The 62,897-nt window shown below is 45.0% G+C and overlaps 1 protein-coding gene across 23 annotated transcripts; it reads right to left on the reverse strand.

Annotated features, from left to right (window-relative positions):
* Positions 1-1,345: 1,345 nt before the first annotated feature.
* On the reverse strand, positions 1,346-52,723 carry LOC144136245 (cytoplasmic dynein 1 intermediate chain 2-like). 23 transcript variants are annotated; one of them, XM_077668427.1, is made up of 19 exons: positions 52,501-52,723; positions 52,138-52,222; positions 51,913-52,048; positions 50,723-50,829; positions 44,132-44,155; positions 41,863-41,883; positions 35,933-35,950; positions 34,667-34,687; positions 30,444-30,626; positions 26,621-26,777; positions 22,223-22,322; positions 19,493-19,618; positions 18,925-19,071; positions 17,984-18,097; positions 13,279-13,399; positions 7,109-7,269; positions 5,769-5,909; positions 5,552-5,677; positions 1,347-2,794 (listed from the first exon to the last, which is right to left on the reverse strand). In XM_077668427.1, the coding sequence occupies exons 1-19, from the start codon at positions 52,612-52,614 to the stop codon at positions 2,642-2,644; spliced, it is 2,055 nt and encodes a 684-aa protein (XP_077524553.1). In that variant the 5' UTR covers positions 52,615-52,723; the 3' UTR covers positions 1,347-2,641. The 23 variants fall into 23 exon arrangements, with proteins under 23 accessions (XP_077524565.1, XP_077524553.1, XP_077524546.1 ...); XM_077668420.1 differs by having other exon boundaries at positions 30,444-30,650; XM_077668419.1 differs by having other exon boundaries at positions 34,667-34,720.
* Positions 52,724-62,897: the final 10,174 nt, after the last annotated feature.

Raw genomic sequence — 62,897 nt, forward strand, 5'->3', positions numbered from 1 at the left:
GTCCGACTATGGCGTCTGTGAAGATAGTAGGGCACGATTCCACTGCTGTCTACGTTGACATTGCCTCTTATGCCCGCCCACAGACATTCGCCTGTGTTGCCATAGACAGCACCAGCACTCCACCTCTGGCAGCCTCTGTCCAAGCCCCAGACCCAACCGCCGCTGAAGCGATCGCCATTGCTCTTGCCATAAAAATGAGTGATACCATTCATTGACTCTCAAGCCGACTGTCGAGCGTATACAAGCGGCCGTGTTCCACGACAGGCACTACGCATACTGGGACACACTCTCAATCAAAACCACGTCATCACCTGGGTCCCCGGCCACAAGGGCCTTGATGGCAACGTCAGGGCAGACACCTTAGCTCGAGAATATACTCACCGAGCGGGGCCATCCTGTTTTGCCCTATACCACCTACCCTCCCACTTTGCCACCCGTCCCGAAACCCAATGCCTGAATAGACGCCTCCACCCTCTCTCTCCTCTGAAGACTCCTTCCTCCTACGACACCTTCAAACAAACACCTATCCCAACCTACACTATTTACAGCTGAATAGTCAATATCTGATTTTTATCCCCTCGTGTTGTTTCGGTTTCAAAAGCCGAATGGCAGCTGTGATGTACAAGACTCGTGCAAATCACGTGCAGTACTCGTTTACGCACTACAATAACTTTGTGATAAGCACCAGTGATACGATCGCCTGCCTGGAAACGCTTCGAGTAGGGCCAGTGCTTCCTCCATAATTGTGTCTGCTTCCTCCGGTGTCGCCAATACGTTTTCAAATTGCGTTATTTAGAAATAAGTTCACTGACCATATGCAATAATTGAAACAGCCAAATTTGCGGTCTACCCAGGTGAAAATATCTTACTGGCAATCTGCTGGTTCCAGCATTACTGGTTTATTAGCACATTCGCAGCAGCTTCTTGAACCATTAGCTTCCATGGTAGCACCGAAAAATTACATTTACTAATTCTGTGTCAGTAAACCATTTGTACAATGTCCTTTCATTTCCTAACCTACTTGGAATATTAAAAACAATGTTAAAGTAACTTCCTAAACGCTCAGTACAAAAAAAAAAAAACACTCACAACCTATGGTAAAATCGTAGAATCTTCCTGCAGATCCATGTGGATCTGCCCATATTGGAACACATGTAAAGCTTTAAACCCCACTTGAAAAGCAGTAACTAGAACAACAAAGCACTACAATACACACAACTTGCACGTGGAACTCATACACTCACATTCTAATAGTACCATATGGGTTCATGCATATCCCTCCATTGTGGGCGTTCCACAGGTATTAGTGGGGACTGGTTAACAAGCAAAGCTCTCTCGTTAAGTTTTGGCACAATTTATTCAATATTTAGCATTCACAGTTGAAGAGCTGCAAGGTTCTGTTGGCTGAATATTATTACCATACAAACAAAAAAGCTTTCCAAACAGAATAGCAAAAAATTTTGCTGGAACCAGTACAACCAACAGAAAACCAGCACTTAACTGGTTACTTGCTGTGACCAGCAGAAAACCAGTGACCTGCTGGACCAGTACAACCAGCAGAAAGCCAGCAGAAACCAATTAAAACCAGTATATCTCAATTAACAAATTTTCACCTGGCAGCCGATGCCGATGATTGCTGCCAGCTGCCTTTAGCACTGCTCTGCAGAGCAGGTCACATTAGCACTTCTCCCTTAATGTGTGCATGCCCTGCGATAATAGCAATCATTGCTTTGAGGTCATTATAGCCAGAACTACGCTTAACAGCCGTTTGCATGCTCCAAAACTTGTGAATTTACTCTCTGCGATCGCTGAAATCGCACACATGAATCCTGCAAACTATCAATAGCCTTGTCACGAAAATGACTGGCAGTCCACATACAGAGCAGTAATCTAATTTCGCTATTTGCACTAAATTTTCAGATTGCCTACATATGCCTAGATAGCAAAAACTCTTATGTCGCATCTGAGAAATGTAAAAAACATGAAAATGCAACAATACCAAAGTGTGAGGCTCATCCTACTGACACACAAGGCTCCACAATCCAACAGCTAACACTACTGAAGTGGCCTTCAGTGAATGACGGCACGCCTGTGAGGAGCCCCACAATGTAGCAGAAGTAAGCTGCTACAGGATCTGCACTCCAAGCAGTGCTTCATTGATTTGAATGACCTATGAATTGAATGCAACGAGCCCACTCACTTGGATACTCTGTACACAATTGCGGCTTTATTCAGGAATGTAAACCCCCCCCCCAATAAAACAGGCATCTGGAACATGCAACAGCACCATCCACGCACAAGCACGCAAAAGGGGTGTGCAATAAGGACAAACTAAAATAGCAACCAAAGTTGCAGGCGAGTTTTAATTTGCTCTTTCTCTCTCTATAGCAATGTTGCCTACTCTGTACATGTGTACACACTTCCTGTGTCTTTTTTTCCCACCTTTTTTCGACTGTATGTGCAACAAAGAAGAAGACCGATAATGAAAATCTGTGTCCCTTCTGCCCAACATCCACAGTCCAGAGTCTTCTTAAATTATAGCAATGCGTGCAATAGCATAAGTTAGCTGCACAGCAGAGTTGACGGTAGCTGCTGGAGAATGGCATCTTCGGGCAGCATTGCCTTATGCGAGAGGATGTCATCAGGCATACGAAGAAAGCGGCGATGACGACAGGGTCACGGTTGTTGGCGCCAGGTTAAAGCTGTCCAAATCCTGGTCAGCTTGGTTGTTCTTCAACTCCTGCAGGGACTGCACAAACCTGGACCACTCGTCACTCTTTGGCACTGCCAGTTGCTGGAACAGGAATGCACAGGGCACAACCATGACAACGTGCACTCAGTGCCCCCAGGATCACGTACAAGATGCACTTGCATATATACTGCGACATTCTAGATACCACCACCTTGGCAAGGCAGCTTGCCTAAAAAGGCAGCCTTCGGTAGACGAGTGGTTCAATCAGAGCCATGGTGAGGAAACTCTACTACTGCTGAAGGACATTAAAGGAAGACATGGCAAATAAAATGTACAATTTGGGCAAAATTTGTGTTCTCTATTATTTCTCATAACTCTCGCATCCACATTTGTCTTGTGATGAAAAAGTATAGCGGAATGTGCAGTACAAATTTAGAAACTGACACTTTTTTGATTGTGGCTGTTGAAAATTGTGACTGATTCGTGCTCCGATTACCCCACATACCACGATTTTCATGGGTTAACGATGCTGGAGCACCACAATCTTAGCATCACCATAAAGAGGATAGATCAGAAGATCAGAGCTTCTGTTGCTTGCAACACGGCATTTCTTTGACAAAAGGTAAAAGCATGCAGGCAATAAATGAGGCAAACGAAGAAATAAATTTTGAGGTTGATTTTTTCCGCTTTAACTTTTTCTGCGATTGCTTTCACTAGCCCCCTTTGAAATTTCGTTACAAATGACAGTAGAATGATTCTACTTTTTTCTGCATGAATCCGGAGATGCTGAGGAGTGCAATAAAGCCCTCAATATTTCTGTCTACCTGCACAATATTTTAAACAATATATTTTTGTGAAAAAGAGTTTCATGCAAATTTGCATGGTGGAGTGCAACTTTTATTTCCATGAGTCCTCGGTATCAAAAAAAATAACTTTATTGTACAGAACAAAGCTTTGTGAACATGCCAACACAAAAGACTAGTGCACTTTCTTCTTAATAATTTAGCATCGCAGGGATGACTTTATGAGGGTGTTCATTGCAATCATTCATTAACTATACCACCAAGCTCGCAATAAAATGGCCCTGATCTCCACCAAATTCGATTACATTTCATGCATACACAACAAAAAGTTTTTAATGCTGCATCCCTCAAAAGAAACTGCCAGAAAAGAAAATGTTTAAGGACAGACAAGAAGCTAGGCAGGAAACACAGCTCCAATACACGGTTCACACTTTGCTGCTTCATGCATGTCAGGGCAAATAAATTATCGAACATAAGAGGCCACTACTCATTATGTGCCCAGCTCTGCACATCTCTGGCGGCTCCAACTCGTGTCTAGAAATCTGATGCACCAAGGGTACCAACGTGCCCCAGCAATCAGTACTTCAATTCTGCTGGACAGAAATGTTACACATCAATATAGACCAGATTCTTATACCCTCGCACGCAGGCTGCAGGCGCGCTGCTGCTCTTGACGTCAGTCGCCATCTGTCGGCGCGCGAGACCTGGTGGACTGCGGGTTGTGCCGGCGCCGTGCGTAGAACGAGAGTTTACGTGTTCGCTTCTGTCATTGTTGCGCTCCATCACCTAACGTATGTGGGTGTGTGCTGTGCATCACTGCTCACATTTTTGCTTTACCAGACACTACTGCTGTTATCTGACGCGCAGTTGCTCGTTAACGTGAGCTCTGAGGGTACTCGACTAGGTACGGTACGGACTGGAAACCGGTATACTTTTAAGCAGATTTCTGTGCCGGCGTGTCATTTGTTGCCATCTTATACGTGTGCTACCATTTATGATAATTTTATGCATCAGAATGTAGATTTACTGATTTGACGAGACTGTGTAATAACCGGATAGGCCAGCTGCAGACTGAAGTTTGTCCTGGTGAAGCGCATGTTTCGATCACCAGTACGTCTTCGGTATCCTTGCGCTGAGCTTGCTATTGTTCCCTAAACACATTTCTTGTATAGGAATGTAAGCAGGACCACTGACAATTTTAGTCGCTATTTCCGCACGCATGTCAGAGGGATAGATCGGTGGGGTAAAGGGCTGACCATAGTATCTTTCTGCAGTTGGTACCTGCCTTAATCGTAGCGAAATATACGATTTTATTACATTCTATGACACTTGGCCAAACGGCTAGGCAACACTGTCACACGCTCAGATAGCTTCCGAATAAAATAAAAGCAACTTCGAACCTCAGAATTCGTGAAAGCTCGCTTCCCCGCTAATATTTATTCAAGCTTTGATAAATTAAGCGAAAATACGTTTTTACGCGGCAGATAGCAAAAACCATAACAAAAATTGTTTTCTGTTAGTTCTGAGACTCAGTTGAGCTCACAATGATCATGTTGATGTAACGGCACACCACACAGGTGACAAGAAAGCCCTATTTGTTGGGGGGTGCTTTATGGCCGGCAGGAGGAATTAAGAGCACATTGGAACTGCATGCTAGCCGTACACCTTATGCTTGATACTGACCAAGACAGTTCTGCGAAGAAGTGCCAAGATGGTAGCGATATAAGCACGAGCGTGTGCTAAGTGCCGGCACAATTAATGCGAATGTCAAAGAAAATGCCGTGATTAACGCATCAATTTTATCCCTTTAGTAACGCAAAGACTTCCTGCGACACAACTGCGCTGTGGAGCGAAGTATGCTCGGCAATGTCTTTTTTTAGCGGCGAAGGGCAGTAAATCGCGGCTCCATGAAAGGAGTGCCCGCGGAGCTGCCGCATCCCTGTAGTCCCCAAAGTAACACCCGCACTGTGGCGTGCCAGGCGGTGGAAAATGGCCATGCCGGAAAGTGGCTCTGGATGCTGGTCTTGGTAGGCAACAGGATGCCATGACTACTCACCTCTCCGACGTCGTAGACCCATACTTTGCCAGCATCATCACCCACCACCACCTGATGTCCTGAGGGCGTCCAGATGACCCGGTTAAGTGCAGGGCTGCCATCCACCACTTCACTCACTGTGGGAAGCTGGTGAATGAGAATGTTGGCATCAGTACAGTTGCACATGGTGCTACAGCTGACACAGCATGTGAGCTAGAAACAACTGAGACACACCCACCTCGGTGTCATTATTGAGGTTCCACAAGTCGAGTCGGCCAGTGCCATCGACACATGCAAACAGGGCTGGGTGCACGGGGGACCACCTGACGTCATACACATAGTCCCCATTGTCTTCAAATGAGTAGATGGGCTTAGACTCCTGCATCCAGCACAGAAAACAAGCAGCCATCTATTACAAGTGCTGATATATGTGCAGTACACCTGTGCACACTGCTACAGAACCTTAGACCAGTCTGGAAGACAGCAAAAACCCGTAAGACAAACGTGGCCAAACAGCTACTGCTCAGTCTTCAGCACTTTAATGCTGCACAGAAGTAGCTCCCAGTGTCCAAGGCATTGTAGCACACTACAATTTTGCTATGAGCACGTCAGCCTTAATAGGCAATTTTAGTTTCACGTATGCACAGAGTTCATGTACGCAAACGTGAGAAGTCTACGTAGCATACGCGCATGTCGTTTCAAATCCTTTTAGTTGAACGTACGCGACGCTGCCGCGCGTTCTTCCTAGCACCATCTACTGACAGATGCAGACACTGTTGCAGCCACTCTAAGACAAGACGAGTCAAAGCAAAGCCAGTCGAACTGCGTCTGTGCGCTGCTTTGTTAGGCTTAACAGCTGGGAAATTGCCTTTATATCTGAAAAACAAAAGCTATTTCTTGCTTGAAACTCTAAGTGAGGGTAAGAGTGGGCAAATTGAAGGCGAATACAACAGTTGAGAATACGATATCGCGTCGAGGAATTAGCGACGAAGCTGTTATCGCTGTGAAGCGGGAGGGCAGGGCGCCACCATGTTGTCAACGCTACATAGGCAAGCAACGCAAAGACCGTAACGTAAGAATCCGAATCTCACGTACGTCCGTGAGACTCACGTAGACCCTCTGCGTTTTGCACATGCGCACTGGTCACCCGTAACAGCTTTACGTGCGTGAAGCTACTACATACGTGAAACTAAAACTGTCTAATGCTGCCTGGGCACCTGCCAGCATTCCCCAAAATTCTAAAGCCACCAGGTCCGCTTCTGGGCTCAGGGCCCAAAAACAAACCTGGAAGACCATTTCTGGAAGACCTAGTGCCTTGAAGACTATTGCTGCACATGGTACCATCCTTTTAATGCAATAGTATTAGGAGTGCAATGAAGGTTAAAACCTGCAAACCGTGGCAGGAGGTGTTTAGGGGGAAGGGGGAAATCCCTATCTACCAACCACTCAGAAAAAAAAAAGTGATTATGAATAGGAATGGAATAACAACAGGCGCCAAGAAGTAATGTGCACATATCGTAACACCGTGGCTAACAGGGGTTAGGACACTGGCTGCGCTGTGCAGGTGTGGAGGCAGACCTTGAGGCTCCAGAGCTTGACAGTCCAGTCGAAGGAGGATGTGAGGAACAGATGTGACAGGTCCACCTGGCTCTGGCAGCCATGGGAGTGCACCGCTGTCACTGGCCCCTGGTGGCCCTCGAACGCCTCCAGGATGCCAGCCTTGGTGCCGTGCCGGCATGCTGCACACGGCATGCAAATGTGCTGCAACTACCAATCATGCTAGGACCCAAAATTTAAAAAATTTGCCCACCCCTAAATTGGAAGGACACCCACAATGGAACAGATTTCGAACATGGAATAATGAGTTATGTCTGCCACTGATTTCAAGGAAGATGTTTGCGGACACAGGAACCATTTATTCACACCCAACACTGGCATATATGGTTCACGACCGTTCGGCGGCATGTTTCAAAGTTGATTTCCCATTTAGACGTGGGTGGCAGTGAAGATAAGAAAGAGGGGGAGAAGGAAGATGCTCCCTGTGGGAGGAAAGCATGCTCCCATCGGGAGGCCCAGAGCGGCAGATAGCGTGTGCACCGAGTCCATTGTCCCCTCTCACACAGGCACAAACTTCACACTTCTACATACAAAACACGCCTACCTCTTTAGAAAGGTGCCTGGTAGCGGTCAGAAGGCCGGCACATTCGTGTGAATGTGCGCTGGCTTAATGGTTCCAGCAGTGTGTCCGTGGTTTCTGAAGAGGCGCTTGCAATTTCATATACTGGGGGTGTACTTTGCATGTCGGAGGGCAGTGTTATCTGCAATGATGTCCCAAACCGTGGTACAAGGGACCGACGTGATGAATGATTGTCTCAGGGCTGTCTGTGGCAGCATTTTCGAAAGGTGGAGCTGGTCTAGGTGTCGACGAACCCCTTCTATGTTTACCAGCCAGGACCTCCTCCCAATGCGCCTGTCTGGGGCCCACACTTGCTCTCCGTGGAATTGCCGAGCGAGGCCACGTTGTCCCTTTTGTATTCCCCTGCAGTGAGCAAGGTTGTCTTCCTGATAGATTGCTTCAAGTGATGACTCCGGAACATCTGCACTGAGATGGGTTTGCAGCTCGCGTGAGAACATGAGCTGCGCTGGGGTGCAGCCCATCGTGCTCTGCAAATTGCTATGCTGTTTGAAAAGAAAGTAGGCGATGCGTCGCTGTAATGACCTGGTTGGTTCTTTCAACAGAACAAATTTCAGCTCTGCCACGTATCTTTCAGCCTGGCCGTTAGTTGCTGGATGGTAGGGAGCCAAAGTGATGGATGCGATGCCATTTTGTTTGTTTGTAAAACCCTTTAATCTCCGCCGACACCAAGAAGCTGCTGTTAATCGAATAAAAAATACAATCTTCCGTGGAAGACCAAAGGTGGAAAATAATGCTCTCAGTGCATCAATGACACCAGCTGATGTTGTCTTTGGCATCTTTTTCACTTTGAGCCATTTAGTGTAGGAGTTGACAACAACAAGAAATGTGCATGCCTCGACTGGGCCTGCAAAATCGATGTGCAGGGTGTGCCAGGGCTGGCTCGCCTTCTCCCATTGTGGAGCTGGGGCCTTTGGCGGAGCCTTTTGGTTGCTCAGGCACGTTTTGCAATCACGGCCCGTCACTTCGATGTCACTGTCAATTCAAGGCCGCCACATAAAGCTCTGGCCATATTGCTTCATTGCAACAACAACGCCTCGGTGGCCTGCATGAAGCTTGCATGCGAAGAGCTGGATCACAATTCGTGACCCACAGGTTATGCAACCGTGGTGCGTAATTAACTCCATAACTCTCCTGCGATAGGCATTGAAGCTGTATGCTGTCATTGGCTGACGTTCCCTTCTTAACAGGGATGCAGATCTCTGCTAGAACTTGGTCGGCTTGCACCGATGCAGCAACTGTCTCTGCCATCAGCGGCAGTCTTGGCAGAACTTCGAGCATCAAAATGTCTCCCGCGTTAGGTGGTTCATCACAATCAGCAGAAGGCGGCTCAGCGCGTCAGCGTTTTGGTGCTTCTTCCCCGATCAATGCACAAGGTCACAGTCATATGCTGACATTTTGATGTGCCAGCGTGTCATGCAAGGTGGCTACATCTGCGATATTGGCTTGTGAGGACCCAAAGTGACTAGCAGTGGCCTGTGGTCCATTATGAACGTTACTTTTCGTCAGGCAGTGCACCAGCGAAAGTGTTCAGCTGCATAGACCACGGCAAGCCCCTCTCGATTGAGCTGAAAGCCGTTCCACTCTGCTGCTGACAGGCTTTGGCGCCTCTCTTCTTTGACAGCTTGTGAAGAACAGTACCTACACCGTAGGGCGATGCTTTGGATGCTATGATCAGGGGCTTGCACTCATCATAATGTTTGAGGGCTGTACAATGCAGAAGGAGCCATTTCAGGGACTTCTGATGGTGTGGCGACCAGGTCCACGAGACGTCTTTTTGCGATAGTTTGTACAGGTTGTTGGCCACAGTTGCTAGCTGTTCTAGGAATCAGTCATGGAAGTTAAGCAGTCTGAGAAAAGGATTGCAGTTCCTGCTCGTTGGTTGTTGGTCGTGCCTTGGATATGGTTCGTACTTTGCCATCAGTTGGATGAATGTCTTGAGTGTCGACTACATGACCAAGAAATTTCATCTTTGGTACGGCAAAATAGCATTTCTCTTTGCTAATCTGCAAGTCTGCAGTGACTAGTGTTTTGAACAATTGTTCCAAATGCGCAGCACACTTCTCACCTGATGGGACCAGTGATGATTACATCATCCAGATATACGGATATTTTGGGGATTGCATGAAGCAATGTCTCCATAAACTTTCGGAGCATTGCTGGGGCTGCCACTATGGCAAATGGCAGTCGCTTGACTTGACAGAGGCCCTTCAGCTGCTGGTACACTTGTGTTAGGCCCATGGCGATGAAAAGCTTTTCCCCGCGAAGCGCGCTCCTCTGGCGTTGGCAGCGGGTAGGAGAATGGCTTGGTAAACAAGTTCACGGTGGCCTGTAGTCACTGCACAGTCGTAGTGTGCCATTATTATTCCGTATTACAATGGGTATAGTTGCCCAGTTGGAGTGTTGCGTTGGCTCAATGATGCCTCGCTCTTCCAAGCTGTAAAGTTCTGCTTCCACTGCAGATCTCAAGACAAAGGGTACTGGCTTTGCTTTGAGGAACACTGGGCTGGCATCGTTGAGCAGATCCTGGCCGACGGGGGCCCCTTGTGTCCTGTGATGTCCCCAAAGGCTGCCTCATACTTTTCTTGAAGGTACTCCACCGTCATCTTGGTTCCAGCCTGGTGGATGCCACTCTTCCGAAGAGGCTGAATCCACTACTTTCAACAATTAAAAGCCGCAGTTTGCAGTTCTTGGCGTTGTACACAACACCGATGACGGTGCCACCTGCTAGCGACAGGCTCTGACCTCACCATGTTCTCAGGTGCTTGTCATTGTGTGCGTGCTGAGTGCATGCTCCAATAATGTTGTGCGAAAGGTGTCCGCGCTGATGAGGGTGCACAAACCTCCGGAATTGACCTCAAACTGGATCAACTCCTTGTTGCTGATTAAGTGTGCTGTTCTTTTCTGTTGCGTGCAGAGGGTGGCAACGGTGTGTAGATTGAACAGTGCTGAAGAAGCTGGTTAATAACGCTGTGTCCTTACTTGTGCAGCAACTTGTGAAGCGCCTATGCTATGCTGTGTTCATCTTGATTCGGCTGCTTCACCTTGCTTCTTTTATGTGATGCAGGCTCTCTCTACGTGTCCACGGTAGTGACAAAAGTTGCACGTCGCTGCTTGAAATTGCCATGTCTGCGGATTTTGCTGTTCGTCCCAGCACCAACAGTGTTGAACTTCTGGAAGCGTTTTCAAACTTGCCTTTGTGGCGTGGGCCTGGTCGTTGGAATGGCTTGTTTGGTGAACTGGCTCAATGGATCGCCACATTTGTCGCTACTGCTGTCCAGCACTCTCTCTTCGCAAGGCGATATCATAAGCTTTCACGAATGTGAGGTCCTACTCCACAAACAGGTGATGTTGCAAGGCTATGCGCTAAGTCCGCATATGAGTCGGTTACGAAGCTTAACATCCGACGAGAGCACTTAGGTTTAGCAAGCAATGACGTTGCTATGGCTGGCTGTTTAGTGGTTGCTGCATTCGTAGGCGGTGTCCCGAAGCTGTCGTTCGCAGCCAGCTTAAGTACCACCATGTAGGCACTTACAGCCTCTTCCTTCAACTGGGCCTGTCATTGGAAATGAGCTTGGCTGTACGTTTCAGATAGCTGCAAGTTAAAGTGCTTCAGCAGTGCCGCTGTGATTTTGTTGTAAGCCATGGCAGCTGGTGTGCCTGGTTGGATCAGGGTTAAGTCTCCTCCTTGCACAGTGTGAGCAGGTGGGCCCTTTTCTAGGCGCTCTCTGTGATGGTGTTCGCCTCAAAGTAGAATTGGAGGCACCCAAACCGCGATACCCAGGAGGAGCCGTTGAATTCTGGTATCCGTCCAGGAAGCACGAGCGTAGCCATGGTGTACGGGCATAGCTTAACACTGGGCTCGGATCTACTTCCTTGTCACCATTGTTAAGTCTGCCATTGAGTTCAAGGAAGACGTTTGCAGACAGAACAACTATTTATTCACCCCAGACAGCAAACGTGGTTTGTGACCGTTCGGTGGCATGATTCAAAGTCATTCGAATGTGGGTGGCGGCAAATGCAGGAAAAGGGAGGGAGAAGGAAGATATTTTGTGCGCGTGGAAGGGTGGAAAGTGTAATCCTGTCGGGAGGTCCGGTGCGGGAGACCGCGTGCGCTCTATGTCCGTTGTCCTTTTTTGCACATAAGCACATGCTTCCATACACAATAAACAGTCAAAATGCACCTGGGCAAAACCACAAGTGCACAAAGAAAAAAAATAAAGCTGTACAAATAACTAAAACCTTTGCAGTTGAGGAGTGGAAAAGAAAGAAGAGAAGGTGTGCATTAGCTGTACGTAATTATTACAGTCAAACCCTGCCACAACGAAAACCGCAACAGTGAAATTTCCACCACAACGAAGTATTTGATTCCCTGTCAGCAAACCATACAAGAAAATGCAATTATTTCCTCCCAAATAATCAATTTATGGTGCAAGGTTCCGTTTCAATAAAATTTTTCGAAGTAAGCGACCAATTTTTTTCCAAATCCACATATGCCTGTATATCCTATTAGGTTTCATCAAAAATGGCTGCTGAAGCCAGTTTGCACTTTCAATAGTGCAGCTGGCATTCCCTGAGGAACTGGAATTAACGTGCACACACGTGGCGCATGACTGGTTGCGATGGGTTTGCTGATGGCTCGAACTCCGCGCTTGTGAACCACTTACGAAGGCATAACGGAAGTGTTCATTTCAGTGTGAAGCTATCATGTCGACGGAAACGGGTGAAAACGTTAAACATTTTATAAAAAGCAGTGGTCAAGTTCCAAAGCTTCATTGTGGAGCACGCTAGGCCTAGCAACACCGAGCAAATTGCGTGCAACGATTCGCTGTCGTCCGGCATGCCGGCCGATGTTGTGATCCCCAGTGGTGCTGTACACATGGAGCAGCGAGCATGGGTGAGTGGCCTACGCATCACCAATGTGGCGATTGCCAGTCACGCTGTACACAATTACAGCAGAGAGTGTGGCCGCGCGGCCGTAAATTAATCCCTGTCAGCCGTAGACAGATCTGCATGAATGCATTTCCCATGCTTCAGCATACAGATTTTGTTCATTTTGGATAACATGAATTTTTTTCGCCACTCCGTGAAATTCGTATCACCAAGATTTCACTGTATTTACCTGATCAGTACAGTGCCTTTTTGAATGGTAGGCATTTTCCTGTTTGTGGCACCCCCTATGATGGTGCCTTGTGGATGACGTGGCTCTCCTAGGTTCTTGGGATGCAAATGTTGGAATACTGCCCGAGAGGTCCTTTAGATTCTCTGTAGAGATACAGTGCCTTATGCTAATCTTTCAACAGTTGCCTGGCTGTGGTGTAGCATAGGCAGGAGTTTCAAACCTTTGTGCAGCTTAGCTTGGGAAAAGTTATGCTGCAAAAGCTAAAAAAACAATACTCGTCTAGGCTGTTGAGTTCTTTAAAGGTTACAGCAGGTGATGCGCGGGCACCTTTCTGTGGATTCTCACGTTCCCAAAATTCAGTGTGCAGTTGTCTCAAGTCAGAAAGCAATGGCACTAGTCTGAAAGCAGTGGCACTAAAAACATATTCCTTACCCGTGTAGACAGCGCCTTCCTCGCTGCCTACAATGAAGTTGTTGCAGTCGCCCATGGGAAATGACAGGGAGGTGACCGCAATGGCCCGTGACTGCTTCTGCTGAGTCAGATCCAGCACGTCCTGTAACCAAGGCGGGTGACACATGCCATATCACTATAGTTCCCATAACAGTGCAAAAGGCTGCATTGATCATAAGCGCTGTAGCTAAGGAATGCTCCGAAATCCAAAAGCATGGCTGTAGCTGTGTATCACTGCCGTTTTAGCACAGTAGCTACAACCCAGCTGCGGCATGAAGTTCCTCCATACGTGCCCTACAGGAGCTGAGGTGCAAACAGGTTTACTATCATTTTCCTCCAAGCCCCCATGTTACTAGAGAAACATTCAATTACTGCCTGCTGAATCCACTGCTAGGCACAGTGATTGTAGTGGGTGCTCTTATGATCCACTCATTTTTGGCTGGTAAGCATGCTTTATTAAGAGGAGACGCTAGTCTTCAAATGAAAATTTTTCTTATTAGCAATATTGTAATGAACTTAAGAGTGTATATTCCCTTATTCAAAAATATAACAGATCTGAAGTGCATATGCCAGCCAGTCAATTCAGAGGTCGTTAGAGTGGCCTCAAAAAATGGCAGGATGCGGACATTCCAAGAGGATTTTGCAGCAGTGAACAACACCAGGATGTAGGGAAGAATGTCAGCTTTCGAACACGACCAAAATGGCAGCTATCCGAACGCAGTTGTAGCAAGCGATGAGCGTAAATTCTGTCGCATTTCGCTCCGAAATCACCATTACGGCACATAAGAGGTGTCATATATTTTTTATGGTTGGAGATCAAATTAGATCTTGAAACATTGTAGTTAGGTATCTTAGAGTACAGCAGAATCTCATTAATTAATAGTTCGAGGAACCAGAGATTTTTGCTTGGATTATAGTGTAGACAGCTTACAACGTACCGTATTTACACGATTGTAAGTCGACCTATTTTTCAAAATTTGAAAATCCGAGGTGAGGGGGGAGTCGACTTACAATTGAAACGAAAACATGAAACTGTTAGTAAAGGGGAGACAAATGAGATATTGGGCATGCTACAGTGGTTGCATTTTTGCTGCGAGGCTCTGTCGCATTGCTCTTGGTGCTGGCCTTGAGCAGCTGCTACGTCTACGCACAGAACTGGCATTCCCTCCACCTGTGGGCGGTGGCTGATGGCGACTATAGATAAGCAGCAAACTGGCAACCCAAACTCCCCACACATGGCAGCAGACTGCGGCTGTTGATAAGCACGACGGCCCGATAACGCAATCGTATTCTACGGGAAGCTCAAGCGTCCAACATGTTTTCTTTTTACTTTCAATTGCGTGCTCGGTGCTCAAAGGAGTGTTGATAGTTGATGGAAATGCCGCTGTTCCAATCGAGGTGACACTCCCACTCATCATCATCATCATTTATTTTCCCTTAAGGACCCCTAGGTGGGGCATTACATAAGGGGGGAGCAAAAATACGAAATCACAAACAATAGGAACATTTGAAATATAACAGTGAAGAAGGCAAAACAATTGTTAAAAGAGCATTGAAAAATGAAAAAGGGAACAATCACAGGTACACTGTGGCCATCACGCTATATATACAGGAAGAAAACGGGAAAACTGATTAGCAGACAAGGGTTCAAAAATGCAACATGTGCAGAGGTGGTACTGAAAATTGTCGGGCATTACACTGTAAGTGCGCTAACGAAAAGGATGAGTTAAAAGCAGGGTTTTGAATTTATTTGCATCGCGCTCAGTTACAACGGCATCAGGCAGCTCATTCCACAGTTCAATGGCGGATGGCAGGAAGGATTTTTGAAAGGCATTGGTGGAACCATGTAAGCGCTGTAGGCTCAGGCTGTTAAAAAGACGACGAGATGTTCTATTGGGAGGGAGTAGAAGTGTGCAGTGCAATTGAGGAAAACTGTAGTATAACTTGTGGAAAAGGCAGAGTTGGGAAATTTTACGGCGAAAAGACAGTGGCGGTATGTCAAGTGATGATTTTATGCCAGAAACACTGGTTCTGCGATCGTAGCATGAAGTAATAAATCGGGCTGAACGACTTTGTACTGATTCTAATGCTTCAATTAGGTATGACTGGTGCGGGTTCCAAATGGGTGAGGCATATTCTAGTTTAGTACGAATGAATGTTTCATAAGCGAGTTTGCGGATGAATGGAGGGGACACGGCTAGGTACCTTCTCAGTCTGTTGAGCGATTTTGAACTTTCAGCTACTATGTTTAAGATATGCTCGGACCATGAAAGTTTGCTAGTGATTGTTATTCCTAGGTACCGGTAGGACTCGACTTGTGTTAGGGGGATTGACCTTAAAGAATACTGGTAATTTAAGCTATTGCGTTTACGTGATACTGTCATGTACTTGCATTTTGAAACGTTTAACGTCATCAGCCACCGGGTGCACCAGTTGGTTATTTCGTTGAGGTCTTTTTGGAGGAGGACTTGATCGTTGTTAGATGATATGCGTCGATACAGATTGCAGTCGTCTGCGAATAGGCGAATTGACGATGATATGTTGCAAGGAAGGTCGTTAATAAATACCAAAAAAAGAAGAGGGCCGAGCACAGAGCCCTGAGGAACACCCGAAATGACATTTGTAGCTGAAGAATGGTGGTTGTCTATTACAGTGCGTTGCGAACGGTTAGAGAGGAAACAGTGGATCCACGATAAAACCAGCGGGTCAAGATGAAGGCTCGAAAGTTTGGCCATGAGGCGGCGATGGGGTACGCAGTCAAATGCTTTAGAAAAGTCCAGATAAATTACGTCAGTTTGAAAGCCGGAGTCGAGATTAAGGTGAAGGTCTGTTGTGAATTCGAATAGCTGTGTTTCGCATGAAAGGCCTCGACGGAAACCGTGCTGATTCGGAAAGAAAAAAGAATTGGCGTCAAGGTGTGATGCAATGGCTGAATACAGTACATGTTCTAGCAGTTTGCAAGAGATGCACGTCAAAGAAATGGGGCGGTAATTCGAAGTGTCAGAACGGCTGCCAGATTTGTGTACAGGGGTTACGGTGCTATTTTTCCAGTCATTTGGAATTGATGTTGTGGCGATAGACTGATTGAAAATTATCTGTAGAATCAAACTGGAAACCAGTTTGGTACCTTTTAGAATTTTAGGCGATATGTTGTCAGGGCCTGGACTGCTACAGATCTTAAGGTTATCTATTAGTTTCGCTATGCCTTCAGATGTGATTGTGACCGGCTGCATTTCGGAGTAGTTAAAACACGGTTGGAAGGGAACGTCGGAAGTGGGTTCATGAGTGAACACAGAAGCGAAATACGAATTCATGACTTCAGCGCACTGGTCAACTGGTACATGCGAGCCATCAGAATGGGTCAATGACATGTGTGGCGGGCAGCGTTTCGGGGTTAATATGCTCCAAAATTTTTGCGGTTTGTCGCGTAGAATAGTTAGAACGGCAGCGGCGCCGGGAAGTGTCGATACCGATGGAAGAGCCGATGCCATTCACGCGTAGTTTCTATCTGGCTCTGACGCATTTGACTACTGTAGGCCGCGTTTCACAAGTTTTAATGTAGTGCTTCGTCAGTCGTCATTTGTGCTCCGTGTCCTGTAAGCGACTGACACTCATTCACGCCTACGTTCAAGATGGCTGTCATTGTTTAAGCCGAAGAAATGAACTGCGCGCTGGGCCACAAGTTCGACGTTCGCAACGGGTGATACAGGTGTGGCAGCTGCAGGGAGGAAAATTTTCAGCTGTTCCACGTGATGTCGTGATGTGGCAGTTTGCGAAGTGTGAGATTTCACTGGACGACGACGTTACAACGACGTGCTGTGGGACTGCAGCAGCGATCACGACGCTAGTAACCCAGACCCAGTAGTGGTCTGGGTGTCCGCTTCGGCTGCGGGAGGTGGTTGGTTCGAAACCCATCGCCGGACACCCACAGGTAAAAATGGGTACAAGCCACCCCCAACCCAGCACCTGGCTTTTTCAGGGGTGTGTGCTTGGAGGAGGCTCCGCAAACCCCGCTACACCCTTTCAGGGGCAAACCCAGTTTCGAACACTCAGCCTGCAAAGATGGTTCGTGTTTCACTCCCAAGTGAAGAGTTAGACTCAAAGCTCGTACGCTCTAACCAGCGTCATGTTCAATACTAAGGTCCTTCGTCAGAAGCGATTCAGAGTATCACTGTGGTCCTGGGTAAGTCCGGTTTTTCCGGCTGTCCGACTTTGTGTCCGACTTTTTTAAAGACAATATTTTGTCATTAAAACTGTGTGTTCATTACAAGAATGATCTAGACCTTTGTAGCCAAAATCAAAGAAAGCCCACAAGCCATGAAAAGGGTAGTTGAATCAACAGCCTTTAGCAGCAATCGAATGCCAAGTGGTGCACACAAGTTGGCTTGGCTTCTCTGAGGGACACGAGTGCATTGGAGTGACGTGATTGCATTTGGCCTTTCTGTGCTTCGTGTGTGTTTCTAATATACACTAACCTGGTTATCAACAAGGTTAGTCTATACAAAATTAATTTACACTGTTATGAATGGCACAGGCAAAAGCTGCATACCATCTAGCACTTAAGAGAACTGTTCTGGAGATGAGTCTTTTTTTGTCCGATAACAAAATGCGGCTTGGTCACAATGCAGCACCCTGCGACCATAAACTACAAGCTACAATGGATAGAACGATCACCATATATACTGACCTGCGGCGCTGACAGCATGTCGAGGCTCCAGCTGCAGAATTTTCCGTCTGTGGACACGCTCACCAGGTTGTGTGCATTCTGCGTCCCGACAACTTGGACGCAGTAGACAGGGTGCTGCAAACATGGGCAATGCAAATGACCATCAAGCCACAAGGACAGTGGGTCAAGGCCACCATGCACAATATAGAAAAGGTGTATTCTTCTTCAGCAGCCTTTGAAAAACAAAAACAAAAAAACAGTGCAATATGTGCAGTGACAAGAAGCTTAGGCCAGACGTCTGAACCTGGTAATGCAAATTTCAGTGACACCTTGGGTGGAGCAAAATGCTGATGCCAGTGAGTGTTTAGTAACTCTGGCTAGGGATGCCTTTTGCTTCTTTAGTGTGTTTGGAACAATCAGTGACAGTCATTCTCTCCAATCAGCACGGCATGGTGTCATGTATGACGTCACTCTGCTGCGACCAGTCAGCATGACATACTGCAGCCGGTGCGTTACAACACTGACAAGGACATTGCAGAAATAGAAGATGTGGCCTTAACAGCTGTCGCTGTTATAAGTACGGCTCGAATGATCAAAGCAATTGGGAAAAGGGACAGCCAAGTTCAAGTCAGACTTGAACAAAGGGCAGCAGTTACAAGCAAGGGGTCTTGCACAAAAAGTGAAAAACACTGAAAAAATTTCTTGCTTTCACCTCATTCACTCTGCCACCGAAGTTACTCTTGGCCATCACCTGCATCACTTGGGTCAAAGTATTAGACAGGCGATGCCACACTCTGCACACCTGGCAGTAATGGCAAGTTGAAACACAACAAAGAGCGTCTGCTTCATCTAAATCTCATTTCTGTGGCTGCCCAACTCACATAATTAAGGAGGAGCCATAATCTGGTGGGAATAATGTAAGCTTCTTTTCAGCTTGTCCCTTTTCAACCATCACAACTCACCGTGTGGGCAGCTGCTGAAAGAGGGCTCCGCTGAACGGGAGTCCGCCTGTTATTTCGGTTGTCCCAGAGGGCAATCTGGCCCGAGTAGGTGCCCCCAATGATCAGGTTTGGATGGAACTTGGCAAAGCACGAGGACACCACTGCTGACTAAGGGGGACGGAGGGGGGGAATGCCGTTGTAAGGGTCTATTACAATCTTGCAAGGAACACTTCAATCCGTATATAACGAGATGCTGTTAGTCAGACTTGAGACAAAGCCAATTTACGTAAGAGTACCAGTTTGCCACAGTTCATAAAATCTGGGTCAGCAAGGGTTGGATGTGGCAAGAAAAGCCAACTGTACAGAGAAAAATCTCACACAAGCATCGAGACAAGCAGTGGACTCACAATATGGCATGGTTTGACACTGGTTCAATATTTTTCTACCCATTACTGCATTATGATTATTTATTCAATTTGCTGGTTTTTCTACAGATTTATTTCTACCTTCAGGCTGAACATGCAAATATCTAGGTAGAACAAGGAACCTGACTAAGTAGCATGACACACAAGTGTACGCAGGTACATACCTGACAGTGGAAAATGTACTCGGGAGTAGTCTTTTTAAACTTCATGTTCCACACCAGGCACACACCATCAGGGTCGTTTGGAGAGTCGTAGTTGTTCCCATATGATGCAACCAGGAGCTCAGGGAACTGCACAGTGCCAGAGATACCTTTCCAATGACCAGTGACGAATGACGAACTAAAAGCAGCACATCTTCGGAAAGGCCACCTCATGAGCTAAGTTAAAATGAAATTTATTTCAAAAGTGCAAACTGACATTCTTTAGCTAAGAACAGCAGACTTCAAAGGTGTAAAAGCATGATGCAGTAGGTGGCTTTCTTCCCATCCCCCTCACCCCTTCTCACTTTTTGTGTTTCAGTGCTGACAGCAAATCTTTTACTCAACAAGCAATGCACTCACTGACAATGCTCACAACACCTGCTTAAAAAAATTTAGCCCATGCCCAGTGACTGCTCAACAGCTAGCAACAAGCCAGGTACAGTAATCTAATCAACTCAAACCCGCTTACCCCAAAATGTTGGTTAAGTAGAAAGCTTCTTACATCACACAACTAATTACAATTTGTACCCTGTCTCGATCCTTAATCTTGCAAAATATTCTGAGAAAAAAATTGAATTTCTCAAAATGTGGTCAATGAAAACTAAAAAGCAGACACCGAACAGCAGTTATTAGCAGTGAAAACTAGTGAAAAAGCAGTTAAAACTAAAGAGCAGTTATCTTGAAGTTGTAAATAAAGACAAAAAAAAAGGGCCATTAGTGCAGCTAGGCCAATTAAGAATGAGGTGTGCTAGCAGTTCGGTTTTCCCTTTGGCTCCGGTGTTCAGATCCAGTGTTCTGTGGGTGGCAGTTGTTTAAATAGCGATAATGGGTTAATGTGCATATAGTATGCGGAATTGGTCCTTCTCCACATTCATATATCCCTGGGAGTCTTCCTACTACTCCTGGCGCAGTGGTGCAGTGTTCAAGCGATGTGCTAATGTATTTTTATGGCAGGTGCTGCCATATCGGTGGGACTTGGGTTGGGTTGTGATCCAGGTTGCTCTTCTCGAGCAGGCTCTGACGATTGAGTTGCCACCTGACATGGTGGGCAAGTTGCCCACCACACAATGGGCAGGTGAGCAGCTTGCCACAAAACTGGCTTCAGAGAAACAGGCAAACACACAACGGCTAAATGCGGGAAATGACCACTACAGCACAGACCGCTTGTAAAGCATACTGCGGGAGCCGGGAAAATCCGCATTATAAGCAGTACTGCACTGCAACCAAAACATAGCTTTTCCATGCATTCGTGTTTTCAGAATGGCCAGCCTTTCAAAGTGCCCCTGACAATGCATCAGGTGCACAATACTGCAATTACAGGTAAGAAAGCAGTTTGACCTTTTTCTTGAAGCGTCGTAGTGAATGAAAGAACATTATTTTAGTCTGGCGCTGCGACAGAACTGCGTTGCTAATGACTTCATCTTGAAACACAATGAGGCACTTAGCGCTTGCTCGCTGAGGTTTCTCTGAGCGCAGTAGAAACGCAGTTTGTTGCACTTTCACTCACTTCGTCAGGCTCATCCTCGGATAGAGGCTCATCGCGACCGCGCAACGTTGCCACGATGTCTTCAACTGCGGCGGCTACTTCGCACACAACGCTGTTGGGGTTGGCGACGACAACGAGGAGCTTATCTTGTGCCGGTCCTTGAAATGCTGAATACAAACGCTCAACGGGTTGAAACCATCATGCCTCAAAATGTTCGCAAGGCACCTGTCCTTGGCTTGCAATATCGATCTAGTCACAGGAACGCTCTGAACCCAGACCTCGTGAAACCGTTCAAACAAAGTGGTGACATCTTTGTACTTTGACACACGAATCCGCTTCCTTGCAAGCGACGTGTAGTCTTTCTGCATCTGTTGTCGCAACTTGTCGCTGTTCTTCCAAATGCCGGACACAGTGGCGGTGGCGCCACCACACTTTTTTGCTACCGTAGCCTTTTTCAAACCGCTCTCGACGCCCTTCACAATGCTCTGCTTGGTTTCAAGAGCTTGCCATTTCTTGGCTTTCGGAGGAGCAGATGCCATCGGAACTGAAGACAGCCGAGGTGGTAGACTTGCTCACGTTGTCAGCTGACTTGCCTACGTTGTCAGCTTTTCGCTACACGCGACGACGTTTCGCTCATAGGCACAGGCGTAACAAGATGCTACTGCACGTGCGTCTGGCACGAGCAGCGTTTGTAGCGTCACGCCATGCGCTCGCCGCCGCGGACGCTCCAGCATGCTCGTCTGGCCGTGCCATCACGTGGTTTCAAGTTTTGTCCAATCAGTCTGCCCAACGGAGACGCACTAGAGAGTGAGAGGAAAAACGCCTTTTTTCCTCCACGTGCTTTGCGACCTCTCCTGCCTTCTGCCTTGACTTTTGACAACGCTTCCTCGCCCCGCCTGTTGCCCCCTTCTTGCGCAATCTGGAAAGCAAGCTCCTCGCGCCCGCCAGTACCCACGGGCCCGGGCCGACACGCGGGCCGCTAGGCTTTCCAGAACGCGCACTATATGCGGTCCTCGGTTACGCGCTGCCGCGTATTGAGCGGTACACCAATACATTGAACTCTATGGGAAGCGAAGCGGTTGTCGCAAAAAGTCGAATATAATGCAACCCCGCATTATAAGTGGTTACGCTATAAATGGTCTGAGCTGTGTAAGTGCTAGACCACAGAAACCAAATAACAAAACTACAGGTCACCACTCAGGACACACCTGTGAGGACCAGTCAAAGCTGGTGACGATCCGGTTCTTTGACCACCGGTCATCTGCAAACACCCTGTTCAGGGACAGCTTGATGCCGCTCTTGTCATCACTGCGCAGAGAGGAGACAATAATGATGGCTGAGAGCACATCAGAGACAATCTGTTGGATGCTTAGCAAATAATTAGCTGGTGGACGACAGAAGTCCTTGAGAGTGAGGCTAAGTGTTTCATGTTTGCCATATTTTAATAAACATGAACCCCAAAATGAGTGACAAGAAAAAAGAAGCAAGAACAATGCAACGCTATATCAAACCTGCAAATATTTTGAAGCGAGCAACTTTCTGTAGAGCAAACGGTGTTGCTGTCATAGGTATGTTGCAACCGAGAGCTAGACCAGAGTGTGTCGTCCAGATAAATCTGTGTGTGGTCTCAGACAGCACCCACAAATTGGAGAATAGACAGCGTAGGGTTTTTGCAACACACTATGTGCTTGAATGGCACCAAGCAGGAACATTTCCAATAGCAACTAGTGTTTGTCACAACGCTCACGCCATTTTGACAAGCTCCTGAGAATTGGGCAGGACTACCGGCATAGGGGGTCCTGGCTTGAGAGCGACTGCTTTGTTTGAGCCGGCAAACAAACACGACTATTGCTAAGCCACGATTCAAGGCACTCCCTTCTCAGTGATACTACTGGTAAATGCAACTTGGAACAATTTTTGGAGCAATAAAACTTCCAACTTGGAGCACATTGAACCACAGGAATGCAGATTTAGGAGCTGTCTAGAGCATTAAATTTCAAATCTGGAGCACTTTTGAGCAATAAAATATTGGTTTAAAACTCTGGAGCACGTAATTTTTAGTTTCAAAATCTCTTAGGCTGAAAAACCAATGCTAGAAAAGTGTAATGTAAAGATGCGTTATGCCATTCGGTTATGCCATTAGTCAAGAGCCAAGAAGCCCTCACTAAGTGAAAAGATGCAAAATATTAAGGATACAGTATTGAACATTACAGAAAGAAATATGGTTTTTTAAAAACTCTATGGCTTAGCAGCTAACACAGAAAGACAATAAGCTAGAAAAGAAAAGTCACAGGTAAAATATGAGAAACAATAAGATGCTGGCAAACTAAAGCACAAAACACTGTGGAACCACTCCCAACCATATTTGTCATGCAGGAGGTGTGGGCAACTTCTTTTCACCTTGTATTCTGCCCTCAACAAGAACTTTGGTGAAAGCTGAGTGCCCTGTGTGTACTTTTTCTGTGTTTAGATCAGTTTTGTCATTTGGGCTGTCCATAAGTGGTCAAATGTGCTTACAAAAACCACCTAATTCCAGAAAAGCATGGAAAAGCTTAATACCGTATTTACTTGCATAATCTGTGCACTCTTTAGTGAGAAAGTACTACTTCACAAGGCCAAACTAGCTCACCGGTATGTGTGACGCTCGACCTTGAGTGTGACCTCTTGGGCAAACAATAAATAAATAGATAAAACAAATATTGCAGCGATTGGGTTTCGAACCTGCAGCGGTGCGAACAGATCAGCTTCGCTGGCCACTGCACGACAGCGCTGTGCTATCACTGCAGCCGATCACACCTCGTGTTAATCTGCAATACACCCTGTGCTGTGCATTGGAAATAGCCTTCTCCAACTAATATTCGCACTCTGAGCTATGTGGCGGTAGTGAGAGAAAGATGCGTGAAGCATGCATTGGCCACCAGTGTACATTGGGTAATTGGCAATGACGATGAAAAAGTTAAAGACACGCATAACTGACTTCCTGGGTCAGTGGACACCTGAATCACGCTTTCAGGTATGTGGCGATGGTGTCCACCTGCAAAAAACTGTGCATTTGCACAATATTTTGTGTTTAGCAATGCTAAACTGCCAGCCAATTTTTTCCTCAAATTAAGCTTCAAAAAGGGGGTTGCAAATTACACGGAGATTTTGCGAACATGTCCTAAAAAAAAGCTGCATAAAGGTCACAATGCGCAATGCATACGGTATATTGCCACATATAAGTTTACCCCACAACTCGCCCCCCTCATTTGCCAAAAAAAAAAAAAAGTAGACACATACCTCCCTGTGCCCGCCCCACCCACATTACGTAGTTCCCCGCATGATGGCATCACAGCACGTGCGCAGCTCGAAGCAATAAACGTGGAATGATGCAATCGCAAAGCCAGCAGTTAAGAGGTAAATGGAGATAAAATGCGATAAAACAGCACTCTCCCTGCGTGCAGCCTGGCTGAGTAGCGGTGAACAAAACAGCCACGGCCAGTTGGCAGCAGTAGTAGTGGTTTATTGTGAAAAAAAAAAAAAAAATAAATAAAATAGAAAGGAAGGAAAAGATTTTTGTTAGCCCCGGAATCTGCCATTGCTACTGAAGCACCTGAGCAGGGACAGCGGAAATGAAGGATAGCAGGCAGGCTGGAGAAATGAAATGGAAGAGGTGAGGGGACAGGTAGAAAGGATAGGGGGGAGAGGTACTATATACAAATATTCTATTTACACTGTAATATATAGTATATACAGGTTGGATGGCTGCTTTGATAGTTTCAAATTTTGGTGCTACGTACCCTTCAAAGGTTACCAGAAGTTTGCTTTCGCAGCCGTTCGTACTGGAAAGCGACTGCCGGCGCGAGCAAGCCAGGAAAACAAAATTGACTTTTCTTGACTAGAAACAATTTACAAATTACCGACCTTTTTTTTTTTGACACCACTCACTTTTCGCAGCCACACGCAGCGGCGCGGCTGCGCCGAACTTCTCCAGGCTGCTCTATGCACATCCTGCATGCATCCCTGCGTTCTGGTGCACACGCGCAATAGGGAGCACAAAATATATGAGTAAAAGTTGTTTTTTTTTTAAAATCTGGTTAAAATGTTGGAGGTGCACAAATTACATGAGTAAATACGGTATCATTTAAGCGAGCGAAAATTGAACAGTGTGTCTAAGGGGAAAAATGGAGAACCCCTGCAGACATCTCAGTAGTAGCAGATGTATACAAGAAAAGAGCGAGATATAAAGAAACAGGGGAGTAGGAAATTATAAAAGTGATATTGTTACTTTGTGGTGCTCACACTGCAAAGCAAATTTGAAACATGAAAATGTTTTCATGTCAAATGTTTGCAAGCAAACAAGGATGCTGACAGTTTATCAGGATTAAAAAAAAATTCCTTTCTCTATTTCCCTCCCCATTCCTCTCCCGTGCTGTAGCTAACCAATATGCAGTTAAAATGGTACTTACTAGTGGGGAAAACTGCCCCTGCTTTTCAAGAAAAACCTGTGCACAACAATCTTCACTAATCACCTGCTAAAATAGAATGTCATCATAATATTGTCACCGAAAGCCGGCAGAAGGGGCAGAAGGGCACACCAGGACTAGCCAGGCAGACACACTCAGCGAACGAACGCACGAGCCGGGGAAGACAAAGAAGACCAGCGGGTGCTGTGCCGCCGCATGGCGGCGCCAGTAAGTGGCTAACACTGTGGTAATATAACCTAATTGCTCAGTAGTACCAAATCCAAAGCACACTGTTTAGCCCGTACAGCAGCAAGTAAAAGTGATTGACCACCGGAGCGGTGGTCAATCCGGAGTGGAATGGCGACGAGTGGTGCTGTGCTTCAAGAATATGCAGTTCCCACTTTTTCAGTCCGAGGAGAGTTCAACAGACAGGTCATCATCTGCAAAGAATTTTTTTTTTCCCTTCATAATCAGAGGCTTCCTTACGATAAAGCTGGTAATAAAGGTGTGAAAATAGCTGCTCAGGATGACAGCACTAAAAAGGGAAAGCCATGGGCAGAGTTATGCAAGGGTGAGTTTGCTCAATAGAACTCTGATGCTTGGCAAACGTCATGCTTGACAGAAGTTGCTTCCTACCGATCGCCCCCTGCAGCAAACATCGGAACAGCCTGTCGCGGTCGGTTTCAGTGTTTTCGCAAACTGCAGTGGCGTGCAGTGCTATTCCGCCAGTCCAGTCGTTTGCTAATCTTCTTTACTCATTACCATAGCACTACTTGGCAGGTGCTTTCCCTGCATGCTCTTCAGGTACTGACCCTTTATACTGACCACATCACACAATGCTAGCTGAACCAGTGGCTCAAATGGTGTCATGAAGAAACATGTGCAAGAAGGCCCTCATGCACGGATAGAAACTGCAAGCCAAACGGGGCAAGTGGACAAAAGCTCTCCTTGTACAGTATGTTCAACCTGCAGTACAATGCCTTGGCATCCAACAAAGCCCCATGCACATTTTCTACCTTGCCCAGATTGCGGCATTCCTTTGCAAGGCATGAAAGTACACCCGGCTCATGGCAAGCACAAATGGGACAATCAAGCACTTCACTACTAGGATCCAAACAAGCTTCAAAGACCACCCCGCAGAGTGGACCGGGAGAAGCCTACCTGTCCTGTTCTTCTGTGGTGCCACTGTAGTCGACGCAGATGTCCACGTTCTCATACAAGGCTCGCTCAATCACACGTGAGGAGCGGGCCAGGAAGCTGCGGAAGTCATCACTCAGCAGAATCTGCTGCCTCTCCTCCTCACTCAGCTCACGAGGCACTGCAAAGAGGGTTTGTGTGTCTCGCAGTTACGCAGGTACCAAAACATGGAGCACCTCGCCATCTTGGCCATGCTATACCTTGCTTCACTGCAGCACTCCTTACTCATTAGCAGGAATGCACAGTTGCGCACCTTTATGGGTAACAATCAATTCTCATTCTGCACACCATGGGTTTGATGTTCCTGCCACTCATGAATAATTTCTCAGTGAAATTTTGACAGACCCGGACAGATTTTGAGTCATCCCATAAAACTTCCTTTGCCCTAACTTCACTGAGCTCAATCGTCAAAACTTGAGAACAGGGAACCGAAGCTTTGCAGGGGGGCACTGCAAGCGCCAGTGAAAAGCGCCCTCTCCAGCCAACTCCTCATAAATGACCGGACAGACCGGTCACTCTTCCCATTAGCGCGCTTTCTCTTGAAAAAGGCCAGTTCTGCACGTACTTTGCACGCGTTGGCCTGCCTACAAATGTGTTTGTGCAGTCGCGGGCTTTTTTTCCCTGAGCTTGAATGCTGACAAGCTTCGGAGGATTAGGAAAATGCAAGGTGCGATAGAAAGAAATGCGAACAGCGCAGCACCGACGCTCTACACAGTTGGAATATATCTTCAATGCGCTTGTAGCTGGGTGGTACCTGGGTGGTAATAAAAAGATGCTAGAGTGTACATTATTGTATCGAGGTGTTGCGAGCCAAGTATAATTGCGACGGAAATAAATTGCAACAGCTGAGGGCGTAGGCGCCGTGCTGTTCCCATTTATTTCTATCGCGACAGTATACCTTGAGATGTAGGTTCAACAGAATAGTGAAATTTTTTTCGCAACACAAACTTGAAAAAAGAACGGCTAGTGGATCAAGTCCACTCTTTGGAGCAGATTGTTGACGAAAATACAGTTACTGTAATGGCAATGTGTGTCACAAGTAAATGACAAGATCATTTAAGATGTGGAATTCGAGGTAAATACCTTTTTATTTTTTTGGCATGGTTATTTTTGCAAAATACTAGATTTTGTTTGGTGGCTGAGCAGTTCGCTGCACGCAACTCAACTGGCAAAATAGTTGGAATTTCGTTACGTTCTTCGCTGCATTACAATTAAAATAATTTTAAATTGAACATAAAATGAAGTGCCCATAAGGCAATACGCGAAGCTGAAGAGAAAAACGAAAACACGCACGAAATGCGCCTACGCCCACCAGCTGCTCGCTTATGACTACAGGAAAAATGCGCTAGTTTGTTAATCATTACCACTGAGATAAACGGTTGGTATAATTATTTTAATGCCGATCAGAGCGCACACGCATCCCCCAAAAAATGTATGTGCAGAGCCATCGCTCATATGCAAATGCCCATCAATGTGCAACCAAACATTTTGACTACTTTTGTTTTCAGAAAATTTTTACATGTAGTAAAGTAACTTCGTAAATTGAGCCGGGCATCACACGTCGGAATAATAAGCGGTCACTGACCTTGTCTCACACGCGTCTGCGTAACGCAACTGTTGATGTCAGTCTCCAAAATAATTTTTGCATTACCTGGCTGGCCCAGGGCTTTACTGGCAAAAAAAAAAAAAGGAGTTTCGTAGCGCGACTGAACAATTCCAGACAAAAGCATTCTTGAATGAGAAAGAATGTATGGACATATTTCTTCATATATTCGAAGATTTGGCTATAACAATCACCCATCTACAGGCTTGCATTTTTGTTTGCTAAACATTTTTGGTATCATCAACTGCTCAATGTGAGCGATGGAAAACTTTTAATATTTCAATACTTCCATTAGAGTACCTTGCAATTTACCAATATTAATTTTTTTTCCAAGAATGCAGGACATGAATAGGAAATCTGTATAATTCCACTGGCAGCTCTTGGCCATTGGTGTTCAGAGAACTATTGTGGCAGCCCTCGACGCAACAATGTTTCTCCACTCTCTTAACGTCGCGGAATTCCAGCCATGCCGCACAACGAGTGGCAACCCCTCTTTTGTGCACTTACGAGCAGGACTGCACGTGCACACAATAATAAAGAGAGTTCCAGCGGTGCAAGCAGCACGCATACCAGTCGAGACGTTGCTGACTCAATGCGCTCCGCCGGCAAAACGTGCCAGGACAGAAGTTCGGAAATGGCCGCGAGGGGAGAGGCGGCGCTGGTGTAGGGGGGGAATGGGGGGTGGGGGTGGGGGGGGGGGGAGGACTTTAGGAGCGCTTCCCTATTGGCTTTCACTACAGGACTGCGACAAACTTCTGCTGAACTTAAGGAGTTATTCTGACCAGTGCACACTGACTGTTCAGTATACACTGTGGTAGTGAGCAGAGCTATTTTGGTGTTCAGCAGCGCAGCGTAGATTTATGCCACAGAAAATTGCCAGACATGAGCCCCATACCACGTTAAGAGTTTAGAAAAGTGTCCATTATGGCCTTGTCATGTGGGCAGTTTGATTGTTCGCTGAAACTAGTGAGAAATGGCTGACGCCACATTTTCAATGAATACCGAAATAAATAGGTGCAGACATAATCTCAACAACTATATTGAAAGCTACCTCACATTTTCCATGTGTCAGAAAAAAAAGAAAGGACAAAGCTTAAAATAATAATATTCTGGCCCAGATTAGAAAATGAGACATCAACCCGTACACAAGTCAATTTGTATTCCCTGCTCGAATTGACAACCTTGTACCATCGGTGCCAAAAGTAACCAGGCTACATGGTTTGGTTCTCACTTGTATTCTGGAGCCCTTATAGCATCCACGACTAAAAGCTGTAGAAAGAGAATGAGAAGGGTTCTCCTCATCTTACTGAGATTTAGAGCTTAAAGGGTAGCATAAGTGCTCTGTTAAATGAATGAGAGACAAAACATGGAGCCTGGCTACTTTTGGGAAAGATGGCACATTTTTAGATGCAGACAAGCCAATGCCATTTTTGTTTTGTGTCATGTTGCACCTGCATTCAGCCCTGTATGCCTTGTGATGACAAAAAGGCACAAGTTCCATACTAGTGCTGCAGTAACAGTAGCTGTGGGTAAGACAGATATAGCCACCAATTTGTGGCAGCTGCACTCGCAAAAACAAAATGAATATTTTTGAAATGCAGTGGTTGGTATGGCCTGTCATTGCCCTACTCTTGTGATCTGTTTATTGTGCCAAACTATGAAGGAATTTGTGTAACTTTCGAGATCAACAGTCACCTAAAGATAGCCCAATAGGGCTGCAGTATGCACAAACAAACAAACAAACAAACAAACAAACAAACAAACAAACAAACAAACAAACAAACAAACAAATAAATATGTGCCCCTTCATCTGCTTACTACTCTACTCGGGGTGTATTTGCTGAAAGTAATTTACCAAGGTTGTTGTGTCTAGCACTATCTGTTGGACTGCAAGAATATTTTTCAATGACCATTGAAATTTGGCATAAGCCAGCATCAGTGTGGTTGGCCTTTGCAAATCTTATAACCAATGGCCTTAATGGGCATTGATGTAACCTATATGACAGTGGTTTGACAGGCTTGCTATGCCCCTGATAGACCAGCCACTTTCAAGGACACAGTTGGCAATTCAATGCTAGTAGCCAACAGCATGATGAAAACTGAATGTCACTGCAAATTAAATCCCCGATAACTGCATGATTATATATCTGAGCAATAGCTTCTGCAGGAGCTGCTGCCACTCACCTCGAGGCTTGTCCTGGTCTGCGGCTGAACGATGTCCGTCGGCAGCCCCCTCGGCAGGAGTCTGGGCGGGTCGGACCATCTCTATATGGGGCAGCCCGGTCACCTTGTGCTGGTGGGGCTCCTGCAGGGGTGGTGGGGCGGGCATCCCATCCACAGCTCCCAGCGAGGAGCCCTCTTCCTCCGCTAGGACGTCCCCAAAAGCCAACACTGCCCGTGAACAAGCACAGCCTAGGCTCAGTCGGCCACCCTGCTCCTCCTCTAAATTTTTTCACCATGTACAGAACCTGCCCTTTCCAAAATGGCAGTTTGCACACGCTTGTCTTCTAAAAGACAATTAGTGGCACGAGCTTTTGGAAGTGGAAAAAAGCACATCTTTCATATAAAGTGCGACCAGCCAGAGATGCAATTTGGCAGAGCTATATTCTGAGTACCAATGAGATGCTGTTTACCCATGAGTAACACTTGACAACTTCCAGATTTTGAAATGATTATGCTGATGTATTTTCCTGCACTGCACAGCAAGTGGCAGCACAAGGAAATCAAAATAGGCAGATCAATGATGATGACAACAAAGGTTTCACTCCAAGCCAGCCAAGTTGTCAAAGTCTGCCAGTGTACCAAAATGCAGTTACCACTTGCCTGCATTCTGCGTCAACACACTGCACCACACATGTGCAAAGCAATCTAACAGAGGCATTGCGTGTACAGAGACAAGCATTGGCGAGTGATAATGCTAATTTGGCATAGACCTTACCGAACGGTTGCTGGGACACAACAGTTGAAAACAAAATGACTTGCTACCTCACAATGCAGAATGCTTACGTCTAGTGGACTGCCAGCAATAAACGATTGGCGATTACTAAAGGAGCTGAGTGACAAATGCTGTGATAAATACGATACCTTTCCACACAGCCACACAATTTTGTTGCAAGAGCCAGAAAACCGGGACCACAATGCAGTATTTGGACAGCACATTAGACAGCAATATTGATGAAATTATGCATGATAAAGCAAAGCCTAAACTTTTTTCACCTCTTGCTTACAAATATAAGCCATTTTTGCCAGCTCAGCATGCAAAAAAGATATAACTTCACTAATTGCATATAAGATTTGCCCCAAATATTTAGCATGAGTATAGTTAACCACCAACATGCAAAGGTTTTTAAAACGCTGGCCTTGGTTGCTCCAAGCTGTGAATGACCAGCAACCATCAGCAATGCACTTGCAAAATGCATTTCCCCAAAGCTAAAGTGCTGCAGACTTAAACAAACTCACAGCATTTGACTTTCTTGGTAGTTGTGACTATGTGCCTTGCGTTATGCCACTAGCAGGCACACAATAATGTGGCGAGTACAAGTTTTGTCGAAAAAGAAACCTGAACTGCGTAAACAACTGACTTAGATAAAATAGTGTGGGTACTGTAAAAAGGACAGCAAGGATGGAAAGGCAAATGAGAAAAGAGGATGGTGTAAAATTGTACCAAAGGCCACAAGAACCACAACGAACACAGAAAGCACATGCTACAGAAAATTAATGCCTGAAGTAAAAGTCCTGCATTCACGCAATGCAATCTTAAGTCAGTAGTGCAAACCCAAAACTACGCTCTGACAAGCCGCTGCCAGCTTGAAACACAGCAAGATTCAGCTAAGTGGTGAACTGCCCATGCCACCCCGCTAATCGCTGCATAAACTGAAAAGACGTATTTTCCCCGACATTACATGTTGACACTCATGAACATGTAAAAAGACTTCTTTAGGCTTTCATGCTGTGAAAAAATTTTAGCAATGATCTCTTACCATCATCAACTGCAGAGATCCATGGGGTGCATTTTCGGAGAGAAGAAAAGACACTTTAGAAACCCATTCAGCAATCAGCTTGTCAAGAAAACCAAAATAATGGCATGCGTCTAGCTGGGCATGCTGGAGCAACCAAGACAGCAGTGGTAACCAATTTCTACTGAGACTGCCAAAGTATAAAAAAAGATGGTAATACAGGTTTAAACAAAAAAATACTATATCCAACAAGCAATCCTTATGGAGCTTATAGATGTCAGCATAAGTGAATGGGGACTGCAACATGAAAAAATGACAAGTGCACCTCGAGAAAGCACCATTAATACAAAGCTCAAGCCACCAGCAAAGCTGCTGCAGAGCTACTTTTACCACTTAACTTCTGTGGTCTGAGCGCACAAGCAAAAAAAAAAAAAAAAAAAAAATCACACTCCCTGCTGCTGCTGCTGCTGAACTTGCAACATGCTATAACAACAAAGTTTAGAATGCAACAAATTACAACAAGCCATGCGACTGCTGGAGGACCCCATTAGGTTGCCGCCCAATGCCTATAACCATACCTGCCCAATCGTGCAATTGCTTCAGCTTGATTTGTACCTCAGGAAAGCAAAGTGCCGCCCCTTAGCACAGTCATGACAAAGTAAACTTCTTTCAGACTAAGCACTGCACTCACAACCTTTCGTTTATAAACAGCAGGCTAGCCTCGCCAGCCTTTCTTTTCCCCGTTGCCTGTTTTCTAGGCGATTTTTTTTAACTATGTACCAACCAGACCAGCTACAAAATTTACGGGCTGGTCGTGGTGGCATAAAAAACATGCAGCATGCTCTACCTGGACACTGAACAGGAACCCCCACGATATAGTTTTAGCTGCAACCTTTTAAGTGAGCGATTCTGTCTAATTTATGTGTATGCTACTTCATTTCACCTGTGTTACAAGTGGCACACGCAAGCCGGTGAAAAGCAATGATGGATGAAAGCCTTCCAGTGCACAGACACGCTACCTATGAGGCAGACTAGAGTTACTCAATTCAAACATTTTACACTATCTAAACCCCCCTTCATATGAAGCCCTGTAAATGCTTTAATGTGCTTTTCCAGAAACGAAGACTGGACAACACAGCTATGCCCGGCGCGATGGCTCTGTGGTTTGGGTGCTCGGCTACTGAGCCAGAGTTCCCAGGTTCGAACCCGGCTGCGGTGGCTGCGTTTTGATAGAGGTGAAGCGCAAAAGGTGCTCCTGTGCTGTGCAATGTCAGTGCATGTTAGAGATCCCCAGGCAGTCGAAACCACACTGGAGCCCTCCAGTAGAGCACCTCTTTCTTCCTTTCTTCTCTCATTCCCCCCTTTATCCCTTCCTGAAGGAGCAGTTCGGGTGTCCACGAGATGCAAGACAGATACTGTGCCATTTCCTTTCCTCAAAAACCAAAACAAACACAGCTAGCACCAGTGACTCTCTTTGAAATCCATGCAATCCATGCACTTTTGACAACTATGACCACGCATAGCACTGCATTAGGCTCCAACAATAAACAACCATTTTAAGAATTCCAGGTTTCAGTCTTGCTTTGAGAAGCTGGAAGGAGAAACAGGTATTCTCGCTCATTGAAAAACTGTGGCGCAGCAGCAGCAGCAGCTGCAGCGAATGGGGCCTGTGCACAATGTTCCCAACCGCTCCTTCAAAGCAGAGGACATAAAGGCAATGCAGAGTGCAAGTGCTACACTGTCCATACAACAAGCGTGACCACAACAATGGACATCAAAAGCCCGTCCTCGATGAAGCCGCAGAGCACAATGTGCACACAGAGTATGTAACACCTCTTCGCAGAGTAGCTTAACGCAGCCTTCCTAAGAAGGGACCAGCTTTAAGGGGTCAGTGAGGGCACGACTGAAATGCAACACATTAAGGACTGCAGTGGAAAAGACTTGATTGAGGACCACAGCGAAAGCAGACAGGCGAACATGTGGCATGGTACAGAGGGACTCGGGGCAATGACAACGTGAAAAGCGTGCACAAACACCACACAAAGATATCAGCGCAAGCCACACATTTGAGGACAGAGCAACGAGCAATGCATTCATCAGAAGAGTTAAGTAAGCAGAGAACAGTTTACAAGCAGAGCCACACAGGCAGGGGGTGTAAGCACGGAGAGTGGGAAGAGGGAAATTACATCACACAAGCAAGACTTCTGGATCAGAGAGAGCAATTTAGCGCTGCACAGTATGCAGTGGCAGTTGTGGGTCCATGCAGGTGGTGCTGCAAGACGAAAGCAACATAGAGCGCTAGTCAAGACAGGACGAGCCAAGACAAGAAAGAAGGTCAAGCCAAGAGGAAACAAGGCTGACAGGAACAAGGCACGGGCTCACAAGTAAATTAACTTGAGAATGGAAAATGAGAATAGCACAAGAATGGCGTGCTGGCCAGTTGGAACCTACCTTGGAACTCGTCATCCCACTCTATTGCGGTAGGAAAAACAAAGTGACCGTCGTCTTTGTGAGTTTTTTGTCGGGTGTGGAAAAAAGGAATGGAAAGAACAGAAAAAAAAAAGAAAGACGCAAGAAGACACGTGTCAAGGTGGTGGAATGGCCCCAGACAATACAACCACACACTCACAGGAGAAAAATAAAAAGGCACTCGCGGAATGGTCACAGCTGCCTTTTTGCTCAAAAGAAGTCAGGGGCCACTGAGCAAGTTAAAGGCTTCAAGAAAAACCTGACTCTGTCACTGTCACATTGTTCTCATGCAAGTTCTCTGTCATATGTTCTTCACACTAAGCATTTCACATGGAAAGTCAGCAGAGAAGTCTTTATAAGAAAGCTAGTTCTCAGCCAGCAACGCCATGAAACAGAAAATGCTTTTTGCCTAAACCCACAGGCAACGTCTCTCGAGCATGTGTCATCAAAACTATAGAAATCTTACGAAGGGACTAAGAAGTCCTGCACACAAGTTTTCCAAATAAACTTTCATGAAGTTGGTGACTAATTGAAACTCGATCATGCACTCTAGGAGGAGGCATGGTCAAGTGAACTCCAAATTGATGCAAACTAAAGAAAGAGAACTTTGCACTTTGGGGACTCCACTAAGCCAGTCAAAATTGACGCACTGAGAGAGAATGAAAATGCTAAGCATTCAAACTTGTGCTTCCTAAGCACCGTTAATCCACTCGTACAACATGGACACCTAGAACATAACCATTCCTGCCTCGTAACATCAGGAAAACGGACAGACTAACTGGCAGTTGTGTGCAGGACTCTTCCTCACATCCTGTCAAGACTTCTTGCTGTTGCAAAACTTATTGACTGAAAGCTCGAACTGCTGGTCAAAGCAATGTGACAGGCTTTGCATGTAAATATAATGTAAAATGAAGAAGCAAAGCGGAACAGCAAAATGAAAATAGGTGGAGAGGCAAGGGCCGGAGTGAGAGCAGTGAGCACACAAGTGAGCAGGCTGAGCAGTGTTGGCATGAGATTGCCATACAGGGAGGCCTTGTGGTAAAGAGCAGACGGCACTGCACAGCAAAGTTAAGCGAGAGAAGTAACAGACTGCTAGTGATGATGTAAGATGTGATGTCGACAAGACAGAATGAAGAATGGGAGAATGGCGCTTCAAAGAGGAATGAGTGTGACAAATGTTGCCGCCCCACTCCCCGCCAAAAAGAATGCAACAAGCCTGGGGCACAGAAAAGAAGATCAGCAACGTACCTTCATCCCAATGTATCACTTCAGAAGGATTGGGAGAGGAACAAAAAGAGTGGGAAACAGTTATATGCCAGCCTTGGATCAGAGTGGGCGACAGTAGGGACAACCACAACAGTAGGAACAAAAAACATCTAGACCACTGCATCACCTCCGAAGCCCTTCTCAGACAGCCTGTCACTCCTTGCGTTTTCATACTTGCTAGACATTTAGCAGTATTACACGCTTAATTTAACCATTAACACATATACAAAGCTACCAACCAGTGTTTACTTGGCAGCAAAAATACTATAAGCTGCCTCTGACACAAACAAGGAAACTCAAGCTATACCCCATGACAGCGGTGCCTAGAGAGCTAGCAAGGCCATGAAGAGTGAAGACAAAAAAGCATGGTTTAATCTGATGGCTATAAGATAATGGGCCTCAGAACATGTGAACTGCTGTTACAGTGTTAACATACACAGATCAGCACACTATGCAACATGCCATCCCAAACCATTCAAACTTGAACAATATTGTATGAAAGAAAGGAAAAAATTTTCTTCCTCGTCCACAAAAAAAGAATCAGGTTTCTTTGCTCACAGAGAGCATATAAAAGTCAGCTGGTCAGCTAAAAGTGCTCTGGTCAGTTACTGACTGGTCAGCTACCGAAGCTGTACACCGAGGGATATTTAGCAGCACAGCACGGTACCAGGAGAGGAAAACTGTGCCCAGGTGAGAAGGCACCTCGAAGGAAAGAAAAGACAGGAATGTGGCAGGCTCTGATGAAAAGTGGTGCATGCCTCTAATGCAGCACCAGTCCCGAGGGTGGAAGAAGTGAAAGGGGCACACATCACAGCGACTAAAAAAAAGCTTGTGGTGGTCTCCATTCAAGCAAGGTGCAGAAAAATGGCCGAGGAACGAAGCATGAAAACTAATTATAAGCAGTCACACAGACGACAAAAAAAGAAAAGAGAAAGGAAGAAGAAAACTGCACACACCAACACAGGTGCCGGAAGGTGAGCAGCAAGCAAGCAACAATAAAAAGTTTACATAAATTTAATTGCACCGTGCCAGTTTACACAGTGTATATCTTTTTTTTTTTCTTCCAAGATGAACACTGGTCAGCTTCTGGAAGGATGCCTTAACTTATCTGCAAGGCTCTAAAGAAGAGCAGTCAAATAAAATAATAATAAAAATAATACAACCAAAAAAGCAGCAATGCAGCAGCAGTGGTGCAAGCAAACGTTGACTCCTAAAGTGCACTCGCATGCGACACAGGGGAGAGAAGAATATACCAGTCAGTTGCCAAGTTAGTCAAGATACAACATGAAGTGCACTGGCTTATGCTGCCAACCAGACCACTATTCCTGCAATGGGCAAGCAGTTTAGCACCAGAGGATTTGGATGCCTCAAATGGCCTCACATGCAGCAGTATCTTCCCCCCACTTTTCTTCAAAGTTCTTTTCAGACATAATTTATAGACTCGGCAATAAGCTTTTCCATGCATGAGCTTCTGGTGCCCTTACCCACCGTAATGCAATGGCCTGCTCAGGAGGTAGGGAGGCAACAGTAAACTACGCAAGCGTTTCCAGCACAAGTATTCATGACTCCGACCATCAGCATGGATGGGTTAGCAAAAATTTAAGTCGGCTCTCCTACAAAGAACTCAACAGAACACCACAATGAACCCTGACTACGGCTGTATGCTGCAGAATGAGGTTTAAAACATGCCGTAATATTGGACCCATTAGTGTATATCCGTGCCACTGCCCGTAACTCCTCGCTTGTCATATTATGTGCGCGGTGCACAGCCTAACCAAACCTTTCAGTTGCGCTCCACAACTTCCACTCACCAATAGTGCAAAAAGTTGGCAAAGATGTAAAAGGCTAACATGGGGAGTCAAGATACCAAGCTAAGACAAAAAACATGCTGACTCTTCCCTATACCAGACAATTACGGAAGTTTAGGTTCAAAAGGATGTAGCCTGTGTATGTCTTATTTCTGCATAACAGCAGTACACAAAACCCAATCTCAAAACTTGGCACTACTGACTTGCACAAGAAACAAGAAGGAGGAGGTTGGGCTTGGGAGGCATTACAGGGCAAAGAATAATGCAGCAGGCAGCCATGCAAACTTTCTGGGCTCTCTAGGACAGATGTCAGAGATATTTGCATTGTAACCGCAGACAATACCAACCCGCTCAGGGCAGGTAGAACTTGTTGGCAAAAGAGTGCTCTGAAAAGCTATTTCATGTGCCTAGTGCTAGACTTGGCATGGCCACTGAGGGAACCTCGTAGATATGTCAGACAAGCCTTCTTTTCTGCTGTGGACACAAAGTAAGCAAGCACAGCAGCAGACTGTGAAAGCTCATGCCCAAGCAAAGTCCAAGGGAAAAACTTGGCCAAGGAAGAAAAAACTGAAGTCAGCTCCTATCTAAGTGCTAAAGTATAAACAAGCATACGCACACAAGAGAAGGAGCACATAACAACCAACTAACCAGCATACTCCATGGCAGCAAAGCGCATCCGCAGACAAATCAGAAATTACAAGGAATTAACAAGGAGCAGAAATAGTGCCATGGCACAATCAAGGGCGATCAGCAACAAACAAAATGTGCGACAGTCATTGTCCAGTGCAGCACTGTGAGGTACAGCCTTGCTCAAAAGTCTTCAGACCAGCTGGTTCTCGAAAGTTAAGGGTGGTTGTTCTCGCCATGCCGAGATTTATGGCTTCACAATACTGTATATGGCTGAAAAGCAAACCACGTGCCCTGAGGACTTTTACCACTGTTGTAGAGTGTGGCAACATAGACAGCCACCTGGAACAGCTCCGAGTACCACTAATAAATTTTCGAGACTAAAAGAATGCACTAGCCCATGTGTTTAATGCAAAACATTTTCAGCTTACGCCATGTACAAAGTGCACCACTGCTACAATGCTATCTGCTGCCAGGAAGATTAACACAAGGGCCGAGGCTTAAGTTTTCACACACGCAATACCGAGAAAATTCAAAAAGTCATTTGGAATTTCCCAAAATACAATAGAACAGACCATGTTTGATGCACGACAACTTGCCTGACCAAAACAACTCAGTAATACTCATGCAAAGAGGGCTTGTAAGAAACAAGAAATGTCCAGCATTATGCCCCACCCATTAAGTAACAGTATGTCAAGTGTGGTGCAAAATGCTTCCTCACAGCATATCTGGAGCGTTTGGTTTTTACTGTTCGTACTAGATATATTTCAAGCTATTAATTTTACTTCTTCTAAAGCAGCATACGTACTCATGCCTTAAGTGGCTGGCATTCATTTTACAGTAGAACCCCTCTATAGTAAAGTCATTCAAACCAGCAAAAATCTTTACTATATCAGTTTTTGGTGATTTAATGACTCTAAGGATGTTGTCTGGCAATTCATTGGCTAAGTACTAAACACACAGTGTTGGTTTATAAAACAAACACTCGGAAATACCTTCCACCCTATTCTTATCGTCCCTTTATATGATAATTATTTATTTTCAGTTCTCGATTTCGTCTGCATCTAGCGAAAGTACCGCATTTGCATGAATACAATACAGCTACAAATAAGTGAAGTGCGATTCCATGTGAAAACCAAACCTTTGCATGAACGTGGCTTCGTCTTCCATGGCCTCAGTGTCATTTAAGAGGCAGTAGCCAAGAAACGTGCACGACATAGTCAAATGCGGCAGAACCACCCATGCAGTGCCGCAGCGTCTTGCTTCGCACTGCCTAGTGCAGTGAATGCCCTTTTCTTGCCTTCCGTACTCCTTACTGCCGTTGCTTTCTCAGCAGCCTGTCCTTCCTTACTTCCATGTTCATTGCCAGCTTTACTTTTTCTTGCTTTCGTGCCTGCAAAAAGTTTTCTCCTAGCAGCTCAAGAGCCTGGACGCTAAGTCACTTCAAAGAGCACTGTTTTAGTCTTCAGTTTCAATTCTGCCTCTGAATGTTGCCCTCCCGATCCTAGACTGTGCGTGTGCAGTGATTTCATCATTCCCTGGGAAGCACATTGCCATGGCGAGAAACTTTTTACTATAATAGTTTCGGTATAAAGATGTCTTTACTATAGAAAAAAAGAATACACAGTCGTCTATGGAAGGCGGAATGGGACCACAGTCACTATACCAGAGTTTACTATAGTGGGGTCCTACTGTATAATGAAAGCTGCACTGCAGAAGAGCACCCATATGGTGACCTCCTCAGACGCCACATGACGATAGGAATGATGCATGTGGCATTGTGTGGTGGTCCTCCAGGGGGCTTTTTCACTCAGTCAGCTTCTTGGGCAAGGGCGTGCATGCTACTGGTATGTTTCTCACTTCCAGAAGCGTGCGCACCTCACCATGAAGCAAAAAGTAGCAGGTGTCCCACATTGACGCCATTATGTTTCATCTCTTGTCCAAAATGCACGTACTCACTGCCAAAATACATGGATCACTTCAGGAGTAGCCACAATGGTGTCTGTGGCTTCGAGCCGTTGCACTGGTTTACAAGAACCATGTCTGACCAGCTTGCCCACCAGTTCATGTTGTACAGCATCACAACCACCTACTAACAAAGCCCAGAAACGGCTTTTGACAGGCACAGAGTGATCCATGAACTTTTGGCAAAGGCTGCCCCATTTTTCTGAGAATTGGCAGCGACCTTTAACAAATCTTTTCAGTTAAAAAAAAAAAGTTCATTGAACATGTGCTTTGTATAATACAAGAAACAAACAAAAAACATATGCACTTTAGATTAATCTTCCACAGCAGGAAATGGGGATCTAAAGATGACAGTGCCCAATTTGTGCAGCATCCCACAGGGTAAACCACAGCCCCCAAAACTGACACCAAAAATGGGACACCAGAAGAAAAACAAAAGCTATGTTCTCTGCACCCTATCGTGTTCAGATGGCAATTTAAATTTTCCTGGCAGCAGCAGCAAAGTATGAACATACTACTTACTACTAGTAGCTCTGCATTGGAGAAAAGTGGCTTTAAGGCAATGAATGCCCTACTTTATACAAAATGATGTGACTCTTTGGTGTGGTTTCGGTCTTATTACATGAACTTCTCAAGATGACTCTGACCCTTCACTCATACTATTTGAGAGTGCACCGATATCTTTGACACAAAGTGTTGTGTCCTTATTTCTAAGCCATAACACTGTATTAACTGCATTTGTGGGTCTCCCAGGAGATGACAAACAACTAAAGATGCGTTTATGTGGGACCAAAGCTGTTGCACACAACACCTGCATCCGTCACCCCTTGCAATTTCTCCTACACAACCTGCAACTGGAAAGGAAATGCTCCACTCACTTCAGCCTGTACGTGCATGTTCTGCTTTGTACTTCACTAGCTGGGCACCATGAAGCTGCTGACCGAGGCAGCCTGGCTGTGCTGGCACCATGAATGCCTGTTCCACACAAAACTTTTGGCTAGCAAACTTTGATACTGCACTGAACCTCATCCAGTAAGAACAACTCGTAACGTTCACGAACACTCACTTGACCCGATCTGTGCTAAAACAAATACTTTTAAATACAGTTTTTTTCCTAGAACTGTCGAAGGCTGGAATTCTTTGCCAATGTGTATTTCATTCTGAAGATATCGTTGGCGAACTAGAACGCTTTTTCCGAACTAAATTGTGTGAACCTCGGTTTTTGTATTTCGTACGTTTTGTATGCTGCTAGACACTGTTTTTTTATTCTTTTAATTGTATGCAGAAACTCTGTATTTCATTTTTGCTAGGGCCAAGTATTGGCCTGCAGTATTTTGAAATAACTATATGAGAAAAAGCAAAACACATCCCACAAGATTTGCCATGGCACCATTTACAGGCAGGAAGAGAAGGGAAGTTTCTACATACATGCTTCAGTTTTTATATGCACAGTCTCTGCGCTCAGCATCACTGCACTTGACCAAAATAGGCTAAGGCCGATGTAACACTTACCGTAGTAATCCAGGGGATGCGCTTTGGGCAGCCAGGAGAAATGGGGGCAGAAGGGAGGAAAACAAAATAAAGCAAAATTACTCGAAATACTGGACACTCAACGCTAGTTGTTGATTCAGTTAAAAAAGAAATTAATGTCTGAAACCAGATTTAAGTTACATCAACACAAAGATAAAGGACAAAATAAATCTTTTGAAATTAATAGTTTTGAAGCTAATGAAAATTTTACATTCTCATCACAAAAGTTCAAGGCGAACTAACATTAAAATCCACTTTTTAAATGTATCTGCAGCTTGCAGCATGGCACGTTCACGATGTAAAACGAGATGCAATCCTCGTCATTGTTGTGAAAAAAGAAGAACACAGATGTTGCTAGTAGCAAGAGATTTCACCAGCACTGCCCCCAGATTGATAAAGCCAACAGCCTTATAAGGCACCATTCCTGTCTTATGAGCAGTAGTTTTCCCTCTGCAGCTTGAACCCAGGCAGGACATGCAAAATTGGTATCAACCATGCAAGGGTCAAAATGAAAGGGAATTTTTCCGGCGCTGCTATTCACCCCCCCCCCCCCCCCCCCAAAAAAAAAAATTCTGCGCTAGCACTTGGAAATGGGCACTATGCAAAAAACTGAACTGCTAGACAATGTCCAGCTTGTCTCTACCCTAGCAGTCAATAAAACCAACAGCGCAAACAGAAGCAACAAAATAAATGCTTTGACAGGAAGTTCAGAGAGCAGCAGGCAAAACAGACTAGAAGTCGAAGTGTTGCTGCCCGCATAACGCTTTTTGTTACAGTTGCAGATAATTACTATTCTCAAGTAAGGCATAAGTTAACTCTTTCCTTACCGTACCCATTGACCATGAACCACCAGTGATCCACAGATATTGAAAGCAAGTTCTAAGCTATCACTGCCCTCTCAGACTTGTTAGGCCATCAGCTACAGAGTCCAAGAAGTGAACTTTGACGTTATTATTATTTGCTAAGAAGCGGTGAATCCTGATGTGGGACTGAAGAGCACAGCGTGCAACTTTTTTAGTAAGCACGGAAAATTCACTGATAGGTGGACCACCCTGCAAATGACCTTGGTATTGATTTTTTGGCCTTCCAAAATATACATTTTTTTAAATGCTAGCAGAAGCACTGAACTTCAGGGTGATGTCAGACTGTTTGGTTTTCAAGACTGATATGAAGACGTCAACAAACCAGTTTAAAACAACAACTGCCGTCAACCAGGAAACATTGCTTTCTACCTGCTTGTTTACTGATTTTCAGCTCCTCGTTTACTGAAGACATGGGCCCACCATCGCATCGCTACAGGATCATCTGTTTTGCCTGAACCCCCCTAATTCCCTCTAGCCAGAGTGACAGGCTCTATCATGCTTTTAGTAGATGATGCTGACCACAGTTTTTCTACAGTGCCAATTTCAGCTGAAGCAATAAAACAATGCCAGCATAAAAGCTGAGGTACAGAAATGTGAACAGCAAAACTGACAAGATGCATTGAAAGATGAAGTGAAAATGAAAGAACAAAAAGTATTCCGCACAGTACGCATTCAAGCCTCAATTTGCAACAGCATTTGGCCAGACATGCAAGCAGCTCATCACTTAACTTAGTAAGCACACTGCACAAAATTGTTGGAAAGATTTAGCAAAGCAATGCACTAATTGAGGAAAGGGAATTATTCTGCAGCTGTCTGGATCAGAAGGAACCCAATAAAACTAGAACAACGGAAAAGACAGCCACTCCAAGTGCTAATTTCAAATGTCTTCTTCATGCAAAGGGTTCAGCATTCGCATCTTCCGATATTTGTGTGCAGGCCTAAAAACACAAGTGGGTGCTAAAACTAGAGAATTAGAATTGAGTACTTGGTGCACTCCTTATTCTTCATCGTTGTGCTTTTAAGTGCTTCTCTATCTAAACTATGCCAACTAGCTTAAACTTTACCTATTCTGCTACAGAAAAGAATGCGAGAGTTGATGCACAATGATAGGTTGTTTTTAAACACAACTCTGCCACAAAACTCGCAAAGTTAGCACAGAATTTGACGCCTGTAAATACTGGTGCAAGAAAATTATGTGAAAGGACAGGCAATTGGCAGTTAGCATTGCAAAGGCAATAAAAAAGAAAATACCCATGCTTGTGTTTCCAAAGCTCAAATCTGAACCAAATGCAACTAGAACCTCCACCTCTCCAAAATGATGCACTCCGTTCAGCAGTACCAAAACAGAGAGAGTTAAAAACAAAAAACAACAACTGATGTATTCATACCAGATTTTCCAGCTGGCTCTGATGCTGTGAACAGAAAAAAAAAAAAAAAAAGAATTTGACCCCATGTACAAACTAAGAAAAGGAATGGTTGTGAACACCAAAGCAAAAGCAAAGCAAAGCAAACCAAAAAAGCTACACCTGACAGTAACTCTTCAAATTAACGCGAGAAAAATTAAACACACAAAATTATACCCTGTAAAAAAAAAAAATGCTGCAAAATAATTACAGAATGATTAGCAGGATTGTGGTGTTGGCAACACGAATTGAACAGGGTTGTTGAGTGGTGCAGTGCTTGGGGCATATCAATTTGCAAAAAACAGTGTATATGTCGTTTACAAAAAAGCTATCCACCCACGATTACAAGTATTTCATAAACACTACTGAGCTAATTTCCATGAGCGAAATACGGAATAAACAGTTGTTAGTTTGCGCTTGTGCCGTGTGTATGTGTCTGTTGTGTCGCTTGTAGCACATTTGTTCCCAGGAGCGAAGGTAGGTATCTTGGCGTAGTTTTTACCCCCGACTTATTATGGCACCGCCATATCGAAGAAATTACACAGCTATTGTACTCAGCATATATTAGGTCCACACTTGAATATGCCTGTACCTGAATATGCCGATCCCTGGCTCAAAAATGACATTCTGAGAGTAGAAAGAGTGCACAGTTTAGGCACTCTATATATTTTCGGAAATTATACAAGACACTTCAGTGTAACGCACGCTAAGGAGAGCCTTGGCTGGTTTTCATTAGGGAAGTGCAGGAAGATGCTTAGACTGAAATTTTTTTCATAACATGTTCTATTCACGAACAGGTATTCGGCGTGATAAGTACTCAGATCCTCCTGATTATGTCTTTTTACGACAAGACCATATGAATAAAATAAAAGATATAGGCTGCAAATCTGTAAGATATCAAATGTCGTTTTTTCCCAGAACAATTTCAGACTGGAACCAGTAACCCAAAGATGTCGCCACTAGGACCTCTGGAAATGGTCGCTTTTTTTTCAATGCTTGTGTAGTGTATGTATGTGTGCAAAGTGAATATGCAAAAAAGATTTTTTTTGTTCTCTTGAATTCAAGGAATGTGTTCCTGTAATTGTTGTGCATTGTGACACGTGTTTGTGTTTATGCCAGAAATATTGCTTTCTAATTTTGTGGCTCACTCTTGTGATGTTCTTTTTCCATGTATCTTACCACAATGCTGTGTCATGACAATTCACCTGGATTTTTAAAAAATTTTCTGTATCCCCCCCCACGTAATGCCCTTTGTGGCACTGTGGGTAAAGTGATAAATAAATAAATGAATAAATAGCAAGACAACTGAATATATCAAATGAATCAAATCTCCGGGAGTATTTTCAGTTATAACCTAAAATGAGATGCTCAGATAGAATACATAACTAGCAAAGTGTGTAAAAAAATTGGTCTTTTAAAGTGCCGTTTACTTCTCCTTAATAGAAATAAGGTACAGTGCCTACACCATGCTGATCAGGTCACCTCTTTAATGCACCTCTATTATATGGCACCTCTAGCATGCAAATCTTACAAAAGCTCTCGAGACAGTACAAGATAAAAGTAGCCGGATTCATTCTGCCATCATACATCATCAAAGTGCATCAGCACTGAAGCACAGTTTGCCCAGTTATCACTCTTTCATATGCTAAACCATTCTCCTCGAATTACTACATCTTCCCTGTGCCTCAGTGCTCAGCTCACCTGGATTTTGCACATTAAGTCCGCCAGTACAGTATCATAGCTCGCCGCTGGTGTTGGCAATAAATGAATGGAACACATTACTGCCTAGCATCATCAGCTATACTGAATCATCGTCTTTTCAGACTGCTTTACTAACACTTTGGAACACAGAACATGCATCATAGTACTTGATTCCGGTGTGACTGATGAATGCCATTGCATATTTTACAGTACCTTTTATACTTTGTTTATGTTCTGTTGCTTATGGTATGTTGAACGATAACAGAGCTTGCCTTTTGTACTGACCTGCTTGCACAGTTTTTTATCTTGTGTTCAGCTGTTTACTCAAGTTTGTCTATTTTGTCACTACTACTTGTTACCGTGTTGCTGGTTTTTTCAAAAAATTCAATCCTTATGTAATGCCCAGTGGTGGGCTTTTAGGGTAAATAACAAAAAAATAAATAAATGAGTAAATACTTGTGAAAAGTGGGAAAGACAACTGTACTATACGATTACACTGTACTGTCAGCACCCTTACAACCTGACACCTTATATAGCTTACTGCTGTGGCAAAGATGCCTTTGCTACAAATTGACCCTTCAAATTTTGCATGCCCTGTCAATGAAGAAAAAAAAAAAAAAGCTACCACCGTTGCCGCACAGTTTGCATCTCTTTTGCAATGGTCTGTGCAAGAGGTGCCACCGTGACATGCAGCGCTTCAAGCATACACGGCAAAGTTTCCCCAAACATCAATTACATCTAGTAGACACAAGGACACACATAGTACAAGAAAAAAAAAGCTGCAAAAGGGAGATGATCGTTAAGACTTTCAATGGTCAATGCAGAACACTGGTGAAGAATGAAGCTACAAGCCCATGTGCTGTTGCAGGGACAAACCTTTTCGGGTCTTGAAAAAATGTCCATGCTCTCTAGGTGAGGATGTTAAAGAGCCTTCAGGCAGCAGTTAAGAGGGAGAGAAAGAAAGGAGAGAAATGTCTGCGCGTGTACAACAGCACATACACATTCTGGACACATGCAGGTGTAGCTGAACATGTGCACAGCTTATTTTCCCACAGCACCACTTTCTGACCCACAAGACCACTTAATACAATCGTTACTGCAAACTATGACACACATTGTAGCTTTGAAATTACTATATCAATTAACACAAAGGTGTCTACTTCTGTGAGGAACACAAAAAAGTTGTCTTTAATTTCCATGAGGCCTTTCCTGCCTCTCTGAAAAACATCCACTGCACACAGTGAGATGAAGGCAACCAGTGGCATTATGCTTATCCTGCACAGACAAACCTCAAAAGTTATGGGGCAATGTCAAGAGCCGTCTGCAAAAATCTGATAAAAAATAAACACTGCTTTGGCCTAACTGCGAGAAAGATGTCGTCAAGAATTGAATAGGCTAGAGCCAATGGTTCTGTGATCACAGGTGGAGAACCTGCCTCTCGACCAGTGCGCTGGATTTACAGTTGTGTGGAGAGTGGGAAAGTCTACACAAATGGCTTGGGAAAGGTGGTGCAAGGGTCCGAATTCCCCAAGCATCAAAACCATTCTAAATGTCTCCGGCACGCTGTTTTAGTTGCAGTTATTGGATGGAATGCAATGAGGCTGCAACGGAGGAACACATGGAACACAGAAGGGGGCAAAAGCCAGAGAGGCAGCCGCACGGGGTGCCTGAGAACCCCATAAAAGCAAGTTCCCTTCCATGCCTCCAGACAACATAAACGAGAAAGAACCCTCAGAATTTCTTGCCCTCCAAGATGAAAAGGAAACTGTGACAGTTTTGCACGAGAGCATTCACACCCTGGCCCAACCAAAATGACACTATAATTATCCAGCGGGAGAATAAGAAATTTTTCAGTCATGGTAACCTATGAGAGTGATGGAAAGCCTCCTACGAAGCTATTATTGCAAAGAAAAGAAAATGAAAACGAGGACAAAGCTATCCACATATCAGTAAATGAAGGCGGATGGGCTACCAGCACATATAAAGCCGACCCAGAGGAGGAAGAGGCAAGAGGTTGAAAATAGGGCCTAGAATGAAAGATAGATAAGATATCATCACATCAAGCCTGTGACAAGGAAATAGACTGAAGAAAAAAGTACAGAGAAAAGTATACTCAAAACAAAACAGAAAAAGAAGGAAATTGTGTGCACTGGGGGCCTCCACCTTGAGGAATCTCAAGAGATATCATCAGCTTCTTGCTCAAGAAGCCGTGGTGAATAAATGCAACCCTGTGAATTGTACACATGCCCACAAATTAAAAAAGGAAAAAAAAGGGTGTTTGCTTGCTGAAACTACCTGCTTCAGAATGTACTCAAAGCTGCTCTAGCAGAGAAGAACACGCATGAACGTTAGTGTTTAGGTTCGCCTCTAGAGGTGAGACATTTCAAAACAATAATAAAATTGCACGGGTGTGTGTCCCATAGTGATCCAGTAGAGAATGCTCTAAGATGTTGAAGCTACACCGCTGAGAACATCGCAGCCAGGACAGAGCACAAGAAAAATGGTTGCATCACGTTTTTCACAAAAGTAAAAAAAAAATATGTCGAGACAAATGAGTACGCATAAACAAATCTTTGCAAGACAATTCCTTGCTGCAGTGGAGCTAAAAAAAAAAAAAAACCCCAGGCAATACAAAGGCAAGGCACACAAAATGGTTTTGATCGCGACACAATCCTAAACATGAAGTCTGGAGCTTATCATTCCATATAGTCTCTCAATATGAAAGCAACTCCACGCAATAGCAGCCTTGTTACAGCCGCAGCTACTGCAGTGGTAGATCTTTATGTATTCCGTTGCATACAAAGATTACTACTAACAACATCAATGTGAAATCATGATCACAGTGCTATTTATTGCGACATATTAAAGAAAAGGACAACCTTCACATGCATACACCATTCATTAGCAACTTTAGCAACACACTTTTTCTAACAAAGGCAACAAAAATTGTGTGCTTCTACAAGTGGTATTTGAGAAAGAGAATTTTGGATTTTATGGGGTTTAACAACCCAAAGCAACTCAGGCTATGAAGAGAAGCCGTAGTGGAGGGCTCTGGGAATTTTGACTATCTGGGGTTCTTTAATATGCACTGTCATCGCACGGTACACGGGCCTTTAGCAATTTGCCTCCATTGAAATGCGACCGCCACGGCCGGGATCAAACCCACGCCTTTTGGATCAGCAGTCAAACACCATAATCACTGAGCCACCATGGTATCAGAAAAAGAGAGAAGCGCAGACAAAGCCGGAGAGGGTGAAATGAAGGAAAAAAGAGAAATTATTGTAGTCTAGGGCTGCAAATGAATTGTAACAACTCAGGGGTCCTTCCCCAGCGTGCCCAGCCCGTTGACCATCGTTAGCCTGCTAACGATGGATGTGAACGCTAATTTCAAAAGCTTCTGCTCCTTCCTTGAACAAGCACCTTCTGCCTTGAAGCTTAGAAAACTACAATTTAATTCTCTCTTCAGTTTGCCTTTTCTCCACGTGGTGGCTATTTTTGAACCGCTTGTGAAAACAGCACAGAGTAGAGGTTGAGAATGGCTGCCTCTGCCAGTGTGGCATGCGCCCTGAACACACAAATCTCATGATTAAGCTGCATCCATGGTCGATTTTGTCGGTGATCTAAGTAACAGTGACTCTAAGAATGCTGCCTCATCACCAGGCTTTAATTCGGACGGCAAGAAGACCTGGGGAACCAGTTCAAAACATCAGCGACAGTGCCTTGGTCATTTATTTGAGCCCATTTAGCTCAACTCAGCAGCCGTTTTAAAAAAGGTTTTTGACGCTGCAGTGTTTCCACATAAACTGGGCAGGTTTTGATGTGACCTGCGCTGTGACTGGTTTGCCCAACTGCTTTGTCCAGTGGCGAGCTGAACTATAAGGCCTGTAGTAAAATTTTTCCAGCTAGAAAACTGTGTGAGATAGAATGTTTTAATTTTTTTCAGAAGTATTTGTTATTGGATAGGCACACATTTTGTATATTCCGATGCTTCATTTTATTTTAAATTTTGACAACAAGCATGTCTTTCCAACTATTAAATTTGCTTGCATTATGTTCCCTTTCTGTATGGACCTTCAAGCGAGGATTAACAGTATCAATCAATCAATAAAAAAATCACAAATCATATCTAAAAATCGATTTCACGATTAAAATAAGACAATTAGGCATGAAACACTTTAAAGAAGCTCATAATAATAAAAAGTGCATTTAATGAACTGTTTTGATGTACTGCATAAAATTTTAAACCAAATAATCCTTGGACCAAGAATATTTAACGAGAACCCACTAAATATGACCATTTTTCCAGACTAAAGAAAGAGTTCACATGCATTGAGAGCACACTGGCATTTACCAGGGTGGGTAAAAAATATGTGTTAATTGTAAGGCTTTGAATACAGATAGAGCCTTTATAGCGATAAGCATTGGCTTGGAGGCTCAGGCAACTACTACTCGTCGTTTGTCTAGTTTACAGACAACCAGTTCTCCCAATCTAGGTCAACCACAGCTCTATATTCCCAGCGCTACAAGTATGTACAAGGAACTTTTGCCCTCAACATTACTAAGTTCAGGATATTGGGTGATGCTAAATGATCCCCATTATGCAGCAAAGCCAGGGAAGCTTTGGCAGGCTGTGCACGCTTTGTCTGCTTCCATCAGTTGGTGCCCTCCAGTCCTGTTGCAGTAGCTGACACACAAACAGCAAGAACAGGCAGCTATAGCGCCCCATCTTGCATCCACACAAGTTACAGGTGAGGGCAGCAAGGCTACGCAGACAGTGGGGAATGCCCAGCAGTGCTTTGGAAAGTTGAATAAGGTGCCGAGAAAGCAAACACTAGAGGCAGCACATGAAGGCACAACCGCACTCTGAACACTCACCATCTCTCTCTCCAGATGGTACGGTCTGGGTCTGTTTGTTGTATGTGACATTCTCCCGGGAAGGTATGTTGGTCTGGTGTACAGTGCAGATGCTCAGCTTCGGTTTCCTGTCACAAAGCAAAAGTTTGAGACTGAGAGCGGCTTTTCCATGAGATTTTCTTTGTGTTTTGCATGACACACACAGAATGCAAGCACACTGGGGACTTCGATGCTGGAAATGAACGCAGTGCACCACTCTGCTAGAAACAAGGAAGGTGCAGGAGTGCAACTGATGGTAAGAAAATATGTGACAGGGAAAAAAAAAAGGGGGGGGGGGGGGGGGGTGGAGAAGCCATGCAATGTTGTGGCTCAGTCTTGGAATTGCTTAAGTATGGCCCACATAAATTCTGGAAAAGGGAGAGGCTGCATGAACACACATTAAAATTTTATTTGCTAGTAATATTGAACAGTACCATGTTTCTGCAAAGATTTATGAAATCGTGCATATCAAGCCTCCTCGAAAAGAACATAATTGAAATAACTGTGCCACGGGAGAGCGATATGCATTGCACACACGTTGAAAAGGAAAGCGGCATTCGCATTCAACTGATGATCACTCCAAAGCACAAGTGACATGCACACTTTTTCCCTTATCCTAAATAGTTTTTCTCAAGGTGAATATTATCCGTAAAAAATTTTCAACTTCCATGCAGAAATAATTTTTTTTTTTTTTGTGTACCCGCCGCGGTGGCTCAGTGGTTAGGTGGCTCAGTGGTTAGGGCGCTCGACTACTGATCCGGAGTTCCCAGGTTCGAACCCGACCGCGGCGGCTGCGTTTTTATGGAGGAAAAACGCTAAGGCGCCCGTGTGCTGTGCAATGTCACTGCACGTTAAAGACCCCCAGGTGGTCGAAATTATTCCGGAGCCCTCCGCTACGGCACCTCTCACTTCCTTTTCTTCTTTCACTCCCTCCTTTATCCCTTCCCTTACGGCGCGGTTCAGGTGTCCAACGATATATGAGACAGATACTGCGCCATTTCCTTTCCCCAAAAAACCAAACCAATTTTTTGTGCACAGGGGCTCCCTTGTCATATTGCACCTACCTGCACATCGGCCAAGCCAACCTTACAAATCGAACTTTATGCCTTAGTTACTGTTTTTTTCCCTGTCATCGGTGTCCGCCGCGACGACACGACGCAGATCGCACTCACTTCTGTGCTTTGGTCGGTGCCTGCTGCTGCAGCTGCTGTTGCTGCCCTGGCAGGGACTGATGATCCAGGCTAGAAGCATTGCTGCTTGCGTTCGGCGAGCCCGTCGGCGGTGTGGACACGCTGCTCACGCTTAAATCTGGAAGGCAAAGCGAGCGCCAACATTCGACTCGTCCCTACACAGCTGCGTTACATCGGCGCGCAACGGCAGCGCTGGACGGCGCTCACCTCTCGTCAGCGTTATTCCCAACGACGACAACAGCTCGTCAGGATCGAAGGACTGCTCCGACTTCGACTTTAAGCCGTCATCCACCTGCGAAACATTGGCCGCGCCTGACACACCGACTGAGGGGCGACGGCGAGCATTTGGCTGAAGTAACGGGGCAATCGCGGCGACTGTAATTACAGATGTCAATCATGCCGATGCTAAACCCGGCGGTCGCCTGTGGCTCCCAAAAGGTCACGCGCCGCCGTGTGTCTTGGCTGCTTTAGAGTTCTTTTCGGCAGTGCTACAATGGAGACACACCTTCACCGCAGCGCGTCAAGCATCCTCAGTGCATCGGTAGAGATAGGAGAAAACCCACGGCTTACGTCATTCAACCTGCTGTCTTTCTTCTCCTTTTCCTCTTTCTTCTTTAGCCGTTCCATGCGTAGCTGCTCTAACTTCTGGCGCTTCCGCTCTAACTCTGCTCTTCTGGCCTCCATTGTGAGCAGGTTGAGGTGAAATCGGTGTTAGATAGTTTTGGCCGGAGCCCTAACACCGACACCGAAAACACCCAAAGGCTGCGGCCCGTCCTCCCATCAGGCCACGACAACAGCAAACTATAAGTGCAGTTTTTATCTGGAGAGGGCGCTACAAGCCACATTCAGTTTGTTGTAAACTGCGTTGATATTATCATTAATAATTAATAACAAAAATTAATTTTTGTAGAAGTTAAAACGTTAATAAAATTGAAACATATTTGAAAGCTTGAAAACAAAACTGTTTTGATTTATTTATTTGAGATGGTTTTTTACTTTTTTGACAGATTGCGCTACTGAGTAGGCGCGCATAGGCGCGCAGGGGGGTAAAGCGCGATGAGGAGGTTGTCAACACTAAACTCTTTTAAGGTGGCTTAGCTACTCCCATAGTTGCCTGTACTTATTAATTCTTTGCGCTACTAAAAATTAAGCGATTATTTTTAATACAGCTACACAAAATACAATAAATATAGACCTCTAAAACTTTAAACATCAAAAATGATGTTTGAGCATTACACCAAACTCTTTTTGTTGTTTCAAATTGTACACAAAAACTTGGGTAAGTTTCGTTTTCGTTTCGTCTGCTGTAGCAGCTGTAGGTTACCGACGTATGCTAGGGATTGTGTGTCGGGCATGTCTACATTATTAAACAGAATTCTGACAGCGGTCGGTCGTGGTGTCTCACAAAGTCTGTGTGCATAGGGTGATAAGTTATAATAGAGCAAGTGCCTCAGCTCATGCAATATTTATACTTTAGGTTGCAAGCACATCTCGCGGTGCTATTTCAGGTCTTCAGTCTCTTCCACGTACGTCATTACAGAAACACAAGCGGGTAAGGTTAAGTGAGCAGAAAGGCCAGTGCTTCAGACAACAATATTTTTATCTTAGGGCATATATATGCAGGAGCACGCAAGCCCAGAAGCAGCCAGTTCACAGACAATGTCCTCACGAGCTGTTACCACTGAGAAAGTCCCCACGCTTGCAGGCAAAAGAATGAATCCGAATATTGGTGTCTCATGCATCCGAATGCTGGTGTCTCCGGTAGTGAAAATGTTCCTACTTCAGGTTATTAGTGTGACGATGCATCTCAGCCAACCGGTCACCTCACCTATACCCAAATCCCCCTGCAAGCACTTGCACACTCCCACAAGAAAGTCCCCACGAAAGCGAAAGCAGGTGAGATGCTGTACATAAATAGCAAGAATCTCGCGTCAAAACTGTTTCTGCTTCGAACCCGACCACGGCGGCTGCGTTTTTATGGAGGAAAAACGCTACGGCACCCGTGTGCTGTGCGATGTCAGTGCACGTTAAAGATCCCCAGGTAGTCGAAATTCTTCCGGAGCCCTCCACTACGGCACCTCTTCTTCATTTCTTTCGCTCCCTCCTTTATCCCTTCCCTTACGGCGCGGTTCAGGTGTCCGACGATATATGAGACAGATACTGCACCATTTCCTTTCCCCCCCAAAAAAAACAATTATTCAGGACATATCTGCACCACAAACCCCCAGCTCAGTAGCAGCATCACCATGGAAATCTCCACGCAAGTACTTGCAGGTAACACGTAAAAGTCAGATGATGCACTGTCTCCTCTGACACACTCTTTCTGCCTGAGCAGACGGCTACACCTGTTTGTGCAAGCTCAAGGATGCACAGTGAGGACCAAGGTGCAACGAGCACAGCCAAAGCAGCAGTGAAAGTGCAACATAAGGTATGCATATACAGATTGTTATGGAAGCTTAGTTGCTGATACAGTATTCTATTGCCCACAGATAACACCGTCTCTGAAAAGCTCCAGCAAAAAGAAAGGAGTAAGCCACGATCACCTATACATTGCTTCACGATCTCCAAGAACTCGACTGCGGACAGTCAAGAAAAAGCTGTCTGTTGCCCGAAGAAAACTTTATTCAGCCTCACAACAGTTAAAAGAAAAATAAGAAGAGAATGATTGACCTCAAAAGCCTTCTAAATGAAATGAAAGAAAAACAACTGATTTCTCCAAATGGACAAGAAGCACTGGAGGCATTTGGAGAACTGCCACGAGAGATTGTAAGAAGTTGGCACTCTAACAAGCCCAAATCACCATCACAAAGACGATACAGTGAGATGAGGAAGTTCGCCACTACACTGTATTATCAGTCTCCAAGGGCATATGAATATGTGGCCAGCATTTTTCCAATGTCCAGCTGGCAGACAATTCGCACCTGGCTCAAAGTGATTGATGCATGGCCAGGGTTTAAAAGCGAAGATCTCAATCATATCAAAACGTCATTTGAAACAAAAAATGAACGAGAGCGGCTTTGCTGCCTGATGCTAGATGGAATGAGTATTAGGAAAAGGTGCGAGATGGACACTAATACAGGGAAACTAATTGGCTACGCTGACTTGGGGAACAGTCAGAGTTCACTGGAAACAGATGACTCCCCATTAGCTGGAGATGCTCTCATGCTCATGGCAGTTTGCGTGGCAGCTCCATGGAAAATTCCCTTCGGATATTTCCTCAACAATGGACTCAGTGGGGAACAACTGAGAGATATAGTTAATGAGGCCATCGAGCAACTGACACAATGTTCGCTGAACGTTGTTGCTGTTGTATGCGATGCTCTAGCTGCTAATGTATCCATGGGCAAGCTTCTTGACTCTCGGATCCATGAAGCCACAAGTGAGCAGTTTGTGATGGCCTTCCCCTATCCCTGCAACCAATCAAGAACCGTGTTCCTGGTATTCGATGCTGCCCATGGATTAAAATTACTCCCAAACCTCCTGAGCAATAAAAAAACACTGCACAGCAATGAATATGGACCAAGATATTCAACTCTGATAAAGTGTGTCGTCTCTAATATATTTATTGTCTTTTGCAGTCAATCGAATGGGGCTTTATTAAAAAGCTGCAAGACCTGAAAGAAGCTGAAGGTCTTCGAGCAGCAAATAAACTTTGGAGGGCCCATATTGAGTACTACAGACAAATTATGAAAGTGCGACTGGCTGCACAAACATTCAGTGCATCAGTGAGCAAAAGCATAAAGTTTGCCAAGGAGCTTGAAATACAAAACTTCAATGGGTCCGGTGGAACCGCAGAATTTATTGCTGACGTTGTTCAATGAGTTCCGAAGTAAAATTCTCGTTTGCATAAGTAATGCAATCTTCTTTTGATGTTTGTTTCAGGGCCTCCTTTGATATATTAAATTCGCACAGTCCAACTGCAATGGATTTCAAAGCACCGCTGCGAGTAGCAACATTCAATTTTCAAAAGCAGACGATGCTCCATCTACAAAGCTCATGTCTCTGCGTCTTCCGTTCCGTGAGCTCGTATGCATCTCGGGAAGGAGAATGTCTGTCATAAGTTTCGCATTCTTGTTGAAGAGTGATGCAGAACTCGCCCAGAAGCTCTCCGATTCCACTGTTTGCAGGTAGTACTGCATATTGTGTTTCATATACAATTAATGCATGGCAATACACAAGTGCGCAATCCAAATGAACAAAAACTTTCAGTGCTGCTTTATTAATAAAAAAGGGTGCAAGACCATAGGGTATTTCGCATGGTGCTGAACCATGCAGCTGAAGGCACCTTATGCACCAAAGCACCAACAGTGAAAGCATGACAAGGTGACAGTGACGGGAAAGCATCTCTAAACCATGTGCTAAAACCAATTTATAGAAATAATACTATCCTATTAGACATGCTTACAGCATGCAGTTTTAGTCGATCGCTGAATAATTAAGGCAATAACAGAAAATACCTGCCAGTCCAAACTCTAGCCCCGTGACTCTAGCCCATTGTATTGCTGCTCATAACAAACGTAGTCAAAAGTAAAGTACAGAGCCACAGTAGGACAGCACAGGGTTACAGAATAAGCATGCTGCAATTCTTGAAAGTAAATGGAGAAGAAAAGTATTTTTCATGTTGTTGCAGTTACAAATGAGGGCAGTGGAAAGTTGAGAAAGTTAACAAAAAAGCAATAAAAATGCAAAACAATCCAGTCATTTTACCACTGTGGTGGAAGCATAAGTAATAAATACCACTGTATCAAATTATTTTAGTGTTCCATGAAAATAGAATTCAAAATGAAGCTATATAAAGTCGACAACAAAAACTGATTAAAATATAATTATCAGAAATGAAGGCAGAAGGCTCTCCATATTACCATGGCTACAACAGACATGATGCAAATAAGCATAGCTGACTAAAAGTAGAATTTTACTGGCTATAAAACAAACAAGTTAAGCAATAACTATGCCGTTTTGAGCACTACTAGAAACTGAACTCACTGGATAAGCTTTCATTGTTATTTCGCTTCGTTGCACTAACAAGGAACTAGGAATGGAGATATGTTTTCTTCATTCTGTTTGCCAAGGCAGGAAAACAATTGCAAATTATCATGGTGTTTTCATTTTCGTTACAGCTACATTTGCCCATACAGGTTCAGTCAAGATCACCTTGAAATGTTCTTTAGCTGCATCCGCCAGAGAGGGGGATGGAACAATAACCCCTCGGCTCTGCAGTTCCGTTACGCATACCGAAGCCTACTGGTGCATGCAGATGTGCGGCCTGTGACGACCGGCAATGTTGCCCCAGATTTTGAGGGAATTGCAACAGTGGCCCATGAGTGTGTGCACAGAAGCAACGATGATGAAGCTGAAGAGTCACCAGATATGTACATTGCTATTGCCACAACTGACCAAGACTACAGCAGTCTTGGCTATGGGCTCATCAATTTTAGCACGGAGGTAGTGTCCTACATAGGTGGTTTTATTGTGAGGGTTGTGTCAAAGAGCATAAACTGCACCTCGTGCTTAGAGATGCTTGTACAGGACATCGGAAGTGTCCTTATTTTCATCAGGAATAATGGAGGCTTAATCTTGCCTTCAGCGCTCGTAACTCACACCCTGTGCACTGCGGAGCACATTTTCCGCTGCAGTGATGAGCAAGGGCACAAAAACTTTGACCGCTTGTTCATACAGTCCTTCCAGCAGTTCTGCCAACGACATGAGCAGAGCTTGAAGGAAGTAGAACATTACAAAGAGAACCCAGCACATGTAATTCGAGTGATCAAGTTCGTTTTGAAGAAATATGTCACTCTCAGACTGAGAGAGAAGGCTAGAAGGATAACAGAGAAGGCAAGAGGGGCATACAACACTGCTTACAAAGCAAATCTAGTTTCAGCATCAATAACAAGCATTTCCAATTGCACTAATCAACTTAACGACATATACATGACGGAATCCAAAGTTAATGAACAGTCAGTGTATATGTCATAATGAGCCCCTCGATTATCTCCCTTTGTCTGCTCGGCAACTTAATGACAATTACTTAGTGCAAAGCAAGGAATGAAGGAAACAGGAATTAATAATAATAAATTTTTACAAGCCAATGTCGCACTTGGGTTATGCAGCACGCTGCAGAAGAGGATTCTTCAATAATTTTGATACCTGGGGGGGTCTTACACACGCCGAAAATTTATTACAAAATACAGAGTACCAGCTGTTCCAACTAGCCGTATTGCATATTCTCTTAAATACTCCTGATTTTACATTATCAAAAGTTGGCATCCAACAACTGCTGATACAGTGACAGTAGTGGGGTAGCTTCACCAGTGCATTGTAGGAATGAACATGGCCAATGTGCATGCTTATAAAGTAGTATCGCAGTGTAAAATTCAGGACCGTTCCATTACCTTGCAAAGATCTCGTGTCGTGCCTTGTGTCAGATAAATGGCAATGATGCACGACACACAAGGTAAATATGTCTGTTGATTGTAGTAGAAGAAAGAATCCTTTTGTTGGAAGTTCCTTAACACACACCTTATATGTGTAATGCAACAACTCTTCACCAGTGCAATGTTCAGTGCAGAAAATGTTTCCGAAGCTAAGGTCACTGAAGTGTTCAGCAAGTACTCAAACATTTATTCGCGTTAAAGAAATCTAAATGCAAAGCAGTTGCACATTTCAGCTTTTACACAGACACTCATGTGCATTTCTGAAGGTTCTATTTTCTGTTTTGTGGGGTTTAACATCCCAGAGTGGCACAGGCTATGAGGGATGCTATTTCTGAAGGGATCTGCACCAGATGCACAGTTGTGTTATATATAACAAGTATGATGAAGAGTGACATCGAACATTTATTCCAACATTGTTCATGCAAAATCACTGTATTGATACTACGTTGAACATGTTTTTTTTTCCAAGTTCCCCTTAGTACTGCACCAAGGCTGCCCTATTAGGTGTTCAGCAAACAAGAGCAGAGATCTTGGTACTGTTTCTATTTCTTTTTTCATCTGCATTCTTTGAGTGTGTGAAAAGATGTGCAAGGTATTGAATGCTACATTGTGTATGACTGAGACATTATTTACAAGATATGATACTTTTATTTGTCTACTGTGTACAACAGTAACATCAGTGAATTTATGGCAGAAATAAAAAGCAGGCATTCACAAACATAACTGCTCAAGTTAAATGACTGTCAACTATGAAACCAGCAGTAACTTTGCAGTGGAAGGTTGTATAATAATCTCACATGCTTGTGATTGTGCAGATACACTGGTTGTCAATTTTTTGTTTTACAGAATATGGCCTGAATTTTTAATATTCCCAAAGCTGTACGCGAGCAAACAGCATTCCAACGTTTCTCTTTACCATCATCACCTTGCACAATACTCTGTTAGTGCTCTCCGAGTGTGACTTATCCCACATGTCTCTTGTATAAAGTTCTTCCATGTATGTACGCTTTGGTGCTTCGTTGCAAGCAGATTAAACCTTTCGGAACGGAGTCTGTTACAGATTTGGCGCTGTATTCAAACAGAATTCGCATCTTAACGGGCAGCGGTACAGAAGGCATGTGCTGCACTCTGCACGAGTGTCGTCTCCCTTCTGCCTCGTCTCCTGTATGGAACACCAACGAGATCTGACCGCCGTAGAAGACAGGAGGTGGCGATGGTGCACACTTTAATAAAGGGACTCCAAGTAACGCCAAAAGGCATGGGGCATGCATGTTTTATAATACCCCGTACATCAAAAAAGACCTTTGCTGAACCTCGCCAACAATCCTCGTTGATCTCGGCTCACACAAACACAAATCATATGTAATGAGCGGCACAAGATTCACCACCACCTGGAAGTACCTTTGTGCGCGCACGATCGCGAACATTTTGCACATGAACTAGAAAGGAATTCAACACAGTACGTAAGCAAGCCGCAGCACCATTGCTCGTACAACTTTCTGACGCGCACTACGAAGCGCGCGGCCATGCTGGGGGAAGTTGTGAGGTTGCCAGGTTAGTACGCTGCAATTGCTGTTAAACCTGGTATAGGTCGCCTGGACCATGCAGGGGACCATGAGCGGAGTAACAAGATGGCTGTCGTCCACGGTTATAAAAAAAGTGGAGAGGGTTTACATGGGAGTGCTGCCGCCGCTTTCGCTCTAGTGTTGGTGGTAGTAGCTCTATGCGCTCAATTGAGCCAATGTTTTTAGATAAGAACCTAAAAACGTCAGACTGAGCTCAGGGAACTTCGTTGTCTTTTAGGACTTGAACTTGCCCTTTATACTTGAGTAGTTCATCGAAGAGTGCCTTCTTTATTTTCAGCAGCCTTAACTCTGAGCGGTAGGAGGCAGTAGGCTGCCTTCGCAATGCTTCCAACTTTGGTCTCTTCGAAGGACCAACCGGTAGTCGTATGCGTGTCTCTTTCGCTCGCTTTTCTTTCCGCGCTTTGTGAACACGAAGCGTGTTGTCTAAGGATTTGCATGATCTGCATTGCGTCTCAGACGCATCAAGAAGCAGGGAACAATTTTTATGCCGCCAGAATCCGAGTTTGTCAACTGTGGCGCATTCTAATTGGATACCAGGGAACTTGCTCTTTGCAGGACCCCCTTCGCAGACAATGCTTTTATGAAACGTGGCAAGCAATTCACTGATGTCTGGGACGACGTGGAGGCTAGAAACTTTGAAAACCTTATTGCTCACTTCGCGCTCGAAAACATATTGGCTTACTTTCAGCCCCTCTCCACACATTGCTAGCTCTAAACTCTTGATCATAGTAGCTGGTGAAGTTGCTGAAGCTTTCTTGAGTTCCGCGAAACAAACACTTTCGACGCCTTCCATACTTATTTCATGGCGATTCCATGCTGTGCTCGGCAAGCTGAGAGGCTTCTCTTTCATGAGTTTGTGAAGCAAGCATTGTTCAGACGAGGAACCGCATGACTGCACGTCAGTCGCAGGAATGTTGGTAGCTTTGCCCTGCTTTTCTGAGCCGCACAGCATGTCGGAGCTGCTGGTACTGGCACATGGAAGAACGTTGTCGCGTGAATGCAAAGAGAGCTGATTTTCCTCACGCCCCTGGTCCTCACCCGCTGTGTCAACATCGCTGACGTTCCCCGCCGTTGATGTTCCCGGCTTGTCGCATACACTCATTCTTGGCGGTGCTTTGCTAGCATGACATGACGCTTTCCGGGGAGTCCGCTTCGTTTTCGGAGATGTCAAAGCTGCCGAAGACGGAAGAAAGATGCAGGGAACAGCCTCTGGACGCAGTCCAGGTTTCTTCGGGTGGTCAAGGATTACCTCGCCTTTAAGCTCACCGTAGTACTTATCACGTCTCATCATGTTGCTCGTGAAATGCTTCTCGCAGACGTAATCTCTCGATGTGAGCTGACGGCCGCCCCCAGGAATTGCCGCAGCCCATGCTTGCAGACGCTCAGGATCATTCGGTGCCTTGAAGATGATCACCTTCTCCCTGCAACACTTGTAACCGCTTATGCAATTTTGAACAAAACACCTGCGTCCCATCTTTTTGAGATAATTTGGCGATTTTCAAGCTAGGCCTAACTAAATGCAGTGTGTTTTCCCAATGCCTCCTGAAGAACATGCCTGAAGCGTCTCCTCGATTTCAATGGGCCCCGAGATCACATCAACATTGCGCAGACTGGCCGCTGGGCGGCGCTAAAAAACGACCCCCAATTTCGGTTTCAATGGCTGGAAGACTGTGATGCGCGGCACCCGATCATTCTGGTTTTCTTTTTTTCGGGCTTTGAGCAACAACATTTAGTTCGTTAACGACAAAAAAAAATGTTTTTGGATGTCTCAGAGTGCAGCAAATGCTTAAAAATTCTAAGCTGACTTCCAGATATTACTGAAAGAGGATCATCAGTTTCGATTTCAAAATCTAAAAGCGTGCTGCGCACCCCGGTCTATCATGCCGTTAGGACCTTTTGTCTGCTGCATAACCAGTAACTTTTGAACGGTTTACAACAAAAGGAGCATGTTAGAAACATCCATATTGCAGCAAGTGCTAGAAGTGGCTAGAAATACCGCAAAATTAGTATGATGCATGTTTGCATATATTGTACTGTTGCCAATGGCAAGAAATAAACTACTTCGGACTAGCAAAAAGGGAAAATAATCCATGAGATAGAATGAGGACAGGAGGAAGTCCGGAATTACCTGAGCTCTCAACTGTAGCCAGGTGACCCGTGGCAAAGGAGGACTGCATATGGCGCTCGATGGAAGCCAAAGACGTCGCGGTAACTTGCCTGGGGAGCCGATGGCCCGCAGGGGGCACATCCCTCATATCTAATGTTCTTAGAACTTGTTTGTTACAATCTTGCTGCGGAGCATTGCGAGAGATGTTTCTATACATGGCTTGCACTGACGTCGTAGCTGGGAACCCTGGGATACTGTTCCGCCATGTTGGTGCAGTCGCAGCGGCCGTGGTGCACTTGATGCAATTCGCGCGTACGGTGTACTTCGACGGCGTTGCGATGGTTATCTGCGCTGTTGTTGGATGCTCCAACTGCACTTGTTGGGCGAAATCAACAAACACAGACTTTTTTCGTCTTCCAAAGGTCATCGAGCATCAAGGTGACCGTACGAAAGCTTTATGCGCGAAGCGACGGGAGGTGTGGCTGGCTCGTATAAAACGTGCCGATCTCAACACCGAAAGGACGGGCATACGTGTTTGCGGCGCCCACTTCGTAAAAGGTAAGTCCGTTGCATATGCACAGTGTTTATTTAGGTGCATGACGTACAAGCATAGCGGAAAATCTCATTTTAAACAAATTTTTCTTGCATTTTGTAGGCAGACCATCAAGACTGTGGGAGGAGACGGACCCGGACTGGGCCCCTACGCTTTTGCTCGGCTACAGCGCAAAACATGGTGATCCCGGTCGCCACGCTCGCGCGGCAAGACGACGGACCCAGAAACGCGCGGCTCAAGCGGAGTGTCAGGCTGAGGAGTCGGGAACAATGGAGGCTACGAATCCA

Source organism: Amblyomma americanum, chromosome 6 (assembly GCF_052857255.1).
Source record: "Amblyomma americanum isolate KBUSLIRL-KWMA chromosome 6, ASM5285725v1, whole genome shotgun sequence".
NCBI classification, from domain to species: domain Eukaryota; kingdom Metazoa; phylum Arthropoda; class Arachnida; order Ixodida; family Ixodidae; genus Amblyomma; species Amblyomma americanum.

Coding starts and splice junctions, on each gene's coding strand:
- LOC144136245 (XM_077668416.1), bottom strand. CDS start 52,614: ATGGAGGCCAGAAGAGCAGAGTTAGAGCGGAAGCGCCAGAAGTTAGAG. Junction 41,884..44,131: donor AGAGCCAGCTGGAAAATCTG/GTATGAATACAT, acceptor GGCTGCCCAAAG/CGCATCCCCTGGATTACTAC. Junction 19,619..22,222: donor GCTTTGACTGGTCCTCACAG/GTGTGTCCTGAG, acceptor GGCACTGTGCAG/TTCCCTGAGCTCCTGGTTGC.